Raw genomic sequence first — 72,089 nt, 5'->3', positions numbered from 1 at the left:
AAATCTCAGTGGATCCTAACAACTTAGTAAAAAGTAAAATCCCATGCAAATACATCCAAACAAATAATTATGTTGAGGAAACTGCAAGTATTACCTACATGAGCGGAGCTACTCCATTTTACAAAATTGACATCGCCACCAAGGCTTTGTAATTGCTGAGCAAAGTTGGAGATGGTTTGGTAAGGAGCAATATCGTCGTTTTCTGAGCAAAGTATTAGATATGGTGCTCCAATTCCCTACAATTTATTTTGAAAATAAGAAATGGAAAAAGGGGTTGATTGGTAAGAAATAGGAACTTACTATAGTTGAATACAAAGTGTGCCAATATTCTGCACGTTGGGATTCCCATCTCTCAGGGCACAAAGCATCTAGGCCAGATAAGATACCATTTGCAATCCATGTTAATATTATAGGAGGATGTGAGACTTTAAGAACGCTTGGGTGAAGAACAAATCGGGTGGCCAAATCTTTTACGAAATCGATAGGACATGAATCATACATATGTCCGGAAATACAATTTCTAATGACTTGATAATCCTCCTTCACCATAAAAAATCAAACATTTTTTCAGATGACAAATTAAAAAAACACTTATACTATCATCATTTTATCATATTTTATTAGTTAGCTCATTATACTTTTTTATAAGTTAAAAAAAAACACATTTTCCCCGATTTACCGCGACAAGGGCATTGTGTATATATATATATATATATATATATATATATATATATATATATATATATATATATAAAAGTAGGATCAAATGAGAACACCAAAAAGGTTGAGAACGCGAGAACAAAGTATATTCATTTGCGATTCCATGTATTCATTTGTGGAGAAATGATAAATTTGTACGCCTTTAATTTCAATTGAAGAGAAAAAGCATATTCATATTGATTGTGCGTAAAAATTATAATTTCTCCACAAATGAATACATAGAATTACGAATGAACTATTATTAAAGTAATGGTAAAAGAATAACACTTTGGTGACTAAATCAAGAAATAATAAAAGTACATTGTGTTTTTCTATCTTTTGGTCTTTTTCAAAACTATGTAACTTAGGAAGATGGTGAAAATAAAAAATTGTGTTTGTTGTATGTTGCCTTTCAAAAACTCGTGGCTTGATGATAGGAATCTAGAAGGCCCAATACTATTAAAGCAAGAGTTATATCTAGAAGGCCCAATAAGGGGTAAAACAGTAAATTCATTTAGGTTGGTTAGGATTATAATAAATAGGGAGAAATGGGGGATGTCTGATGTCGAGAAATTTGATAGTGTTTGTATTGGCTCTTAAGCTTTCGGCTGAGAGAGAGGGAGATTCCCTGGGCAATCTTTTAGATTGTGTTCATCGTGTAATCAATTAGTTAATTTCATCTTCTTCTTCTTTTCGATTTTCTCTGTTTGATCCTATTTCATCAAACCCTAATTTATGTTCTTCATCATTGGTCCGACCTGCCCTTGACCTGCTACATTCTACCATATGAGGATGGTTCAGCCAACAATTGAGACTCGATCTAAGGATTTACGTTTAGATGATCATGCGGAACAGATTTTGAAGATTAAAGCTACTATGAATGAGATTCGCACAATTCGGGATCGTGAACGAGAAGAAGAACGTGAATTCCAAAAAGCAATGCTGACTTGGATGAAGCAACAGGATCCTGAGTTTTTCTCTGATGTTAGCAATTTTCCAGATTCGATTGTGAAGTTACTAGAACCGGTGGTTGATGATGCTTCTAGGATAAGTTGTCGGCAGCTCCAATGGTTTTGGATGAGGTCGATCATGAATGTAGCGACACATCGCCAGAAGATGAAATATTATCGGTGGTTTATGCGTCGGAATTGGAATCCAAAACACCACCGCCGTTTCTACAACCACCTCTATCATTAACAACGGTTGAAGAGACGTCTGACATGGCTAGCGATTTTCAATCTTATCTTCCTTCCGATGCAATTCCAGTTGAGTTGATGGGTTTGCCCTGTGTGGATAAGAACATCAAGCTACTCGAGTTCTATGGATTCAACCCTCAGCAGAAGGCAAAATTGTATTTCAACATTCACGGTAATCCTTTTCTTCATCGTATTACCCAAATGTCTGAATCAATCACAAGGGATGGATTTCAATTTGACGTGTTACAACGTTGTAACGGTTTTGAAATCCAACATTTCGTTTCAAGGAAATCCCATTAAAGTGTCTCTTACATCACGACCATCTGGAAGTGATTTCCTAGTAGAGGTTCAGTTCCTTAAGTGTAACGATCTAGGTGTTCGACCTCTTCCACATACAGAATGGGGAGAACGAAGGAAAAAAAGGTACAATCTAGTCAATGGGGTCATATTGGATAAGAAATGGAAACAAGTTAAACACTATATGGAAGAAATACAATGCAACATGGTAGTAATGAAAGGGTCAGAACCAAAAGGTCGTAGACTCAATCTGGGACAATCTGATGACCCTCAAATACCCTTCTTTTCCAAAGTTTCCTCACCAGGGTTAATCAAATCACAAAACAAGATACCCAACAAACTAAATAATCCTCATACCCCAATGCATTCATGTGGTGATGGAATTATACCCCTTTCGCTAGTACTAGACTCGTATTCCAAACATTGTGATCAAGGTACTTATAATTTTGGTATAAGAGTAGTTTCTTTAGATTCAAGCTTTGTGGCAGAAGGTGAATTATGGGTTGTTTATACAAGGATGTTAAAAGATGGGTTAAATTCTACAGATAAATTCTATAAAGAAACTCAGGAGATTCAACTTTCAAAATTCAATGAAACTTGTAATTGGTCTCTAATGGCAAAAATGATGAGGAAGAAAACATCTGAGGCTGCTCGACTGTTGTTCCAGAAGCCCAGAATTCTTGATCGTCTTATCACTGAAGGCTTATTGGTTATACTACTACAAAGCATATTTCGTACAAGTCGCACTCTGCCAAGTTGTGTTGGAATTAACATCAAGCCAGGAGACGACCATAAGGTCTTTATTGATCAGCAATGGATGTACCTGAAAGCCTGGGTAATTAACTATGAATATATTTTGGATGCATGGATATGTGATGAGGGACGTTTAGACATGGTCTTAGGAAGGGTTTGGCTCAAAACCCCGTGTGAGGTTGATCAAATCAAGGACAAGTTAGCGATAAGCTTGAGGTGTCAAAGAGTGTTGGCTCATCCTCAAGGGCAAGTTTGGATAGTAGTGGGATCAGTAAGTCATCATCTTAGGGATCAGCTCCGTTGGTGGCCAAATGGAATTGTTTGGGCTAAGTTTTGGTATGCTTCCAACTTCAGGGGGTCTGGGAAGCTTACATCTGAGACTATGTATGGTTGAAAACCACCAATGGAGAATCATTGTGTACTGAAAGCAATGAGTTCTCTCGTTGAACAAGTTTTGCTATTAGAACAGGAATTGAGTGCTTCGGATTGGAGGATCCCCATTGCTATACTTGTTATATGTTCAATCATTACTTACTGGAAAAAGATTGAATGGTGGTTAATCCTGTGGATAGGGTACACAGCTGAGAAGGCCACAGTGGAGGAAGCATGGGCAATTGAGAGCCAATTTCTTAACACAAGTCTTGAGGACAAGACTTTTTTGATGGCGGGAGTAATGATAGGAATCTAGAAGGCCCAATACTATTAAAGCAAGAGTTATATCTAAAAGGCCCAATAAGGGGTAAAACAGTAAATTCATCTAGGTTGGTTAGGATTATAATAAATAGGGAGAAATGTCACAGTATGGGGATGTCAAGATATTTGATAGTGTTTGTATTGGCTCTTAAGCTTTCGGCTGAGAGAGAGGGAGATTCCCTGGGCAATCTTTTAGATTGTGTTAATCGTGTAATCAATTAGTTAATTTCATCTTCTTCTTCTTTTTGATCTTTCTCTGTTTGATCCTATTTCATCAAACCCTAATTTCTGTTCTTCATCACTTGATCAATCATATTAAAAACATGATACAAAGGAAATAATAAGAATAAAGACCATACCAGATTTCCATGAGTATCACACTTTGAGTCGATTATCTGTACCAAGAAGATGTCAAGTAAATCATCACCAAGAAGCCTTCCTTTCGGTTAAATACCATAAAGACAAATGTTATACAATTCACTCTCGATTAAATGTTGTATAATAACTTTAATGAACGTATCCCAAATATATCGACCTCTATTCCGGAATCACTGACTAGTAAAAACTTTGGCTAGAAATTAATATTGTGCATCGATCATGGAAGGGATACTGACACATTAACCTCACAAACTATTTCGAATTTGCTCATTCAGTCCCAAAACTTTTTTTGGTGTTTTCAGGGGCATAAAGTAGATGTTCATCTGCTTTTTGGTCTCTGCTGCTACCTGATATAGCAGGTTTTATAAGCCACATCAGTTTTGTCTTATGTTTTTTATTCGAAACAATTACTTAAAAGTCAACATGTGTCACTAGACTACACCGCACTATGCGTTTCCTCATTTTTCAAATGATCCGAGATCGAGATCAGAGATGCTTGTCATTGCTCAAAGACTAATGCAAATCACAATGAAATGTCTCGAGAAACAGTTTCATCTAATCTTATTAGATAATCGTGAGTACTTGGAGCCTAGATTTGTTTCTAGTCTCACATCCAACCTTACTGTTCTTCTCACATCAACAAGTCGGACACAATTTTCGTGATGATGGAGTTGTAAAATTCGATTCAATTCTCCGGCTAGAACTCGTTTCAATTATCTGGCCAGAAATCACCGTTAGGGTTGGTGAAGGAGGTGAACTAGAAGAAGTTGAAATGGGTAAATCTTAATTTTGACTTTTAAGTTTGACTATTTGGTTGAAATCTATTATATTAGGTAGGTTGCTATGCTATGCATAGCAGGTACCGAATAAAGAGGTATACTTTATTTCCCCATAAACCACCAAAAAAAATTGAGACTCAGTGAACAAATTTGAAATAGTTTGTGGGGCTAATGTGTAATTTCCCCGTCATGGAATACACAAAAAGATTTTGCCCGGACAATTTTGAATAAAATATTCCCAAGTTCGTTAACCATGCATCCAATGGCAGATCAATAATGAAATCTAATCGGAGTCCATTACTCATAAAAAATATATAACAGTATAAAATTATAAAAATTTATAAGTATTTTTGGATATATTAGTAAAAAGATGTCTGCAATAGCTATTTAATGTAAAAGTGGATGTTAAAGAGGAGATTTTTGAAGTAAAAATATAAATATTTTTAAGGGATTTTTAGTAATAAATATGATGGGACCCACTTTCAAGTACCCCACTAAAAAGGGCACCATCGTTCCTCATACACTTGGTAAAATGGAAGAAAAAAAAACAAAAACCATTAGGACTTAACGGAAAACCACATTTATTCAACGACATTTTCTATAAAATAAAAACCTGATTAAGTCATTTCCCTATTAAATCCATTAAATAAAAAAATGCACCTTATCATCGTAACTAATTCTTTGTAAAAAAAATGATATACACAAATACACGGAATATTTACCTGCAAAACTTTGTACATACAAGTTAGGGGGCCACCAGAGAAAGACGCAAAGACAACCGGGCATGGCCTTTCTTTTAGCTCCTTCATATACAAAACAACAAAATTTTGTATAAAGCCTATAAATATATTTTATCATACAAAAAGAAATCATAACTAATCAAGAAAAGGACATACAAGCAGTGAATATTTCCAAATATTGTGATATTGTCTACAAACTCAAGGAGGATATAATTGGCCATAGAACATAGGCACAACAAGTGGTCAGAAGTTATGAAACTTACCTTAATAAGCTCATTTAGAAGGTCCAATGCCAAAGGAATAGCCTTATCAGGGAAGAACCTGTGATCCAATCAATTGCAACATCTTTTACAATCACTCAAAAACCAAAAGTCAAACCTTTAGATGAAAGCAATTCCTTTTAGTAAAAAATAGCTCCATGACTTAATATAAGAAATTTGCCACTTGTAAGATTTGTATAGATTTCAATTTTTAATCATATTTTCTCCAGAAAAGTCTTCCAATTCACGTCAACAAATGGAAATCAAATCGGTTGATGTCAAAAGTCAAAGTGTAAATTGTGTAACAATTGGAGTAGTTATTAAGAGCATCTCTTTTGGTAAAATTATGATACGACTGAAGATTATTCTTTCCACAAAACTAAAACTCGAAATCGGGAATAACACCAGATGAAATGATATGAAGAATAGAGTTTATAAAAGAAACTAGTGAATGAGGGTTGGAGAATGGATAACACGTACATATTAAGAAATTGGGAATGGCATACAAGGGAATCCCAACCAAGAGAGGAGTAAAGATGAACATGTTTCTTCAAATTCTTCTCTTCACTTGACATCCATGCGAATACAACCACTATTCCTCTTCTTCTTTCTTCCTCTCCTCCTCTTCGCTTCCCCCAGTAGAATCTTCCCCCAAATCCCCGCATTCTCTCTCGCTGTTTTAACTCAGAAAATAAGTTTACAGATAAAATTGCACAATCATACTAACAAGCAACAATTGCAGCACATTCCTCCAACAGAGAGAGAGAGAGAGAGAGAGAGAGAGAGAGAGAGAGATGATTGTTAATATTTAGGTTACTCCTCCTGTATATCTCCACCCCGGAGATAGTGTAGGTTTCTATTCGATGATGATGAGTTGCATATATAAAGAAGGAAAATGTTGAGGTTGATGCGACGATTTCTATAGGATGACGATGTTTCATGACGATGAGTTCTAGATATAAGATATATAAATAACGTCACGAGTTCTAGATATAGAAAAAGGGTAATTTCTTTGGCACTTCATCACAAGTTCACAACATCTTTTGACTCTTTGTACATCATAATCAACGCTCCACTAAGTTATTATTGACTCTTTGTACATCATAATCAATGCTCCATTTAGTTATTATTAGATATAAATATACATTTAAATTATTTTTATTTTACACCTATATACATTTACTTTTTGTTTTAACAACTATGTAAACAATAATTTTTCTCAATATACAACAATTCATGTTTTATAAAGTTGTACAATACAACATTTAAAAACACAAATTATCATGTATGGATAAAAATTGTTATGTACAAATTAACTCCATTGTCAAAACAACGTGACAATGCTAATTCTCAACAATTTGAATTATTTTTATTGTTGTGTTTAATGTATTTGACAGTAAATAACAAAATTATCAAATAATATGAAATTAGGGTTTTCCCGCCGCGCATTGCGGCGTCAGCTATGAATTTAAAAAGTAGTAGAAAGCAAGTAGTTATATGTTGAAAATAAATGAAAATATAGTTTATGTTTCTATGAAAATATGTAATCTCGAATTTATACTGACAGATAAGTTTTTTTTTTAATTAATGAACGAAAACTTTAAATTTACACAAAATATTTAATACCTCGAATTTATACCAATACATACATAAAAATAAGCATTTAAAATTATTATTTTTTAAGTTAACAAACGAAAGTTATTAAAAAAAATCATATTATATATACTATGGAAGATAAACATGAAAGTTTAAAAAATAAAAGGGAACAACATTATATTTTACAAGTTCAAAGTCAAAATGGTTAAAATGACATTTTAAAAAGTAGAATATTTAAAATATCATTTTAAAAATAGATGAGTGCAAATTATCGAAACATTAAGTACTTTTTTAATAAGAAAAAATATATAATAAAATTGAATTTTATATAAAAGAAAATATAATTGAGTTAAAAGTTTAGAGTTACTTTGTTCTTTCTTTTTATCGTTTTTCTTTTTCGTAGTTGATATTAATGTAGAATTTTTATTTGATTTTGATTGAATTTGAATTTGTTGTTTACTTATCTTTATATGTTTTTATAATTTATTATTATCTCTAATATTTAATATTTTATACAAATTTTGATATATAATTAACATTGATATATTTTTATTTATAACTCAGTATAATTTCTAAATTTTAATGTAAAATGATTGATATTTATTGATTAAATATCCGGCCTCAGAACCTAGATTTATTTATACAATTAGAAATTTGATATTCCTAGACGTCGCTTCCAACGTATTAATTTTTTTGATCTCATAAACTGTATTTATTTTTATCTTAATAAATTAGATTTTTTATAAGTCATTTCTATAAAATATGTAAATTAATTTTTTAGAACAAGGATAAAGTAACCTTGATGTGTTCGTGAATGCTAATTTGAAAACAAACGGTTATGTGATTGTTAATACATATAATTAGCCAAGTCTAGTATTATCCGGTTTTGTTCATGTACCAAGCGTTATCTAAAGGTTTTACGTCTACTAACTTGGATGAAAATGTATACAAATGGTTACGTGTGTGCTAATATAGATACAGAATGTCCCGTATATACTAACTTGGCTGAAATTGTATCAGATGCAAAACTTTTAGCTATTCTTGGATTGGACGAATTATCCGAAGAGGATCGTTTAACCGTAGCAAGAGCGCGAAAAATTGAGCGTTTCTTATCACAACCTTTTTTTGTAGCAGAAGTATTTACGGGTTCTCCGGGAAAATATGTTGGTTTAGCAGAAACAATTAGAGACTTTCAATTAATCCTTTCCGGAGAATTAGATGGTCTTCCTGAACAGGCTTTTTATTTGGTAGGTAACATCGATGAAGCTACAGCGAAGGCTATGAACTTAGAAATGGAGAGCAATTTGAAGAAATGACCTTAAATCTTTGTGTACCGACCCCTAATCGAATAGTTTGGGATTCAGAAGTGAAAAAATCATTTTATCTACTAATAGTGGACAAATTTGCGTATTACCAAATCACGCTCTTATTGCCACATCAGTAGATATAGGTATTTTAAATTAACAAACATAAAACAATTTGTGATACGAATTTAATAGATGCGGAACATTCGGTATCTAAAATAACATTAACAGAAAAATATGAGAATATTTTTTCTATGAGATTAACCCTTATCAACAACATCTATTTAACAAATTTACTTTTTTTTGAAATGGAAATATTTGTTTGTCCTATTGTGATACTTTTTAAAGTAAGATAACCATTTTACTTTTTTTTATAAACCTAAAAAACAAAGTAAAAACTAAATTTATTATTGAAAATTTTCATTGTGTTCACAACTTTTTTTGCAATCTAAAATTTGTTTAGTTAAGATAAAATTTATATGTATGTGGAATAAAAGTAAAATGTAGTAGTTATATAATAATAATAATAATAATAATAATAATAATAATAATAATAATAATAGTAAATTGATAAATAGTTAAATCTTATCTAATAAATGAATGTTTTTTTGCCACTTGTTACATTTTATGGTTATTTAAATTCATTTTTTTTTCTAATTGTCATTTTATTTTAATTTAATAATTGCAATAAATATAGTAATAAATAAATACTCCCTCCGTCACAATATTATTGTCCACAGACAAAAAACACACAGATTAAGAAAAAAAACATTAATTACCATTAACTTTATTTAATAAAATAACAGTTTTGTCTTTGCTTTGCATTTAATGTTCCATTAAATGCTTAATTGGTTAAGTTAAAATGAGGGGGTATTTTGGTAAAAATACTATTTATTTTTAGAAGTTGATTATTATTTTGGAACAAATCAAAAAGGAAAGATGGACTATAATTTTGGGACGGAGGGAGTATTAATTTCACTAATAAACTTATCTTTTAATTTCCAAATTTCCAAAATTAAAGCTCATTAGTTTCTTTTTTTATTTAAATTATTTGTTTAAATTTAAAAGATTAAAAACATTTTCATTATAATAAATCATTATTTTTTTTTATTTTCTTATAAATTCAAAATTCTCAAATATTTTGACATTTATATATATATATATATATATATATATATATATATATATATATATATATATATATATATATATATATTTAAATTAACTCATCTAATACATGAGTTTCACAACAACTAGTAAGAAATATAAATTAGATTAAAAAGTTAAGTACTCTTTTATTTTGTTAATTTTTTTATAACAAAACAAATTATATTAAAAAAATATCAACGGAAAAATGGACCAAAACAAAGTATATAAAACAGAATAATGCAAGAAATAGAGATTGAGAATGAAACTATGAAACTAATTCAAAGCATCCACTAAGGGCAAATTGGTCAACACATGGACCAAAGACCAGCAACAAAGACTCCACCGATGAATATTGCGGACGGAAAAAGAAAAAAAAAAGTCTTCATGCTTTACAAAGACCAAGTCAATCACACGAATTTGCAGTGTCAATAGGAGTACGCAACTATTATTCTACACTCCTTGGACTTATATAGAACTTTCGGTTATTACTTTCATTCATCAAAAGTTTAATTTAAACCTTTGTTATATTAATATAGGGAAAATGACTTAAAAAGGTAATGAAGTTTAAAAAATGTAAAAAAAAACTATTAATACACAAAATATCATTAAAGTATATTTTGTATACACAAAATATCAACGAAGTACATATGTGTTCAAATAAAACCTTGTGAGTAATCGGTTACTGCAGGTAACGGAAAAATGTCTTAAAAAGGTAATAAAGTTTCAAAAATGTTCAAAAAATATCATTATATTTTAGTATAAAAAATACCATTGAAATTTCCAAAACATTAAAAAAAAACATTGTTGTTTTTTCAGAGTACCTTTTGTTAACTTCGTTGTTTCCGAATTATATAGAACACAATCATCGGAGATTAGTCACCATCGCATCAGTTCAACACCAGCTGTATACTCTCTTTCATTCCATCACTCGATCAGTTTGTATCTAAATCCATATTTAGGAATTCTCATGACATAACGTCACACTCGTTTCTCTTTTGTGTCTCTCTTGTGCCGCAACACGAATGAACGGCTAACCTTGATGTATAATATGTGCATCTATATAACGTATATATGTTTTAGGTTTGAGGCATATAATGTGATCGGGAAACAAGAATGTTTAACTAATGTTATTACTCACTTACTTCTCTTGTTATCACAAGAACGATCGAGCGAAGGAATGAAAGAGATTTGCACAATTGTTGTGAACTGATATGACGGTTCATGATTTCCGGTGATTGTGTTCTACATAATCTGACAACAACACAGTTAACAAAAAGTGTGATGTTTTTAAACATTTTGGAAACTTCGTTATACTTTTAAGTGATTTTTTCGTTTACCTAAAATATCTGGTTACCACAATGTTTTAGTTGAACACATGTGTATTTCGTTGGTATTCTGTGTACAAATTACATTAATGGTATTTTTTGTACTAAAAAAACATCAATGGTATTTTTTGAACATTTGGAAACCGGGTAACCTACAATAGCCGGTAAAATGGTATTTTATATACTAAAAAAACATTGGTTTTTTTTTATTGTATATTTTTGAAACTTCGTTACATTTTTAAGTCATTTTCCTATTAATATACTCATTTGAATTCTCTTTTAGCTTTTGATATATAATGCTTCATATTTATATGCATGTGTCGTTGTCATTATTTTATCTCTCCCAACGTTTTAATGTAAATTGTGTTATTATATTGTTGATATCCATCACAATACATTTTTTTGAATTCTATACTTATATTTGTTTATATTAGTCAATAAGTATACAAAATTACCTTAAATGGGGCTATAAACGGGCAGAGCTATCAATTCTCGATACAACCCACGACACGACCCCCGACATGACACAAAATAAATGGGTTTGAGTTGAATTTTTCAACCTGCCACCCGCCAACCCGTTTATTAAACGGGTCATATATGGGTTTCTCAAAAAATAAACGGGTTGACCCGTCAATCCGTTTATAATTTTAATAAAAAAAATTATTTTATTTTTAAATATATTTATGTATCAAATATTAATATTGAATAAGTATTATTTAATATATACTATTGATTCATAGACCATTTGACTGTTTTGACATTTTGACTCGTGGTATATGGCCTAAGGTCGTAAGTCGTAACCGGCTAAATTTGTAACCATTTTGCCCATTTGCCCTAAATAATAATTCAAAATCAACTCGCGTATGAGCGTATCTCCCTCTTCCAGACTTCCAGTCTCCCAGTCTCCCACAATTTCACTCTCCCCTGTGTTACTCTATTTTCGAAATCAGGTATCGAAATCGTCTTGGAGAATTGACTTTGTTTTTTGGGAGAAAAAAATGGGAATTATGGCTATTATTTTAGCACTTGAATTATCTATGTTAGTATTAATGTTTAGTTTGAACATGTTTCTATGAATGTTTTTAATTTTCATTTGGATGTTTAAGACTTAAGTGTCTAAAATTCGGATATATTTGCATCAACCATCAAGAATTTATTATGTTTAATTGTCAATTTTATTTATGGAATCTAACCTACGAACCCGCCAACCTGTGACCCCGTATAAATAAATGGGTTGACGGGTCGTATATGAGTTTATGTTCCGAACCTGCCAACCCGTGACTTGTATATTTAAATGGGTCGTGTTTGGGTTGACATATTTTGACCCGCCAACCCGAACACGACACGATTGTCAAACCTATAAACAGGTTTATATAACGAATTCTTTCATGATGAAACCGAAAAATACATCATTCAAAACTAGTTTCATAGCACATGGGTCCGTAAACAAAATATAAATCTAGTATTTTTTTTCTATTTAAAATTGTAAGGGCAAAACGCAGAATAAAAAAAATTATCTATCAGCATTCAGAAAAAACTCTTATATTTTGTTTATATCTAGAAAAACTCTTATATTTTCAGTTACCTTTCACATTAACCCAAACTATCTAGGTTTTTTTTTTTAAAATCTATCGAATAGTCTTTATGTTTAAAGCTCATAAACGATTTATTTCTTATCTTTTTTACTTAATTAAGTCTCAAAAACATCAATTATATTCATTTTGACATTTTTTACTGGTAAACAATTGGTCACCAACATAATATAATGACTTTTTTCATAAATATATCCAAAATATAAGGATTTTTTTTAAAATATATTATTTTAGTTTTTTTAATATTAGTTTATTATCTTAACATTTTTTTGTCTAACTGATTGTATCCATACATGAATCTTATGATTTTTTTTCTTTAATAGATATTATATGTTATGAAAATATATTTTTTTTCTTCTAAAAATAATCGTTTTATATTGTTTCTGTTTAACGGATTGTATTATTTTACATGAATCTTATAACGTTTTCTTTGTCTGATTGATAATATCTATTATGAATTTTTTTTTTCTTCTAAAAATAATTGTGTTTTATAATATTTGTGTCTAACATATTGATATGTAACATTAGTCTTGTGGTATTTTCTTTATCTAATAGAAAATATCTATTATGAAAATATTTTTTGGTATTTTTTTTTATCTAATAGAAAATATCTATTATAAAAATATTTTTTTGCTTCTAAAAATAGTTGTTTTATAATATTTATGTCTAACTAATCTTATGATGTTTTTTTTTCTCTGATAGATAATGTCTATTATGAAATATTTAGTTTTCTTCTAAAAATTAATAATTTTTATAATAAAAGTCTATCAAATTGCTATCTAACCTTAATTTTATGGTACGCTTTTTGTCTGACATTAAATACCTATTAAGAAAAGAGTTTTTTTTTTTCTAAAAAAACTGTTTTTTTTAGATTAATGTAAGATAACAATCTGTTATATAGAAATATTATAAAAACGATTATATTTTGAAGCAAAAAAATTATTTCATAATATAAATTATCAACAAAGAATATATATATATATAGTTAGTTTGGTTCAAATGTTTCTAGCAACTATTGTGTGCATGAATGCACCAATAGGAATTTAGGAATAATTTAATCATTAAATAAATTAATAAGACCTTTATCTTCTGCTCCGCTTCTTCACAACCTGTGACATCCCCAATTTCACGGCCAGAAAAGACCGATTTGTTTATACTTTGTTTCTAAAATCAGAGTAATCGTTTAAAGAAAACTGTTGCGGAATTTGTTCCCAAAAACAAAAATATGATAACCATTTATCAAAAAATTTCTCAAAGAGAAATGTATTTTCATTAAATAACAAAATCTCAGGATGTCATGTTCCGATACAGACCAAAAGCTTAAACAGTATAAAACAGAACTTACAACAGTCATTTATAACTACTGATCTATAATCCAAAATCACTCGTCAAGTCCACCAACTTATACTCTTGTGTCATTACCTGTAATGCAAAGAAAACTGAGTGGGTCAGGCTTGGGAGCTTGGTGAGCATATAGGGTTTTCAACCCACAATAATACATTTATTATTCAATCATCAAACAATCAACCCAAATACCCATCCCCATATCTCCTTTATTTCTTAAGGGTTTACCCTAAGAACCAATTATCCTTCATTCATTCATTCCTAAGGATTTACCTAAGGAATTGGCACGAAGTCCATTGCTGCCAAAGTTTATCTATCATGTACTAAATCCATAGCTATCAGGTGCTAACTCCATAGTCACCAAGGTTTACTCAACATGCACGAAGTCACATCGTCACCAAGGTTTATCAAATAGGCACGAAGTCGCATCGTCACCAAGGCTTACTCAAATAGGCATGAAGTCGCATCGTCACCAAGGTTTATCAAATAAGCACGAATTCGCATCATCATCAAGGCTTACTCAATAGGCACTACGTCTTATAGTCGCCATTATTTCATATACCCAACATATTTGTAGATATAAAATACATATACAGTTTAAATCATTTAACACCCGTGTAAAAACATCAATTCCAAGCCCATCTCAAATAGACAAATAATATATAACACATAGCACGTATTTCATAGCTAATACTTTATATTTATGTGTTAGAAGAAAGTGACTACACACTCACTTGATCAGAAGATGATCGGACAACACTACGGCTTGTAGAAGTAGTATTCTTCGGTAGATCTCGAAGATCTTCACAAAAATTGGCTTCTCGCAGGCAGAGCTTCGGCTCGGGAATTGCACTTCTCGGGATCTTCGGGGCTTCGGGACTCGGGATTACTACCGGGGCTTCGGGATATTTCTTGCACGAAAAACAAGGTAAAATGGGAGAGAGAGAGAGAGAGAGAGAAGAGAAAATGAGCAAAGGAATCGGCTGCCATCGCATGCCTTTTATAGGGTTGGAACCCTCACATTACGTTGGGCGTAATGCTCATGGGGCGTAGCGACCAAAAACGGCATCGCTTACGTATGCGAGGCACTCGAGTCCGAGGGGTTCATGCACCGGGGTACGCTGGGCATACGCCAGTACGCTGGGCGTACTTCGGATAAGATCAATGACTCCTTCGGATATACATCCGAATTAAAGATTAAAAATATATTTGAATTATTTAATAAACTTCAAAATTTCATATCTTCCTCATAAGAACTCCGTCTTCGACGTTCTTTATATCCACGCGTAGGTGAGACTACGTTCTACAACTTTTGTTTAGACTCCGTCGGCTAATTTTGAATTTATTTTTATTATTTATTTTTAGTAGGCCGGGACAGGAAAACTCTGTTATAAATTCATAACTTCTTCATTTGACGTCCGTTTTCGTCTGTCTTTTTATCGTTGCAATACTATTAGCGAGATCTTCGATTCTCGTTTAGATTGTTTCGACCAACAATCACTCGATCTCGAATTCGAGTTTCGGGTTGCATACTGTTAAGCTGAAACATAGAAAAATCATAACTTCCTCATACGAAGTCAGATTTGGACGTTCTTTTTATGCATGCTCTCGGTTTAACGTATTCTACGACTTTCATTTAGATCGCTAAGGCTAAATCTTGCTCTATCTTAAATTCACTATTTACGTCGCGTTGTGTCGTGTCGGTTCTGTCGCGAAACTTCGACAGGTCATAACTTCTTCGTTATAACTCGGATTTTGGCGTTCTTTATATGTATGGAATCCTTGTAACATACACTACAACTTAGTTAAGATTATTCATTCTAAGTAATATTCTATCAAAAAGTTATTTTTGACAGTTATCGTCTCTAAATTGACTAGCCCTAATCTACGGGTGTTACACTTATCTCCCCCTTAGGATGATTACGTCCCGGAATCATCAACGAAAATAGGGCTTGTAAAATGATTCCAATCTTCTGACTTAAGTCAGATGTTACATCGAACTTGGTCCTCTGGACCATGTAACAAACTCATCATAGTTGGACTCAATTTGACATGACCACTAGGGTCGGAATAACAAATAATCTCTTTAGTCATTACCGAAACAATGGTAATGACATACTAGAATAAAAACGACTCCAATCACTAGCTTCTTGGTAACCTTGTGACTTTCCATGATCCAAGCGTGAGTCATGTGCTTCCAGTAGTATAGTTCTCGACTACTATTCACACCTACTCATACTCGTCCCAAGTATTGTCTCGCAGTCAACCAAGTCACCATACATAAAGCATATAATCATTCAACACATCAGATAACAAAACCAGGGTTTATATTATTTCTTGAAACTATTACACAAAAGTTCAAGTTCACCCTATACTATGCCTCTAACAGGCTATGCTTCCTGATACAGACTTTATATATTGATATGAAGTGTTCATCTTTTAATCCTCCCATCATTTTCTGCTTCGTCGAGGAGCATGTGGAATGCCATTGGCTGTGGCGGTGCATTTTTCTTTGGGCAGTCTCTAGAAATATGCCCTTATTCGTTACATCCGTAGCACACCTTCTTGTTAGTTGCACATTTGTTGGCGAAATGCCCTGTCTTCCCACATTTGTAGCATGTCGTCTCCTCACTACACTTCTCGATGTGTTTCTTTTTACACTTCTCACACCACTTAGCTTCATCTCTTCCTCTAGATTTCGAGAATTTGGTTTCTTTGTTGATCATTGAAGATCCTTCATGTTTCCTTTTCTCTCCAACTTCAGCTCTCTCCATACCCTTTTCTTTTATTTGGGTCTCAACATTTTTGGCTGCCTAAATGGCGGCTTTCAGAGTAGTTGCTTGCTTGACTATCAGACCAAAGTCCGCTGGTAATCCATTGGCAAACTTATTGACCTTGGAAATTTCATTTGGAATTAGGTATGGAACAAGCTTCGTCTTCTCCGTAAAGCTTGTAGCGTGTTCAGTGACGCTCAATTTTCCCTTCTTCATATTCTAGAACTCACTGTTGATTTCCATAAGATCCTGCTTAGAGCAGTATTGCATTTTCAGTTGCACCACGAACTCTTCCCAAGACATCTTGCTAGCTTCCCACTTGGGCATCGAACCGGCCAGTAACTTCCACCAGCTTAGTACTCCTTATCGAACCTGGTGGTTGATTCCTGTTCTCATTTGCGTTTCCAACTCCGCTTCTAGTTCTTGCCATTCTTGATCTATACACCAAATAAGGTGAATTTATATCCTCATTCACGATAGATACATATATCATCCTTATCACTCTGAAACGTTTACATTCTAGTTCTAATATCGTAGTCGTACGCATAGAATTCTAAACACATAAGGTTCCAGATCCGGTTGGCAACAGACCATAGATCCGAATAAACAATATCATATATGGCAAACATATAGCGTTTAGCACATAAAAGCATTTTAGGCATCTTTCCTAAAACATACTAGTGCTCGTGTCAATTTAGGTGTACTACCTAAAATATAAAAGACACACTCAACTCACAATCATCGCTTAGCATCCTAAGTTTAAGTCTAGAAATTTCCTACCATTTCCTAGTTCGCTTGAACTAATGCTCTGATACCAATTGTGACATCCCCAATTACACGGCCAGAAAAGACCGATTTGTTTATACTTTGTTTCTAAAATCAGAGTAATCGTTTAAAGAAAACTGTTACGGAATTTGTTCCCAAAAACAAAAATATGATAACCATTTATTAAAACATTTCTCAAAGAGAAATGTATTTTCATTAAATAACAAAATCTCGGGATGTCATGTTCCGATACAGACCAAAAGCATAAACATTATAAAATAGACCTTACAACAGTCATTTATAACTACTGATCAATAATCCAAAATCTCTCGTCAAGTCCATCAAGTTATACTCTTGTGTCATTACCTGTAATGCAAAGAAAACTGAGTGGGTCAGGCTTGGTAGCCTGGTGAGCATATAGGGTTTTCAACCCACAATAATACATTTATTATTCAATCATCAAACAATCAACCCAAATACCCATCCCCATATCTCCTTTATTTCTTAAGGGTTTACTCCTTCGGATATACATCCGAATTAAAGATTAAATATATATTTTAATTATTTAATAATTTTCAAAAATTCATATCTTCCTCATACGAACTCCGTTTTCGACGTTCTTCATATCCACGCGTAGGTGAGACTACGCTCTACAACTTTCGTTTAGACTCCGTCGGCTAATTTTGACTTTATTTTTATTATTTATTTTTAGTAGGCCGGGACAGGAAAACTTTGTTATAAATTCATAACTTCTTCATCTGACGCCCGTTTTCGTCTGTCTTTTTATCGTTGCAATACTATCAACGAGATCTTCGATTCTTGTTTAGATTGTTTCAACCAACAATCACCCGATCTCGAATTCGAGTTTCGGGCTGTATACTGTTAAGCTGAAACTTAGAAAAATCATAACTTCCTCATACGAAGTCAGATTTGGACGTTCTTTTTATGCACGATCTCGGTTTAACGTATTCTACGACTTTCACTTAGATCGCTAAGGCCAAATCTCGCTCTATCATAAATTCACTATTTACGTTGCGTTGTGTCGTGCCGGTTCTGTCGCGAAACTTTGACAGGTCATAACTTCTTCGTTATAACTCGGATTTCGGCGTTCTTTATATGTACGGAGTCCTTGTAACATATATACTACAACTCAGTTAAGATTATTCATTCTAAATAATCTTCCATCAAAAAGTCGTTTTTGACGTTTATCGTCTCTAAATTGACTAGCCCTAATCTACGGGCGTTACACAACCCAACCCTAAATCACAAAATTCATCGGACACCACGACCACCACAGCTGCAATAAACCATAAAATCATCATCTGATTATGAAGATTCTAAGTTCAAACGATTCTGAAGATTGGTTGCTAATCAGAATGAAGGAGATGATGAAGCAGACGATGATGAATAGGTTTCACAAGCGCAATTCCTCTTCAGCATCATATGTTGATTTTAAATCAGGCGAAAAACTCGATTTCAAGTTCTCTACCCTTCAATCTCTTCAGGTCTATCTCTTTCGTTTCTCCTACACACAACTGTTATCTGTTACTCGTTGTCACTTTAGATGGATTGTCAAACAATTCTTCAATTGGTGTGTTGTTTAATTTAGATTTTGTTTTTTTCCTTATTTGTGATTGAAAGCCAAGCCACACTCATAGTACATAGAAATCTTCACTTGCTGGATGTTTGTTTTTTATACTTTGAGCTTTCGTTCTCTATTATCTATATATGTTGCACGAAAGGTATTTGTTGAAATGCCTAAAAGAGAATGTATTCTGTCAAAACTCTAAGAATGTCTATTATTCTGACAGAATTCGATTTCAATCTCTCCTTATTTGTCAAGATAGGAAAGGTAAAAAACATTGCAAGATAGGAAAAATGAAATACATTCTGTTAGGATCTGGTCATGTGGTATGTATTCTGTCAAAACTCTTAGAATGTCTATTATTCTGACAAAATTCGATTGCAATCTCCTTATTTGTCAAGATAGGAAAAGTAAAAAATATTGCAAGATAGGAAAAATGAAATACATTCTATTAGAATACGCTATCATTCTCTATTATATAGTTTCTATTAAATAAGTAATGCTTGTATTTTGTCAGAATTTATTTGAGAATGTTTGTTAACAATAAGTACATTAGCTTCACTGGTAATACTAACGAATAATGTATCTTATTCTTTCAGAATGGCTTGAAGAAGAAATTCAATATTGATCATACAAGAGAAAGATTTGGAATCAAGTTCAACAAGTATATTTTGCGAAGAATTACATTTTTACGATAATATATCACATTTTCATCATAGTTTGAATCAAGTGCACTATTTTGACCATTGATGAAGATCATGTGTATTTGCTTAATAATTGTATATTTAAGAATGTTATTTCTTAATATTTTTATTCAATTTTGATGATATTCTGTTAAAATATGTATAACTATATTAAATTGTATAAGACTATTAGTTTGTAAGAATATGTATGATTTTGTATTCACGTTCTAATGTATATGAAGAATATTTGTTGAATTATTAAATCAGGTTAATTATCAAAAATATATGCATTGGAAATATATTCCGCAAAAATAAAATCGAAAATATTTTTACTAATTAATGTTTGACATTCTGACAGAATAAAATCGGATTTTTAAGTTTGAATTAATTTAAAATATTCAGATTTTAAAAAATAAAGGAATTAATTATCCCTAAAAATCCGAAAATTTCCTTTTTTAATAGGTTAATTGACTAAAATGTCCTTATGTTGGAATTTGTGTGATTATATGGTACATGTTGTCACAACCAGGAAATTCTAATGTTTTTGTAAACATTAACAAGGATAACATTTGTAACTAAAACTTGAAAGCATGCATGATGTTTATTCAATGACAACAAAATTCCATCAAACACTCTATACAAACATTTCAAATAGTCAACAAAGGATTGGAAACCCTAAACATCTTGGTTTAAGTCCATTATGGACTAGGATTTTTTATTGGGCCTAATGGACCAATAAGCCTCCAATTTGACTAATTTGGGCTTAGAACCCTTAATTGGGCTCTAATTCAACCCACCTTCATAAGATTTGACATTTTGGGCCATGTTGGGCCTAAAATGGATTAAACTAACCTAATTAGCTTTAATGGGCCATAACACCCATTCTCTTATGCTAGTTGGGTCGTGAACCATCTAAAGGAGCACAATGGGCCAAAAACCTTCTCCATGAACCTCATAGTTTCGAACAAAGGCTAGAAGTGGGCCAAAATTCATCCATACCTTCTTCCACTATGCCCATTTCGGCCCATGTAAAAAAAATGGGAAGAATAGAAGAATTAAAGGGAAATTAGGAGAATTAAGGAGGGTTAGTGTAACACCCCAAAATTTAGGTAAAGCTATTATACCCTTCCATTTAGTCAAGTTGTCAAAAGTGGTCCCTTGAATGAGTTCTTGTAGCAAATGAGTACGTTGGGCGTACTGGGGAGTACGATGCGTGTACTCATGCGCTTAATTTGGACGCGGACTTGCCTGGGTACGCTGGGCATAATGGGTCCGGATGCAAACCCTAATATTTGACTTGTGCACTATATAATGGATGCTAAGGCTCATTTCTCAGCCTCCATATCAGTGAGTAAAACCCTAAGAGAGCCTCCCATCGTCCTTAGCTTGAGAGTGAGCGTTTTGGAGCTAAAAGTGCCTTGGTGTGTTAGTGAAGGAGAAGGAGAGGAGCTTGTGGAGGCTAGAGCTTGAAGTGCAAGTTTGGATCTGAGATCTACAGAGGAAGGAGCTGCATTTGGAGGTATAAAGTTCAAAAGTTTCCTCTTCATTTTGGTTTGTTGTTTCATGGACCATTTTAGGGTTAAAAGTCCCAAAGGTGGAGACTTTATGAGTGTAATGTGCTCCATGGACCTAGATTTGTCCCATTTCAATGGTATTTGTGTTATAGATCCATAAAGTTCCTATCTTGGTCGTGGATATGAGGTCATGCTTGAGTATTAAGCCTTTTAGTGTTAGGAAATGGAGTATTATGGGTGTTAGTGACTTGTCCAGCCATGCAAAGGCTTAAAGTCACCGACTTTATGGATTAAGAGGGTTATAAATGGTCAGATCTAGAAGTTGGACGTGGGTCTTAACTGATTAAGACCCCAAAAGGCTTAGAGTCTGAAACTGGGATTTACGTTGGGCGTAATACCAGTACGCGCGTTGTAAGGGGTCGTACACCCCGTTTCTGTGAAGGCACCGGGTACGCCCAGCGTACATGTGTGGTACGCGCAGCGTAACCCGGGGAGTTGACTTTTAGGGTTTGGTCAACTTTAGGGTCTTTGAGCCATGAGAGGGGTAAAATGGTCTTTTACCCTTCTGAGAGTACTAATAGGAGGAATAGTCTAGCCTTGAGAGATGTATTAATTTAGAGTGTTTATTTCATATGATTAGGCGGAGGCTAGACCCGATTTTACAGAGTTCGAGCTTTACCGAGTTGCCCGAGGTGAGTCTTCTCACTATACTTTACCTAGAGTGGTAATTAGAGTTATGTGACAGAGTATTTGTATGTTTTTGCATGATGTGATTTCTATGTGCTTTATGCTATGTATGTTACAGAGTTATAGAGTTAGGACCGGAAGGTCCACAGAGTTAGGGCCAGAGGGCCCACAGAGTTAGGGCCAGAGGGCTCACAGAGTTATAGGACTGGAGGGTCCCACTGAGACACATTGACCAGAGGGTCAAACAGAGTTATAGCCTCGAGTGGCTAATATGTGTTGTGTATGGTATTTTTGGGAGCTCACTAAGCATTTATGCTTATAGTGTTGTGTTATGTGTTTTAGGTACCAATGAGGATCGCGGGAAGGCGCCGGCTTGATCAGTACACACACGAGGAGTTTTTATATTATGATCTTGGGATGTGATGTTGTGATTTTACTATGTGATACAATGGTGTTTTTATAACATGGTGGTTTTCCATGCATGTAATTTCACTCCTTCTCTCCTCTCTTCTTCCTCTTCTTCGTCTCGGCCAAGAATCACACACACACACACACCTCACTTGAATTTTCTCTCAAACACTCACCACAACAACCCCTCATTTCCACTCAAAAATTTCGAGATCTAGGGCATTTCAAGAAGGTTTTTCCATAAAAATCATCATCCTTGGTAAGTTTTTACTTAGATCCATGCTTAGTTTCTTTATTGCATCAAAATCTCCTCCTAACTCATGTAATATTTGTGAGCTACTCCTTAGAATTCATCTAAACCAAAGTCCTCTCAAGAAGCTTACTAGGGCCGAAATCACATCAACCTCTTCCATTTCATCTTCAAAAACCATGAGTAACTAAGCAATGTGAGTTCATACCCCTTGTTTTCAGTTTTTGCTTACTTTTGGAGGAGAATACAAGTACTATGTGTTGATCAATGTGTGTATGCTTGTTATATGTGATTTTCTTTGGTTTATGTTGTGAAAACATGATATTATTTGCTAAATCTTGAAATCTATGGCTAAAGTGTGAATGATACACGAACAAATAACTTAATAAACAACTTACTTCAAAGATCTAAGGGTCTTTTGGCTCAAGAAGTGAAAACAAAGTCAAAATCCTTATAAGTGTCATTTTTGCAAAAATAACAAAGATTTGGGTAAAACATGACATTTTCGGTTCTATAAGGATAAAATGGTATTATTCACATAAAAATCTGACTTTTATGAAAAGAACACTTTTCTAGGGGTCAAAAACATAAATTTTAGCTTATTGGGCTTTAAATTGGGCCTCACGAGTTTTTGGGCCCAAAGTTGTGAAAAAATGAAGTTTTGAGGGACTGAAATGGAAAACTTAACAAACTTTGAGTCTAAAACGTGAATAAATTATTTTTATGGGCTGAAAATGACTTTGATGCAAAAATTGGACTAGAAATGCAAAGTTTTTGAATTTGGGATCAAAATTGTAAAATTTACGGAATTTGAGCCAAAAGTGTCAACTTTTTACAACCAAGGGCTGGAAATGATAAATACAATAGTTTTGGGCTGAAATTATTATTTAAATAAAGTTTGGGTCGAAAATGTCAAGAAAAATGGTTTAAGGACCAAAAATGTCAATTTTCATAAAAAGGGACTAAAAGTATCATTTTTATAGATAAAGTGGCTGAAATGGTCAAACTAAATGTTTTTGGGCCGAATAGACAAATATAAGTTTTTGGGTCAAAAATATCAAGTTATAACGTATGTTTTTTTTTAATATATATATATATATATATATATATATATATATATATATATATATATATATATATATATATATATATATAAACCAAAGTTTCGTTCTAAATCAAACGACAAAGCATTTTAACACTTCGAATAAACATATAGCTGACAACAAGTATCTACATTACGAACTTAAGATCAATAATTTATAATTGATTCAATGGTTGGGCTCAAATATCTTCTATTCGTGCTATTGGGCCCAATAAGTTCACACATGTTTATTGGGCTTTCGGTGACCCAATTACATAACCAATGGGCCTTTATCAGTTTTAACATGCTATTGGGCCTTAATGGTCTATTCGCATTGCTAATAAGACCCTAAACATCCATAATATGCTTAATGGGCTATAACGTGCCTGTAGCATACTCGACAGCCTGTAATAACATACAAAGTTAGTGCGCCTTCGTTGCCCTCTTCTCTTCATCTGTTAGGCTTACCTTTTATTCAGGTAAACAAAAATCAGGTTGTTAAACAAGGTTATTCAATTTCAGTGGGATTTAGTGAGAAATAACGGGTGACACCAATAAGTGTCGGTCGTAGTCTGTAGTTATAACCAGAGTCTCCTGGAGGGAGAGCGAGAGTTTGTGTATAGATCTATACGAGGGTGACTCCCCCCACACCTGAGCTGTTCACTACAGTTAGACTCGGCCAGTCTAGGGTGACAAAATCTTGATCAAAACCGGCATCCGATAAAATGCCAAGACAGGCGAATTAGTCATTATTATGCATGGTTATAATGACTCACATAGAGATCCATTACTAGCTAAGTAATCATGGGAAATCTTATTCATTTGTTGAGATGATACAATAATACAAAACTATCATATTATTTATATCGGAAAACATCGGGTTTTCCAAGGGAACAACATTATTCACTCCTACAAACAATAACAATAATACAAGAATAAATTTTCAACAACAATCACTTTTACATGTCACGAAATCACATACATATGCACTTATGAGATCATCACATCTTTTTCACAAAGAGTTTTTGTACAGAAAATATCGGATTTTCTAGGTTTTACAAACAATACAAACTAGTTTTATATCAAACATGCTTATGAACTCACCAACATTATATATGTTGACGTTTTCAAAATAACTTGTATTCTCAGGAAATCATTAGACTGAAGAACCTCCAAGTGCGTTTCAAGAAATTTCTTTTGTGTAATGTTAAACATTAGACAATTTATGTTTTGAAATATATCATGTACCAATGTACTTGATGTGAACAAGGTCAATTGTAATGTATTAATGCATAGTGATGTTTATGTTATGTTTCATGTATATTCATTGTGATGATATTTCAATTTAAGTCACACAAACCCTCGGACGTTTCCGCCGTCTGGTTCGGGGTGTGACAAATGTAACCATATTATAATATCATAGACCCTTAGATCATGATCTTTGATTCTATTACATCCGGTGGTCCAAATTTGTGCATTCTGGCACACAATAGTTAATAAAAACAAAATAACCTAAGCCTATATATATATATATATATATATATATATATATATATATATATATATATATATATATATATATAATAAGATTAATGTATGATAAATCAATTCGTTATACATATATGTAATAAAAACGATTATTTTTAGAATAAATTTTTTCATAATAGTTATTATTTCCCATACAAAGAAAATATTATAATATTAATATAAGATATACAAGAAAATATCAAAAGATTAACATAAAATAAAAAAATCTGTTTGACAAAATTATTAGAAAACGGTTATTTTTAGAGGAAAAAAATATATTTTCATAATATATATCTTCTATCAGATAAAGAAAATATTATAAGATTAATATAAGATAATACAATCCGTTAGACAAAAAAATATACTAAGATAATAATAAAAATAATTAAAAATAATATATTTTTAAAAATAAATCCTTATATTTTGAATTTATAAGCAAAATTACTTATATTTTGAATTTAAAAGCAAAATTACTTATATTCTTTTGTGTAATGTTAAACATTAGACAATTTATGTTTTGAAATATATCATGTAAACAATGTACTTGATGTGAACAAGGTCAGTTGTAATGTATTAATGCATTGTGATGTTTATGTTATGTTTCATGTATATTCATTGTGATGATATTTCAATTTAAGTCACACAAACCCTCGGACGTTTCAGCCATCTGGTTCGGGGGTGTAACAAATGTAACCCTATTGTAATATCATAGACCTTCAGATCATGATCTTTGATTCTATTACATCCGGTGGTCCAGATTTGTGTATTCTGGCACACAATAGTTAGTAAAAACAAAATAACCTAAGCATATATATATATATATATATATATATATATATATATAGAGAGAGAGAGAGAGAGAGAGAGAAAGAGACGGAGAGAGAGAGAGAGAGAGGAAGGTAGGATCAAATGTTTTTCATACCTATTGTATGCTAGAATACACCAATATCTATATATATATATATATATATATATATATATATATATATATATATATATATATATATAGAGAGAGAGAGAGAGAGAGAGAGTGGGAGGCAGGTTCAAATGTTTTTCATATCTATTGTGTGCTAGAATGCACCGATAGGAATTCAGTATTAATTATATGTATATTAAATGTTATCCAAACTTATAACTCATTTTTATGGAAACGAATTAAATTCGTCATTAATGTCAACAATAATATTCTTTCAGAATAAATTCATATCTAAAAGAATAAGAGTGTATTCCAGCAGAATGAGAGTGTATTTTAGTAGAATACACTCTCGTTCTTCATATTTTATGAAACTTTATTGTATTTTAAGTGAGTAAACCCTGAAACACAATATGAACTCATATATAAAACCTGTGAATTCTTTTTGAAAGAATGTTAGTATTAATGACATTAATGACGGATTTAATTAGTTTCTATAAAAAGAGAATCATAGTTATAGATATAATTTAATATACATATAATTATGGAAATCATTTAATATCTATATTTATTTAATTAAATAACTATTTAAATGACTAAATTCATATTGGTGCATTCTAGCACACAATAAATGTAACAAACAAAATAACCTAGCCTTATATATATATATATATATATATATATATATATATATATATATATATAATAAGATTAATGTATGATAATTCAATTCGTTAGACATATATGTAATAAAAACGATTATTTTTAGAAGAATTTTTTTCATAATAGATATTATTTCCCATACGAAGAAAATATTATAATATTAATGTAAGATAATACAAGAAAATATCAAAAGATTAACGTAAAATAAAAAATCTGTTTGACAAAATTATTATAAAACAGTTATTTTTAGAGGAAAAAAAAATAATTTCATAATATATATATCTTCTATCAGACAAAGAAAATATTATAATATTAATATAAGATAATACAATCCATTAGACAAAAAATATACTAAGATAATATTAAAAAAATTAAAAATATAATATTTTTAAAAATAAATCCTTATATTTTGAATTTATAAGCAATATTACTTATATTCTGTCGGTGACCAGTTTACCGACATTTTACCGGTAAAATGATCAAAATGAATATAATTGATGTTTTTGGGACTTAATGGACTAAAAGAAAAAGATAAGTATTAAATTGATTTTGAGGTCTAAACATAAGGATTTTTGGTAGATTTTCGTTAAAGAAATTACCGATTGCTTTGTGACATAACATTTATCTTTTTCGTTTTTTTATTAACATCGAAACAAAAATAAATGTTGTTGAATAAAAACGAACAAAATAAATGTCATGCTACAAAACAACCGGTAAATAAATTAACGAATATTTGTGTAAATCTGAAAGATAACTGAAAATGTAATGATTTTTCCTATATATAAACAAAATATAAATGTTTTTCTTAACGCTAATAGATAAATTTTTATGTTTTTACATTTTGTCTAAATTATAATCATTTAATATTGTAAGATAATAGATTGTTTTTTATTGATAAATAGTGAGGTTAAATCTAATATAAATAGGGATAAATAAGAGACCTAATCTAAATCTTAAAGGGCTTAATCATAAACCCTAATCACTAACATCCCCCCCATAGTTTGATCAAGAGAGAGGCATCAGTGGTGACAAAACTCTAACGATGATAACTGACAACAACTACTCATCAGAGCAGGAGAGAGAAAAAGTGACGACTAGCAGTGGTTCCTTTATATAAAAAGAGAGGAGCGACGGCAATGATGACAATCATACGATCGACAAAAGAGGAGATCGGAGAAAGGCAATGAGAAAGAAAGAGGGGTTGAGCTATGGAGGACGGAGCCAATTCCAGCGAGATTGGCGACTGCAATGTTCATAGAGAAATAGACGACTGTAGATCAAATACTACTCGGTGGAGAAGGTCTCATCGGAGAGAGGCAGCCATAAAGATATCTAAATAAGTAGCCAACCAAGGAGAAGGCAGAAGTAGATGAGGCGGTAGAAAAGTCGATGATAGGGCTCAACCACGTTCAAGGCTTGCTCACTAACTTCTTGATCCTTTTGGAAGCTTTTGGAGGTAAAAAGCTCATAAATTGTTGATCCTTTGATTATTAGAGTTAGGGTTTTCTATAAGCGAATTTTTGGTCCATGGAATCTCCTTTGTGAGTTTGGGCAACTTCAGAGGTTGGAAATGCTAGATCTTAGTCCATTTGGCATTTTAGAAGCATAAAAATATAATCTTTTTGATGGATATGAAGCCATGCATGAGTCTAGGACCTTTAAGTAAGCTTTGATGGACTAAAATGGATGTTGGACTCCCATAAGTCATGCCAAGGCGTAAAGTTGCCAACTTTATGCCCAAAGACCCTTTTTCTATACAATATCTGGTATTGGGATTATAATGTCTACATGAGTTAAGTGCCAAACGGTTGTATGGGTTGAGTTTGGCAGTACGTTGAGCGTACCAAGGAGTACGCAGCACGTACTGCATGGTGGGCTAGTACGTTGCGCGTACAAGGATTACTCCCCGCGTACGCTCCCAGTGAGCTTTTGGGTTTGTGTTGGGTTTTTGAGTCATTTGGGCCCTTATTGGTTTTGGGCCTTGATCTGTTTAGAGTGTGTAGTTTTTTGAGCTTGTTGATGGGTCTTTAGTGGCGTTGTTGGGCATGTTGGGCCTTGATGCCCATTATTGATTTTGGGACCAAGAATAGTTAGGCCCATTAAAAGAAAAAGGCTTTTGGTCCCTTATGTTAGGAGTTTGGACCTAGGGGTTTGGTCCATGATTAGGATTTATGCTCTAATTTTGATTAGGGTAATTTGTGTATATTCAGTGTCAAATTGTCGGAGCAGTAGTCGAGTAGTTAGTATTTATCAGCAGACTGAGGTGAGTTTTCTTACTATATCAATAGGTTAAAGGCACTAATGTTGGCCTATTACTTGACATGTGGAATAATAGTTGTCTATGTGTTTGTTAGTCTGAAAGACCTTAGTGGTAACCCATGGCACTTGTATGGAAGACCATGGGGGTAGCCCATGGTACTTGGATATTAGATCATGGGGGTAGCCCATTACATTCCAAGGTAAAGACCATATGGGTAGCTCGTGACAATCATATGTATGTCGTGTGGTATCTTGCGATTATATGTTATGTGATATTTGGGGAACTCACTAAGTTTTGGCTTACAGTTTGTATTGTGGTTTCCATTACTTATGGTACTAAAGGGAAGAGCTCGGTTTGATGACGCAACATTCATTCTCCATTATTTTTTGCACTTACTGATGTTGTTACTCTGATAATTTGACATGTTTACTATGTAATGGATGTTGGAAACAAATTATAACTGTAATTTCCTAAAATGAAAATTTTTAATTGGTTTTTAGGTTGTTACAGAGGCTAAATCTAATATAAATAGAGATACATAAAAAACTTAATCTAAACCTTTAAGAACTTGAACTTAAACCCTAATAACTAACAAATGATTGAGTTTTAAATTTTAAAGTAAAATACTTCAAATAAAATTCATCCACAAAAACACTATCTTAACCGTTTGATAAAAAAATGAATTAATAAGATCAAAAACCGGTTAATAAACTAGTTATAGATGGTTATAAAAGTAATAATCTTCTACAAATCACCTTCGTTGATAAATTTTATTCCTAATCGAGATCAAAAAAAATCCTCAACAAAAAAAAAGATTTAAATTTTAAATAAGGTATAACCAAAAGGACTATAAATGTAATATTGGTAGTGTTTGACTAAGACTACCTCCAACCCATTTCCCCCCGAAAAATAAAGTAAAAAATGGAGTAAAGAGTGTTTCATCTTCAACCCTTATCATTTTTTATCTTATTTTTATCCCCAAAAAGTATATTCCATTCTTTTAACTTATAAAAATTCTCAAATACACCCCTACTATTAATTTGATTTTACAAATATATAATGTATATTTTTTTTCATTACAATAATATTAATTAAATAATATTATATTTATAATACTTAATTATAAGCTTTTGTAAAATACATTATTGTGTTTTAAAATTTCAATATGTATTTAAATTTTAATATGAATTTGATAAACAAAAAAAATTATATTTATAATTAATTAACATAATTTAACATATAACACAATATTATAAGTATTAAATATTACATTTAAATAATAATTAGTAGGTAAAAAAACCAGAAATGTATAAATATATAAAACGAAAGATTAAAACCGAGAACTCAAAGTTCATCCCCATTTTGAGAGAAATGAATAGTATAACACCAAATATGGTGTTATACTATTCATTTCCCCCCATGGGAAGAAATTGGGTAGGGTTGGACTGAAATGTGGGAAGAAATTGAGAAAATAATGAAGAATAAGAGTGTATTAGAGATGCTTTAATTGGATCACATACATTTATAAGTACTAAGGGTTATCCATAATAAATAAATAAATAAATAAACACTTTTAAATCTTAAATAAATCTTTATCCATTCACGTTTATCCCATCAAACATCTATTTATGAATATTTTTCTTTATTTTAATGAATTTAATTTTAATTTTTTTAATTATTTATCTAAATCATTTAAAATTATGTTATTATTTACTATTATTTTTTATTTTTTTTTTATATTTACTTATTTTTTATGTTATGATCGGTTATTATTTTATCTTTTTTACGTTTTGTTTGATTATATTATTTATATAGTTTTATTACTGTTAGACTAATCAGTGTGTGAGGGCTTTACCGATGGCAAAACTAATGTGGCACTTTTGTGTGCAAAGAAACACCCCTGCTAACACTTTTTTTGTTGGTGGCAAATCTTAATGGTAAACTTTCACCGATGACAAATGGTGAATGTTTGGAGATTTTGTTTCCATTCTAACTATTTGATTGATCATTGCAAATTTAAGTTTTTTTTATTTCAAATGTAAAAATATAACCATACCCTACTCAAAGGCAAATTGCGGCAAAAATGATAAAATCCTACGTGGCATATGTGCAATGTTTTAAAACCCGGGTTTTTAGTTGACCCGGTGTGATGACCGATTCACGTGTCAACCGGTTCAACCGGGTCAACCCGGTTTATGATCTTTTTCTAATTTTATATATTTTTACTTTCCTGCATAATGCATAAACATATAAAACCAATAATTTGATATCTAAAAAGTTTAAATATTGAAAAACATTGAAGAAAACGCAAAGGACTCGTTGTTTTGGTGTTCGCTACTTGTATCCAACTATCCAAACTCTGTTAAAATGGGTCAACCCGGTTTTAACCTGTTCAACATAAGCAGTTGAACCGCGGTTCAGGGAAACCCGACCGGTTCGATCCGGTCCATAATTTTACAAAAAATCGTTCTCAATTGACCCGCCTTCTACCCCGGGTCACGGTCCAACCGGTTGAACCGGCCGGGTCAACCGGGGTTTTAAAACATTGCATATGTGTCACACTTTTACTATTGACAAAACAACCACCACACCCTTTAGGCTATAAGGAATGATAGCACTCATAGCATCTTGTCACATCATTTTTTTATTGTACGTGAAGACTTTCTCGTGTGGTACGTGAAGACATCCTAAAACTCTCGTCTAGTGCATCAGGGGGGAGGGGTCATATGTTAACATACAAAATACAATAATATATTTTTGAATTTGATCAAAGCCTAACATACATTGTGTGTCCGAGCGTTGCCGCATATACTCATACACTAAACTCATACATTCAACAATACGCATAAACAAATGTTCATGCATCGAGAATCGTTGGCGGAAATAATATTTTTGAAAGAGAGCATGCTCGTCAAAATAATCATGCATGAGACATTAGTGAGTTGTTGCACACTCTCTGTGGATATATCTTTTTTCGTTTACGTTGTGCATTCATCGATTTAAGTTTGTTAACATTTTGTTCTACGCTATTACATATGGAGATGACCAATTGTATTACACTATCAAGAGCATCGTCCGATGAAGATGACGATGATGATGAATACAATATATTTTTTTATAAACTGTTGGAGTGGTTGAGAGATTTGTTGTGATGTATCTTTGTTGAAATATGAAAGGTGAATGGTTATTTATATTTGTTGAAATAGATGTTTAAAATTTCAATTTTAAAAGCAAAAAACGGGTATATATTTTTTTAAGTAAAGCATTTTTATTCCATTTGATGTAAATAAATTTAATTAACACCTTATTGCATCATTTTTTTGTTTGCCACATCATTTTCCTCTCTTAACATTTAATTTTTAGCATATATGAGAGAGTGGTAACACTTCTAGCATTTCATTTTTTAATTTTCTTTTTCAATTTTAAATATAGTATATTTTTTTAATACACAAACAATTAATATTAAATAAAATTTATTTTTTATAAATACAAACACCTTAAATATTTGATAAAAAGCTTTATGATTTTGGACAAAAAATGCAAAGTTGTTGAAACTTTGGGGATCAAATGTGTAAATTCGTTCTCTTCTTCCCCAATTTGTTGGTTAAAACAAACGCACAAAAATGGAAGCTGATATTCAGAAGCTTACTTTCTCACCATCGAAGTCTAAACATTGTGTTATTTTCATTAAAAAAAGAAGGGGAAAGTGAAGCCATCCAATCACTGCCATTTCTTTCCTCTTTCTCATTCTCTTTCTTCTCGCTGCCCAACTAGCGAGCCTTCCTTAGCGAGGCTCCTAGCGAATCCAATGGAAATGGTGGAAGCGAGCTTGACGAGCTGGAGGCGAGATTGGCTAGCGACAGTGGATCATTTAATTTAGGTGCCTAGCAGCAATATTTTGTTATCCTTGAGGAACAAGTGTAAATTAATTTAGTAGAATAGTCGATATCATTTATTTTTATTAAACTAAATCAAAGACTAAATCAATTCTCAAATATAATAACTAACCATTTTTTATTTTTTTAGCGACGAAGTGGGATCCAAATCCCCCGAATTAGGCCTAAAGTAATGGTCTCCTATACTTGAACCATTTTTTTTCTCATTTAATGTTTCAATTGTGCAACTGAGAAATATGGCTAAAAAATACAATAAAATGAGTTTTGAACATTTGTTATTATTGTGATCACGTTGACCTTCTATCATTGTAGATACAACCTTGAGATAAAAACCTGATAGACTTGATTTTTTTAATTGATGTCATTATAAAAAAGCTATAATATTTTGTTTTTTTAATAAGTATAAATCAAATTATTTTATTAAACGTCTCTTTAAACACAAATTAACAAAATACACAATTTATATAAGTATTTAACTAAAAAGTAGGTCATAAATCAAAAACAGATAATCTGTATACAACTATTTCAAACATAATGAATCGTTACAATTCGTGTGCCTCCTTTTCAGGAAGTGCACATGACACCTAAATTAATTGTGTCCTTCCGGATACATTCAACCGACAAGAAATCTTGTCAGTTGTTTTTGGGCAGGACAGTATGGGTCAGCTCAGGGGTTGCAGAAAGCTCTTATTGATTGATCTCAAGCACGAGTTTTTCAAGTGCGTCTTTGGAGAGAGGAATGTAGAGGCAATCCTGACCATCAGAGTGTCTTCTGATTTTGACCAATTCGTGATCTTTGAATTCGGTCAAATGGGAATTCAATGTCACCTGACTGCTCACCAGAAACCGCTCTCTACAGCTTGTGAACAATGTATCAATCGGCATTCCTGAATTGTAATGAAAAATAAGAAGAAGAAATAAACCATTTTGTTGCATGAATTTGGTAAAGAGAAAGTTAAGGAAGCAAGTACCTTCTTGATCAGGATGGGCTAATTGATGTTGTGCAAGAACTTTGAAGACAGATTGTGCGTTTGGTGTCAAACTGTGTAAGACAATTGAAGCTGTTTTTACAGTTTGAGAGGTGCCACCATGAGCAAGAATAAGAGGATGAAAGACTCCTTCAACTTTGTATGCTGCAAAAGTAGGCACATGATGCCAACACCAATTGAACTCCACATGAACCATTTTCTTGTCCCACACTGTCATCAAAAGTCAATGCAGATTAAAACGACATGACACGATAGAATTGAACAAGTTGGCCATGGGACAAAATATTGCAATTTGTAAAAGGTGGAATGTGTAAAAAGACATGAATGCCCTTCTCATTTACAAGCAACTTACATAGAGGTGCATTCACGTGGTCTATGGAAGCAACAATACGAACATGGGAACAAGAAGCAATTCTTGCTAAAAGACGTTGAGAGTCGGAATCACGCAATCCAGGCCCATCAATATTGTGAATCACAAGACACACTAAACATTCTTGTTCTGATATGTGGGGCTCATCAAGAAAACCAATAACATCATCCATTGACCTCAAATCAAATGGCTGTTCATCTTTATGATGCAACCCTTTTGGTTGCATTTTCAACTGATCCCATAGGACTTCGGCCATTGCAATGGCAACCTGCAGTTTTCATTATAAAAAAAAAAAAAAAACGTTTCAATTATAAGACTTCATCTGGAAAATGACAACTTAACAACATACCTGTTTAAGATTGATTGACTGAAGGTATCCATTAACAACAATCACACTATAATCAGTCAAAGCTGTTGAAGCAAAATCTTCAATCAAACTCTTCTTAGATCCAAAACCATACATTAGAAGACCAAAACCATACCTACAACAGTTGAAAAAGGAAAACATTTATCAAGCCTTCATAAACACACACACACACATATACTCTAATACTAGAATAAGGATTGACATGGAAATGTGTACCTCAACTCAAAAACCCAGTCATTGTACTGACTTTTGTAACTATTTATCAGTGAAGCAATTTCTTTCTCATGCTTTGGCTCAATGTTAGACACCTCAGCTCGAAGTTCCTGCATTCACAGTTTGATTTCTTTCTCATGCTTACCCTAAAAAGAGTCATTCTTTGATTTTTGGATGTAAAAATACTATTTTATCCCTAACTCTCTATGGATTATAAAAACACCTAATCTTTCATAGCAAGTGGTAATAACACAATAACGCATATCAGATTCGCAAATTGAGAAACATTCCCAGCTGCATTAGCTCTCGACTTCGTTAAATTTGCTACAAAATTTCCGTTCACTCCAAAAATGAAAAGGCGGGTTTTTATATACAGGAATAAGTACATTATCACCCATTAGATGAAGCAAGTTAAGGAGATTAGAGAACCTGTTCATCAACAAGATCAATTTCAGAAAGCTTTCTGGCTGATTTCTTCCCCGACTTTCCAGACTCTTTTGCTAAGAAATAATTTCTTGAAAATCCAAACTCCTCTTCATCGATATCAATTTCCTCCATTTTGTTGAGAACCCCAGGATCTGCTATGAGGGGAGCGGATCAATCGCCAGAGAAGCTGTGCCCTAGTTATCCTTTGTTTCCCGCCATTTTATCTATATGACTAGATAAAATTAGATTATCATAATTTTTATAATCATTCACATAAATTGTATTTTTGTTTTTCTATTTTAATATCAATGAAAATCCATTAGCAAAAAAATAGCTATCTTTTCATTTTCTTTCTTCAAATAAATGGAGTTACTTTTTAATATATATATATATATATATATATATATATATATATATATATATATATATATATATATATATATTCAAATAAGGATATAATGGTAATCTTAGTATATTTAATTATGGTAAATGAATAATTCAATTAATATATCCTAAAATGTCACTATTCTAATAAAAGAATAGTTTAAATCTCCTTTTGACATGTGTCATCCTATTAGGTCTCTTAATTAATGTATATTAATGAGAAGTTCTAATATTATGACACTTGTAATAGAAGAATAAACATATTTATTTATTAGAATTTATTATAATAGGAAGATTTTTTTTTTGCCATGTATCACACTATTAGGTCTCCTAATTAATTCATGACACTTGTCAATCTATTAATTCTCAATTTCAAATTTTAAATTTAAATTACTCACTCTAATTACATTAAATTAATAACATTAGAATAAAAATTAAAATAAAATTAATAGAAATTATAAAGTGATATAATTTCACATATTTATTTAAGTTAACGATTATAATTTATATAACTAAAAAAATATCTCTTAATTAATAATTTATTTAAAATAATTGATTATTAGTTTTGAGTTCTCATTATTAAAGTTTATTTAATTTTATAATCGTGGTTTCCACGGTTTATAAACTAGTAAGGGAATAAACACTACAAAATCTGCAATCACGTATCCCTTCTCAAAACCATATTCCTCTTTATTTGGAGACGGTGGAAGCTTTGGCTGGATTAGGTCATTTTCCTGCTACAATTTCTGAATCTCGCGGTAGTGAATCGATTGTTGAACGAGTCAAGGACGAGTCTAACTCCTCGTTTCACACGTTTCCGAGTCATTCCTATGAGGTTTGTCACTAATCTAGTAATCTCCTAATTATTTGATTGTTAGGGTTTTTTTACTCCATGGAGAACGTCAAAACATTTGTTTCTTCCTTCACAAATTACAACTTGAATCTCATAATAAATTTGATTGTTATGAATAAATGATGAACATGAGAAATAACAATTTAAGTAGATAGTTTTCGTTACCTTTGATTTGTGTCCATGGTCGTGACAATGACATGACAAAAACATGAAACTGTTATCATGATTTTCATTGGATTATATACATAATCTTGTACGATTTGAAATTCTTTTTGTCTCCTTTTTTTTCTGTTACAGAGCAGTGGTCTTGATTATATATTCCATCTCCAGTACCTGTCTGATTTGCCTAATATGATTCTGTCATGGCCTCCATGTGTTCGATAAAATGTCTCAATGAAAAAATAGTTAATAATCTTTAATTTTTTTACTTCGTTTATTCCTTACTCTTTTCAGAAATATATAACTTAATTTAGATTTGGTTGGATGCCCTTTTCATAACATTAGGTTGATGCTAGTTGATTTGGATTAAGTTTGGAATTACATTCGATTTCTTTAATCCCGTTTCACTGCTCTTTTATTTATGGTATTAAATTAGATTAGATAGATTTTACATTTTTTGTTCCTACGCGATTCAATATTGTTTGATTAAGTTTTGGCAAAGTGGATTTTGCTTTCAAATTTCAGCGGATTTTGAATATGTGTGTTGCTTAGTATGTTACTGGAATAAAAAAATAGTTGTATGTACTCTATGTATTCTGTCAGAATTTATTCTATGTATTCTGCCAGAATATATTATATGTATTTTATCATATTTTTATGTATTCTTCCAGAATATATTAAGTGATAGGGATTGCAAGTAACATGTTTTTAACCATTCTTAGTTTTTTGATTTATTTGTTATAGAAATGGTTGGAAGAATGGGTTGAAGAATTACATTATTACGATAATACATCACATTTTCGTAATAATAGTTTGAATCAAGTCGATTCTTTGGAGAACTGAAGAAGATTGAATGCATTTTTTCAATAACTGTTTGACAAGATGAATGAGGCTGCATTAGTTGCTATCATTGCGTTGAAGACCTAATAGGAATAACTTGAAGAATGAATAAAGTTTGATCATATTCACAATTTTAGAATGTTGATAATTTTTAAGAATTTTATTCATTTTTGTTGATACTTTTTTAGAATATGTATAATTATATTAAATGTATACGACTTTTAGTCTGTAAAAATATGTATGAATTTGTATTTAAGTTCGGATGTATAAGAATATATTATAATGTTGTTATTTTTCAACCTCGGATTCAAGAATGTTGTTATTCTTCAATAATATTTTAATAGAATAAAATTCTGAAAGAACATCATTCTAACAAAAAAATATTCTGACAAAATAAAATCGGTTATGTATATAAATTACATTAGAATTAAAATTGAATTGATTAAAAAAATTCAAATTTTTAAAATTATGAGAATTAATCATCCCTAAAAATCCAAAAATTTCCTTTTATAAATATAGTTAATTGTCCAAAATACCATTTTGCTAAAATTTGTGTGATTATATGGTACATGTTATTCCATTGTAATATCATACACCCTCAAATTATGTTAATTGATTAATTCCATCCATTTGTCCAGATTTGTGCATTCTGGCACACAATAATTAGTAACATAAGCCTAGCATATATATATATATATATATATATATATATATATATATATATATATATATATATATATATGTTATCATTGATAAAATAACTTGTCAACATCAACTATATTTAATCTTACACTCCATCAAAAATAAAAGAAAGAGGTAGAGAGAATAAAGAAAGAGAAACATAGTAAAGAGAGAGAAACGAAACAAGAAAAAAAATCAGATTATTTTTAACTTTTTGTGGAGATCGGAGAGTGAAGAGGATATCAGATTATTGGAAAGGGTTGGCGAACACGAAGAAAGGAGAGTGAGACGGAAAAGCCATGGTCCGACAACGGAGTGGTCCGACGATTGGCGACAGTGACCGGTGGGGAAGACGCAGTTGGGCAACAGACGGCAGCGTTACTCCAGTGAGATTTGGACGTTTTCCGCCGACAAAATTTCTGGTTCTTTATTGTTTTCTTAAACCCAAATCTTTGGGGTAAGAATTTTGTATCTCTAACTAGATTTTTGGTTTTACTTTTTAGAATTTAAGAGATAGTTTCTTAACTTAATTTCTTAACTTAATTAGTTTCCTAATGGCATGCGGTTTTGATTTTGTCAATGATTCTTTTGATTTTATCAATGATTTTCGGATGATTTTATCACTTAATATGTAAAAGCGAATTTTCCAAAAAAAAAATTACACTGCTAGAAAAAAAATTGAGGGGTATCCCGGGCTACCCCGGATCTTCATTAGATCCGCCCATGGAAGTAATCTACCTTCTTATGGCCCCATCTAATTATGTGTAACGCCCGTGTTTCTAGGCTAGGCATTAATATTCACATAATGGTCTAGGTTAACCTTTGTAACTCATTTAGAAGAAATGAAAAGGAATTATGTGAATTTTATGTGAATTATGTGTTTTATGCTTAATTATTAGGGTTTAATTAATTAAAAATAAAAATAAGCGTCAAAATTAAAGTGTGAGATAAGCCCGATATCTTTACATAAAGTTGTAGTGGTCGAAACAAGGATTTCAGGGATATAAAGAATGCCGAAATCCGAGTTATAACGAAGAAGTTATGACTTGTCGAAGTTTCACGGCAAAACCGGCACAATGCTGAGTGTCGTAAAAAGTGAGTTTTTGATAAGCTACTTTTTAGCCTTAGTAATCTAAACGAAAGGCGTAGTATTCGTTAAACAGAGAAGTTCGATAAAAAGAACGCCCAAATCTGACTTCGTATGAGGAAGTTATGATTTTTCGAAGTTTCAGCTTAGCAGAAGACAACTAAAAACTCGAATTTTAGATCGAGCGATTTTTAGACGACACAACCTAAATGAGAATTGAAGGTCTCGTCATTAGGAGCACAACGGTAAAAAGTCTGACGAAAACGGACGTCGGATGAAGAAGTTATGAATTTTTAATGGATTTCCTGTCCCGGTCTGTTAAAAATAATAATATAAAATTTAAATTAAAAATTAGCCGACGAATTCTAAACGGAAGTTGTAGAGCGTAATTTTTGCTACCCGTGCATATAAAGAACGTCAAAAACGGAGCTCGTATGCGAAAGTTATGGATTTTAGAAGTTTTGGCGCGAAAATCGAGAAAATTCGCATAGTCACGAGTTGCCACGTCACCCTCACTGAAAAAGTGCCACGTGTCCCGCTGATTCACCGAAGTCTGCTGAGTCACCCTCGCATGAACAGTAGCCACATGATCCTCGCATGCAACCCACGTGATCCGACCCGCGTGTAGGCTTCTGATTCGACCAAGAAGGAGACCCAATCCGAATCGAGCATCTGTCCAAACCGAGGCTGCTGACCAATCCGAAGCTCGCACCTAGCTCCGAGCCTCGCACGTGTAAGACGACTCCGCAGTCCAATCAGCGAGTGCCACCGACACCCTCGCACCTGCTGACCACCTGCGCATCGGACACACGCCTCGGACCAATCACAGACTGCCAGCGAGCCTTCGCACGCGCAACCCATGTGCGAGCCTTCGCCTGCGAGCCCTCGGATCTGCGACGTGTAGTTCCTTCTCAGCCGTCCGATCAGAAGCTCCACCCTATAAATAGAAGGGTGCGAGACCTCCCAGGGGTATTTTGAAAACTTGTCATTTTTAGCCCCTTTCTCCATATTTCTTTCATATTATCACCCCCCGAAGCCCCGATATCGATTATAAGCCCCGGAATACGCCACGAAGTGTCCGTGAAGCCCAAAAAATTTATCTTTTCGGTTTCGAAGCCCGACATTTCGCAGAGCCCGGTTTCTCAATAAAACTCCCGGTTTTATTAGAAACGATTGTTTTAGGAAACAAATTGCTGCCCGGTTTTCATTAAATCATGTGAGTGTGTAGTTACTTTCAATTTACACATAGATATGAAGTATTTACCTTGAAATACATGTTATGTGTAAATATATAATTGTTTAATTGAGGTGACTGTTGAATTGATGTTTTATACAAGTTTTAAACTGTATATGCTTTTTATCTACAAAATATGTTTGGTAGAACATGGGTAGATGAAATAGTGGGTATGATGAAAGGTGAGTTGGATAAAGGAGATGATCAATAATATTGATCATGAGTTGAGGGTGAGTGGTGAAAATTTGAAAGAATCACTTACCCAAATTGTTGGCCCCCATCATCCAGCAGAGTATGGATGACAACCATGGACTATTCTAGACAGTCTATGGAACACTAACAGGCCCGTAACCTGTAGGTGTAATGAACTATATGTTCATTTGTTGTACTCTAAAACCCATTGACATGTATTGCAGGAGAGAACACCTGTAAATAATACTGTCGATAAATGAGAGCTATGGACTTAGCACATTTTGAATAAACTTTGGCAGCTATGGAATTAGTGCCCGTTGTATAAACCCCGGTCACGAGGTGACTTTGTGTCTATTCCTTAGGATGAATCCTTAGGAAGGAGTGATAGTTGATTCTTAGGGTAAACCCTTAAGAAATAAATAAAATAATGGGGTTTGGGGTAATTTGGTTGATTGATTGATGTTTAAACATAATAAATTTATGTATTGTGGGTTGAAAACCCTATATGCTCACCAGGCTTCCACGCCTGACCCACTCAGCTGTTTATATTACAGGTAGAGGATCCCAAGCATAGTCGGATGATGATGATGAGTGAATTTTGGATTATAGGCCAGTAGTTACAAATAACTGTCGTAAGGCTTATAATGTCTTGTTTATGCTTTTGATCTGTATCGGAACATGACATCCAAAGGTTTTAATATAAAAAGGAAATGATATATTTCTTAAATAAAGGTTTTGACAAACTTTTATCATATTTTGTTTTGGGGACCAATTCCACAACATCTTTTATAAAGATTTCTCTTATTTGATTTTAAAAAGCATAAATTAAATCGGTCTTTTCTGGCCGAGAAATTAGGGGATGTCACAGTTGGTATCAGAGCATTAGTTTAAGCGAACTAAGAAATTGTAGAATTTCTAGACTTGAACTTAGAATGATAAGTGATGATTAGATGAAATTGGGCCTTGTTTATGGTCCAAATCAGAGCAGGGGTAAAATGGTCATTTTACCCTTAGAAGGAATCTCAGTTTGTCTGACTAAGTATTGTTGTATAGAGTTAGCTGGGGAGTCGTGGGAGCAGTTAGCAGAGATTCCTCATGCACGAGTTCAGCATTCGGTTTGAGAGGTGAGTCTTCTCCTATAGGAGCGGGTCTAAGGCACGAAGGCCAGCCCGATTATGTGTGATTGTATGTTTCGGGGTTAGCCCAATGTAGGTTTTATGTTCCGAACTTCGGTCTGATCTCGGGCAAGGTCCGATGCAATTAGTATGTTTGATGTCTTCGTGATTCTTGCATGTGTATGATTATGTGTTCCGGACTTTGGTCCGATGTTGGGGCAAGCCCGAGGAATGCTAGCTTTCTTGTTATGCTTATGTTTATGTTTATATTATGTTATACCCATGATATGTATATCGGACTTCGTTATGATGTCGGGCGGGGCCCGATGCAGGGGCTAGGCCCAAGTTATGTTGGACCTTGGTCTGATGTCGAGCAGGGCCCGATGCCAGACTTGTCCGATGTCGAGCGGGGCCTAATGCAGTGGGCTAGGCCCAATATATGATTATGTGCATAGTATGTGGTAGCTTGAAGAGACTCACTAAGCTTTATGCTTACAGTTTTCAGTTTTGGTTTCAGGTACTTCCACTAGCAAAGGGAAGGGCTCGGGATGATCACATGGCACACACCACAGCTTCAGCCTGGGATTGTTTTATACTCTGATATTTACTCATATGATTTTGATACAGTGTTGACATGATGTTTCGAGATTCATGATTTATGGTTTTATGCTATCACTACAAATAAAATTACATTTAGTGGCACAATCTTTTAGTGGCATATTTGTTTTTATGTCACTATACTAGGTTTTTAGTGGCACATATATTTTTATATGTCGCTATATAATATTAAAAATTCTAATTTAGACAGCACGCTACTTATTTCCTTCTAATTTTTTGCCCGCTTCTTATTCCCTCCAACAATTAAAACTAAAAGTTTTGCTTCGACCCTTTTGTGCTCCTACGTCAAAGTTCAAACCACATTTGAAAATTATAGATTCCCTGAAAAAAAACCTTTCTTGTTTCTAAAACCCTCATCTCTCATACGTCTCATCTCGTCGTTGATTGCAAGTTAAATCTCGACATTTCACCGGTTGAAGCTCACTACAGATTAAATCCATCTCGATATCTCGTCGCCGATTGAAGCTCTGCATAGCTTATCATCGATTTCATCTTGTTCTCTATCCCACAACGAATTGGAATGTTACCCGACTCTAATTGACTACTTGGTTTCTTCGTTTTCTGTTTTTCTTTTTGTGATTCCCAACTGTATTGTATTCCTACAACAACGTATTTTTATTCTTCATTTTTTTGTTTGTAGTGTCTTCTCATTTTCTTCCCTAGATTCAACTAATTCTCAACTTTTGATTTCGATATAATTTCATCAATTCATTCTTAAAATGATTCTAACATGTTTAATGTTTCCCGTTTGAGTATTTATCATGGTTTTGTGGAAGCTTTTCGCTTGTACAAGCCTTCACCAAATGGATTTGTCACTTTTTTGTTTCATTACAGCACTTGGAAGAACGTAATTTAATGCAAATTCTCTTGGTACCTTTTAGTTGCTATTGGTTTTTGTACTCAATGGATTCATTGTTGCAAAGGGTATGTTTCCTAGGTATTGACTTTTTTACTTGACTTCCATACTTTAGAGGTGAAATATGTTAATTTCTTGATAGATTGTCTGATGAATTGAAAATATATATCATTCAAAAGGTTAATAACTATTTATGTAGCAGACTTAAAAGTTATATATGTGAATATATTGTCTGTCTAGAGATGCACATCAAGTGCTCGACGAAATGCCCGAAACAAACACCACTTTTTTTTCTAGAAAGTTAGCCTTTTTGAGTATATATGTAGCTTTTTTTTCATTAACAGGAAGATTACTCATAATTCTAGCAATTGTTGCCTTTAGGAGATGGTGTTTAACAATGAGACTTGAAAGATTCAAAAGTGACAACTTAAATCTCTAAGAAAAAATATGTCAACTGTGACAACTTAAATCTCTAAGAAAAAATATGTCAACTTGACTGTACAACAGAAAATAAATATGTCCTATTGATGGGAAATTTGTCTAATTTTATTTGTTGTAATGATAACCACAATAAGTTACTATAATTAACTTTTTTTATCTTATTTTTAATGACCAATACATTTTAGTTTCCATTATGTGATACTGAAGATAAGCTAAAAGAGTTGAAGTTATTTCAAAATTCTAAATCTTAAATATATGTTGTTAAAATCATATGTAACATTGATGTGTATTTGGTTTAATTTCTAACCTCTGTGCATTTTTTTTATGTGAACTGGTACTTCCATTTTGATGTCCATGTGATTCGTTGGTGTTTTTATGTTGAAGGTCCTGATTTCTATCTTTTGTATATCCATTACTTCCGATAAATGTTTTTTTTGCTTGTTACTACTTCCGTCCCAAATTGATAGTCCATTTTTGACTTTTGAAGTATTTTTTCTTCAACTTTGACCTTAAATATTTTTGTTTTTGATAGATAACACTTGGTGCAAAATATATGAATGTATCGTATTTTAAATGTTTTTTCATTTTTATAAGTTTTGTCAAGTAATATATAACATAAATAAAAATATTTAAGGTCAAAGTTGAAAAAAAAAACTTCAAAAGTCAAAAGTGGACTATCAATTTGGGACGGAGAGAGTATTTGTTATATGTATTTATAGAATACATATTACATTAGTTGTGACATTGGTTTAACTTAAGTTTTTTTATGTGTTTTGACAATTAAATAGTTTTTTTTTTCCGGAATAGCCGGATAAATGCAAAGCAATGTTTAGAAATTTTGTACAACCGGTTATTATACACCTTAACTATTATTCACCAATTTTTATATGCTTTGACTATATTCTTGATTCATCATTTTGGTTGCTGGAACTGTCATTTTTTTTTTCAAAGCATGCTAAGGAAGGGAAGGTAGGCATTTTAGTAATTTTGCAAGTGTTGTTTTTTGATATCATGTAAAGGAGTCACTCTTCTTTTTATGTCATGTTTATTGGTTATAATTCTATATGTTTTTATGATATATTATGGTTACATGATAGGCTATTGCTTGGAAGTTGGATAAACAAGACGATAAATTATACAAAGTTCGAGGTCAATCAAGTTTTGTGTTTTTCCCCAATAAGTATTAGTTCGATAATATTATGTTTTAAGTATTTGCAAAATATTTAGAGTTATTAGATTTCTTTAAAGACGTTTGTATTTTAAATACATTGGGAATATTGTTGTTAGATAATGTTCACTTGACATAATGATATTGTGTTTCCATTTAGTATCTTAATTTTTTTTATTATTATTTTATATTCCTTTTAGAATTAAAGAAAAATTGAACTTAATTTATTAATACAACTTTTTTTTAATGTGTCACTAAAAGTACGAAGAAAACATTTATTTTAGCATGTAAATAGTGGCATAAAAATAGTTCCATTAGTGGCATAAAAAAAGTGTCATTAAAACTCAATAAGGCTGCAGCGACACAACCAGGAAGTGCCACTAAAGGTCTTTAGTGGGAGCTCTTTTAGTGACACTTTTGCTTTGTGCCGCTGATTGTCCAGGGGGCTTTTAGTGGTACTTTTTCGATTTTTAGTGGCACTTTTTCTATGCCACTAAATGTCATGTTGATATTTATGATTTTAATAACGATTTAAAAACGAAATTTTTGGACCATATTTTTGGGATGTTTCACCCAAACTCTAGATCTAACCTCCCAATGCTGAAATACCACATAAAGTAGCAAGCTTTACGTCCATGCATGACATCTAGGGCTCAAAATGCCAAAACAAGCTCCATATAGGGTTTAATGCATAAAAACTTGGCACCAGCTTGATAAAGTTGGGATATTTGGGCTAAAGGGGCTACATATGGTCCAGATCTGAAGTCTAGTCTCCATGGCAAGCTCAAAACACTCTAGAACTCAAAGAATGATGGAAAAAAAGGCCCTAAACTCCCTAGAAACAAGATCTAATCAAACAATGAGCAAGGTGGTGACTTTTACCTTCAAACAGAAGCTTGGAATGAATGAACACCGGATCCAAAAGCTCCCTCTCGTCTCAAGCCTTTTGCTCCTCAACTTTTCTCCAAAAAAGCATTAAAACACACAATATTAACCTCTCTTACTCTCACACAAGGTTATAGCTCGATTAGGGTTTCTCACAGAGTGTTAGGGTGATAAGGGAGGCGGAAATGAAGGCTTTCAGGTCCTTTAAATAGGACATAAACCCTGAAAATTAGGGTTTTCTCACTCAGCACCTACTAGCCGAGTTGGGATCCTCCAACTCGTCGAGTAGATTCTAAAAATCACGTGGCCATTAACTCCTCTACTCGGCGAATTGGGGCATCCAACTCGTTGAGTTGCTCTGACATTATCAATGTAAATTAATTTAAAATTATACTTGGGAGTTGGGATGTTACACAATAATTTAGGGTTTTGTCCAGCATACCCTTCAATTATATACTAGGGGACCACTGAGCCCTTAGGGCCCAAGCAAGCCAACTCGTTCGTGAGTTGCTGACGTGTAATCCGAGTCGAGTGAGTAGACTCGCTAACTGAGTTGGATGATGACTACGCAAGTAAACCGGTTGAAGTGGGTCAAAATCCCTAATCAGCCGATTAAATGTGAAGTCGTGCCCTTATAAAACCAAAAAATAACATAAGGGACCTTTGAAACCAAAATGTGTAAGTTCATGGGGCTACAATGCCATTTTCCTTACTTTCATTTATCAAAAGTTTAATTTAGACCTTTATTCATAATATACTCATTTGAATTCTCTTTTAGCTTTTGATATATAATGCTTCATATTTATATGCATGTGTCGTTGTCATCATTTTATTTTTCCCAGCGTTTTAATGTAAAATTTGTTATTATATTACTAATTATTAGTGTATTTGTATATTTCGTGTATACATTTGTTATTTTAGCCCATTATAGTCCCATGTATTATGTGTGATATATATATATATATATATATATATATATATATATATATATATATATATATATATATATATATATATATATATATATTCCATATCAATGCAAATATCAATTATGGGAAATATCATTTGCAATATGGTAACATATTCAATCCCTCTTTTACCCCAATTCTCGATCTCATCCTCTGCTGGCAACCCTAATCTGTAGGACCTCTATCATCTCTTTCACTCTTCTCCTGCTTTCTCTTCACTTTCACAATGTCTGAATCTGGAAGTTCTACACCCGCCAAAAATCAAAAACCATTCGGAGTCACAAACATTAAAACCCTCGTGCCTCTCATCCTGGACCTTAATCAGCTTAACTATGATGCGTGGAGAGAATTATTTGTCACACATTGTCTTGCCTTTGGTGTTCTTGATCATCTTACAGGAAAATCCAAACCCACGTCTAATAAAGATGAAGACTGGTTTGCACTTGATTATGTGGTAAAAGCATGGATTTACACAACCCTCACTCAATATCTTCTCAATACCATCGTGAAGACCGGAGCTATTGCACACATGGTTTGGATTGCTCTTGACAGCATGTTTCATGACAATAATGATACCCATGTTGTAACGTCCCAAAAATACGGATAAAATTTTGTTTTTAAATTCATTCAAATCATACAATACCAATATCAAAATAGTCAAAAGTGTATTATAGCAAGATGTTATCAAAGTATAAATTCTCAAAATCTAGAAAACCATAGGGTGATACGGTGCGATTAGGCTGGGCCTTTCCGCTTCGAAGTGGAAGTACCTGAAACATAAACTGAAAACTGTAAGCACAAAGCTTAGTGAGTTCCCCCCAAAATACTACATACCATACAAACTTACAACCAAGCATATTTGGGTGCTTGCAATCCCCTTTGATCTATTTCAATCGGATATTGTCAAGCATATATGGATAGTTGCAATCTCTTCAGTCTATTTCAACTGGATGTCGGGTCTATTTCACTCCTACCACTACCATATATAACAGAGAATCACAAAGTCAATAAGTAAACATAGGCATAACTGGCAATTGTCACGAAGACAATCATCATACTACATCATAAACTAGTGGGCCAGCATTGGTGCCTTCGACCCACAAATACAGTAAAGGAAAATCACCTCAGACTGAAGCTATCAAATCGCACTCAGCGGATGAGTCACGAAATCCTCTCCCTAAGGCACAAGTATAAAGCCCTAATTAGAAATTAGGCCAATATTCTAACCTGAAAGTCCAAACCCCCATTCTTGACTTAAGGCAAAAAGGGATTCTTCACCCCTACCTAATTGGCGACAGTGATCGGTGGGGAAGACGCAGTTGGGCAACAGACGACAACGTTACTCCAGTGAGATTTGGATGTTTTCCGCCGTCAAAATTTCTGGTTCTTTATTGTTTTCTTAAACCCAAATCTTTGGGGTAAGAATTTTGTATCTCTAACTAGATTTTTGGTTTTACTTTTTAGAATTTAAGAGATAGTTTCTTAACTTAATTTCTTAACTTAATTAGTTTCCTAATGGCATGCGGTTTTGATTTTGTCAATGATTCTTTTGATTTTATCAATGATTTTCGGATGATTTTATCACTTAATATGTAAAAGCGAAATTTTGCAAAAAAAAAAATTACACTGCTAGAAAAAAAATTGAGGGGTATCCCGGGCTACCCCGGGATCTTCATTAGATCCGCCCATGGAAGTAAGCTACCTTCTTGTGGCCCCATCTCACTATGTAAGTCTCCAAGATCCAACATTTAAGACTTTTTTCATGCTAGATCTAGGTTTTTGGTTGTGTAGATAGCATTTTGGTCCCAAAGTCTTGATGATCTTGAAGTTTTAGGAACTCCATAACTTGGTGTTGATGTTTTTATGCTTCCAAACCCTTCATGATAGATAAAAGGCCATGCATGTGCTCTCCTTGAGTCATGCAGTTGGATTTGGCATTTCAAGTAGGTTATTGGGCTTAAGGTTTAGTTTTATAGGTGATTGAGCCATGGTTATGGATAAAGTTGGAAATTTTATTCATTAATACCATCATCATCAGATTCATATTTGGAAAATTAGACCTATGCACTTAAAAGATTAAGTCTTTAAGGAGAAGATTGTTAAGCCCGTTTGCACGGTGTGACAATCCTGGGATCATGACGCAATCTTTGGGATGATTCACGATTATTTTATCGCGTAGTGTTTCACGGTGCGTCTGGTTAGTGGTCATTGCATGACTGTTAACTTTGATAGTTTGATTTTTGACTTTTGGTCAAACTTTAAGGAATTAGTTGGTAACTAGTGATGACCTCCGATTTTACCTTAGATGGTCATGTTGCTAATTCTTCGTGTAGCGAGTGCGTGACTGTTCAACTTATTGATTTAAGTGAGTTATATCACTATATTATGTGTTAGATTAGACGCGCACTAGATTCGTTAACTGTTGGGATGACTAGACATGCAGTCATGCACTAGAGTTGTTAGTCATCATGACTTGATGTGCACCAGAGCCATTAGTCACTATTTGTTCAAGTAGATCGGTACTAGAGTCAAAAGTCTTTGTTTGTATGCATTGTATGTATATTGTGGTATGTTGTATTTCAGGGGAACTCACTAAGGTTTATGCTTATTGTTGTTGTTTAATGTTTTTCAGGTAGTTCCTATGATGCAGGATAGGCTTTCAGTTTGATTATACGATGCTCACTTCATTATTTTTTTCTATAGATTTCCGTTGTTATGATATTCAATATATTTTTACACTATAGCTCGATGGTGTTTTGGAATGATTTACAACCTTGGTCCTTTTATGAAGATGTTTTGAACGATTTACTTATTAATTTAAAAGAAAATTTGTGTTAAAATTTGGAACGTCACACAAACCATCATCGATGTAGTAACTTGATGCCACCTTTAGTTCATTTACACTCTCACTCACTTTTCATTCTCCTAATGTCGGCGATGCTCCAACCACCAAACCCAACCAATGATGGCGAAAATGAATAAATAATGTTACATTAAAAGAAAACACAATGCAAATTGAATCATTATACATGTGAGAGTGCAAATCAATGTTAGATTTGTGGATATGGTTCGTGATTCCACAACCACCATCAATAATTTATTTTCCGTTATGACCATTGTAGGGAAGGTAGAGATACAGGGGTAGGAAGAGATAAGGGATAGGATTCAATTATTGGGTAGAGAGGTATTGATTTAACTCTAACGATGGGGAGAGTGGTGGTGTTGGAGACCGATGATGACTTTTAGGAAGGAGAGGCAATCATAGATACGAAAAAGGTAAAGGAAGGTATGGGGTTGGGGTTTGGTTAGGGTAATGTGAGTTTATTTAATGATTTAATTTATATAATAATTCAAATTAAATTATAAAAGAAATAAAAAAAATATCATTCAGGGCAAAATAGTCATTTTAAGTCATACAAGGACCAAATACGAAACAAAAATAAAATATAGGGATGATCCGAGTAAAAAAAGAAGTTAGAAATAAATATGCAGATTACACCAAACTACAGGGACCGTTCATGTAATTTACTCTATTTTTTGCGAAAAAGAAGGAGAGCACTTTCTAATTTTTGTTGTTTGTTTCTATTTCCTGAAGAAATCGTTTTATCTGCTTTTAGAATCAAATAGATCCCCATAAAAGTAATTCGGCAGTCCCTAATTTAGAAATCGATTTGATTTTGATTTGTATTCGTATTTGTTGATTGATCCGCCACACACACAGTCTGTGCATACACATACAAGAAAGGAATTAAATCTAGAGAAACTGGTTTGAATATACAAAACAAGTAGGGAAGGAGAGAGATAGATAGATTTGTGTGTGATGATGGAATGAAGACGAAGTTGAAGAAGAAGAGGAAGAGATTGGAAGATGGGAAGGGCGGAGTTAGATTATAATTATTCGAATAATGGCAGAGGCGGAAGAGGAGTATCCAAATGTTGTTCGTATAAGAGGACCACTGTTATCATCTGTTCCATCAACATTGTTGTTGCTCTTTACGTTTTTCAGAATCTTTATACTTCTCTTTACTCCTACTCATATCGAGATTCACACAGCGGTAATTGCTTCAATTTGTTCTCCCTAAAATCTCGATTTAGCGTTAATGTATTTAACCCCAGTTCTGAAATTTATTGCTTATGATTGCCTTTAATTTTTGTATCAAAACCGATCATACTCTTCTTTGGTTTAATTCGTGCCTGTGTTATGGAACCTAGTTGTAGAGTTTGTTTTTGTGCATTTTGTTGATCATTGCACAACTTTAAGTGTAGATGAAACCTAGCTGTGAAGTTTTCATTTGTGCAATTAAGTGATCAGTCTCCAATGTTTAGATGAAGATAAAATCTAGTTGTGGAGATTGTTTTTTGATTATCTCGCAATCTTCAAAAAGTATAGATAAAACCTAGTCGTGGACTTTATTCTTTATGCACTTGATTGAGCCTTCACAATTTGGGGGTTTATTAATCCCTAGAAGATCCAAGATCTCCAAACTGATTAGTAATAAGTTTGGTATGTATTCTGGTGTACAGCAGTTACCTACACTCCAGATCAAATTAGAAATATGGAAGAATCAATGCGGATACAAAAGCAATCTGAACCTAGAAAGCTCATTGAAACGGTAAAATTCTTTCTATTTTTTCAATTGTTGAACTTAATTACCCATCTTTTTCTTTTGTTGTGAATTGAATGAAAATTTGCGAAATTTCGTGTGTTTTGTTGGTTAAAGGTTAAACTAATCAAACAAAAAGTTGATAGAAGAGAGGACATGGTTGAATTACCACAGCCATTGAAACAGAAATTAACTAATGAGATCATAGAACTACTGAGTGGATTGAATCAGAATGGTGGTGCTAACTCAACTTTACAGCATGGTAAGTTTATATTCAGTAAACTTTAACTATATGAATTTCATCCCTTTCACCCTATATAATGTAAGCTGACATTTTCCATGAGGAACTACACTACACTACACTACTTGTTTTGAACAAATGCTGAAATGAAAAAGAAAAATGTTTTCCCTTACAGAAGCAGTTGAAGACTGGAGGCTGCAAAAACTAGAGGAAGTCAAAACAATTACTAGTGGTCAAAGGAAAACCTCAAAGTCAAATTCAACAATCCTACCAGATGAAGCAGGTCTTACAAAATCTATTAAGTCATTCTTTTCAGCATTTAGTCAAAAAGAAACATAACAAGAATAAGATCACATGTAACATGTTTATAGGTATTCTAGCAAGAATGTTGGAGTTCAATTGGGCTGAGTTATCACATGAAATTGGGCTTTGGATACCGGTTAATGTCATCAACAATGAACATAATGACAAGCCCGAGGGTGAAGATGATTTTGGTAATCATTATTATTTATGACATTTTATTTTTGTGATTTGGGAATTTAAATTTAGGTAAAATAATTGAGTTAAAAAATTGTCAGATGATAGCATCTTAGCTGGGAGGAGGTTGCCTCCTGAGTGTAACACAGAGCTTCATACAGACTATGGTGGTCAAGCAGTCAAATGGGGGTTGACTCATCAGAAAGAAAGTGCATATGAATGTTGTCAGGCTTGTTTAAATCAGGCTAAAAATGCAAGACCTGGTGAAATGAAATGTAATATTTGGGTTTATTGTCCTGCTGAACAAGGATGCCATTCACCAGATATATACCAACATAAACTTGAAGAATGCTGGCTTAAATATGTAAGTTCTTCATTATCTCTTAAATCAATCTTTCTGTTTTTATATTATTTTCATGATATGATTATGCAGGCTGAAACGCCCAAAGTCAGCTTTAAGGATAAATATTCAGAAAGTTACAGAAGAAATCATCCGAATGCACCTTTGGTTGTTCCTTGGGTTTCGGGTGTTATAAGTTCTTGAAGGCTTGCATCTGTATCTGTATCTGTATCTGTATGAATGCAGTTTTGGTGACTTGTGCTCTTTTACCTGAAAGTTTTGAACTAATTTGTATTTGTGAAAAAGACTAGAGCTGAAAAGAGAAGGTTACGATAGTTGGGGCAATGCGAAAAGGCTTTGCTCATTTTGAGTGTAATTTGAAACATTTTACAAATTGAGAATGGGGATTCAAGGTGTTTGGGATTGTTTTCTCAAAGTCCTCTGTATAATGATTTTATGTTTTATAACTTCCTTACCATTAAGGAATTTGCTGAAATATGAAGTGAAAATCATGTTTTGGAATTTGCATTGACGTTTGAGTTGAACGTGCTAATGATAAAAAAGTGTAGTCAAATGATTATGTAGTTATCTCAATTTGATTGTTGAAATCGAAATAACCACATTGAAATGTCGCATTCAAGTAACTTGTGTGTGATGTTGCAATAAGCAAAATGAAATTACTAAATTTATAGTGTTGAGAAATTTGTTTAGTCATTCTTTAATGTGTTTATTTGTAATTTTGATGTTTTAGGGATGCCTATGATTCGGCTGAAATCAATCGGATTGGTTCATAAGTATTTTTGATCAAGCACAATCTTGTTTATGATATTATAATTTTTAATATTATAAATTAGTACAAGGTTAATGTTGTAAATATTATAAATTAATACAAGGTTAATATTGTAAAAGAGTAACAAACTTTTTTTTTTATAAGACAAATAACTGTTTTAAATTGGTTAGAAGAATGATAAGTAACTTTAATCGATTGTTCATAAAAAAATCTTTATCATAATGATATTTTATGAATAAAATGTTTTAAGAGGCATTTAGTTTCGTTGTTTTATATGAGAACTAGGTAAAAACCCATGGAACCCGGGTGTTAATGTAAAATAAAATTTTAAATTTAATTATGTAATAAATAATATATCATTAAATTAGAAGACTAATATTGTATTTTTTATAAGGATTTTATTTGTAGGTATGTAGTTACATAATAATTGTTAAGTATTTAACTATAAATGAAGATTTTTAAAACCTTTATTTTTTACTTTTTTTCCTTATCTTTCATGTCGATTGTACGTTAGGTTAATAGAATTTTTGCTGTTTTCGTCTGTTTTTTCTTAGGATATGTTTTTCTATTTAGAATAAATTTGTAAACTTTAAGTATTTAATTACAAATGTAAATCCACATATTTTATAAAAGTAAATACTTTATATAATGCAACATACGTTTAAGTAATGACAAAAAAAACATCACAATTGATTTCATTCAAAACAAAAAAAAAAACGATGTCTGTCATGAAATTAACATAAAAAAAACAATACGTAATTATAAAGTATTTACTTATTATGATGGATGAAATGTGCTATGCTAAAAATAACTAAAAGATGCTACAAAAAAATTGGTTATAGATTGCGAAAAACTTCCTTATAAAACAACATTGGAAGTTTTGTTTGTTAGTCTACCATTTTTATCTAAAATTAATAATTTCAATCCCTTTCTAATTTGAACTCTAGATAACCCAACATACAATTGTCCATGTGAAAAAACCGGATCTTTGAGAAACAAACAAACATTCGATAATGATTGTCCTTGACTCTTATTAATAGTCATTGCAAAACATAACGCCAAAGGAAACTGTCTTCTTGTGAATTTGAATGAATTTTTTTTTTCTGATGGAGTTAAAGACATTCGTGGAATAAAAGTTCGGTTTCCAATATTAGTTCCAGTTATTATACGCGCCTCGATAACACGTTTGCCCAATGATATCACTTGTAGTCTTGTGCTATTACATAAGCCGTTTTTCTGATCAATATTTCTCAGTAACATTACTGGAACACCAATTTTTAAAACTAACTTATGATTTGGTAGACCGGATACTTTGAGACCATTTAATACATCATGAGAGTATAAATTTGCATCAAACTGATCATGGACAAATTCGGACTCACATATGTTATCTGAACTTAAATATTCAACCTCATCTCTTGGAAACTTCTTAAGCAAACGGTCGTTTTATTTCTTGAACAACTTCATTCTTTGGAGCAAGTATTGCTCTTTCTTGGAAATAATTTGTACTGCTATACTTCTCCAAAATTGAAGGATATACAAACTCAATTAATGAACCTATAGGATCATTTGGATCATTAATGAGAATATCATCTGGAATATCGATAATCGTTTCGCCGTCGTTCGGACCACCGAGTTTGCCTTCTCCTATATCCAATAACCAACTTGCAAAATCTTTTATTTTTTCTGTATTAGCTTGATCCTTTCCAACACTGAGTCTCATATTTTTTTGTTAATCTATACACTTTGCAATGTTGCCATAAATATGAGGAACTCAAAGAAGCGTTAACAATGTTTTGTCTGCTGCCACCCGGAACTACAGGTAGAATATGTCTGAAATCTCCTCAAAAGACAATAACTTTCCTTCCAAAAGGAATATTTGAGATGCTAGAATTTCCACACCTTAACACATCTTTCAATGTTCGATCTAAAGCTTCAAATGCATGCTTATGGATCATAGGTGCTTCATCCCAAATTATCAAAGAGGTTTTTTTTATTAAGTTAGCTAACTCACCATCTGGATTTATTTTACAAAAAGAATCTTCTGTAAGTTCAAATGGAAGTATAAATCGAGAGTGTCTTGTTCTACCACCAGGCAATAATAATGAAGCAATACCGCTTGAAGCAACATTTAAAACAATGTTACCGTCAGATCTAATTGCTGCAGATATTGTCTTCCACATAAAAGTTTTATCCATTCCACCATAACCATAAACGAAGAAAACACCTCCTTTATTTTCTTTAACAACACTCATGATGTTAACGAAAATGTTACGTTGCTCATTTGTTAATGCAAGAAACATACGATCAAAGTCATTCTTTATAACGGGAATGTCGTAATCTAGCTCCTCAATGATAAGTCGATTGTTCAAAGAAGAAACTAATTCAACATTTGGGTAAGGCATGTTTGTGAATTTTTTGAGAGTTGAGTTATTTCGAAGTAAGATTTGTTCTATTTCGAACAAAGTTAAGTTCTTAACTTCATCTTCACTGAGTGATAAGTCTGCACCATAAATTTTAAATTAATTTCAAAAAATAAAATACAATATTTAATAATATTTATAATAATTATTTAATTGGTGTTGATATTTAAAATAAATTATTTTAAATAGAAATGAAGAAAATAATTGAAATACATGGAGACTTTAACCTTTGTCGTTGGTTATATAGAATTCCATCTGCCAAATATTCCCATGTATTTTCCCAAACGACCTCTGGTTTAGACATACTATTACACATCAACAATGTGGCAAATAAGAAGCGTAGATAAAAACCAGATCCAGAATGACTTGCTTCTTTAATTGCATCGATGTATTCCTTGTCATCATCTAATAGACCGAGTGTAAAACAAGCATCTCTAAAAGAAGCATATGTTTGACCGTTTATTGTGCGAATATTATCAAATGGCATCGGTCCTTTAACTTTATTTAAAAGAATCCTTAAAAAATAAGCTTCACCAAGATTAGGTGAAACCGAATGAATTCTACCAATGGCTTTTCCTACTTTCCTTCACTTCCAAAATCTATCATTTAACACCCAAACAAACTTTGTAGGAAATTCAACATATGTAAGATCTCGTGCTTCACTATTAATTGCATTACACTCCATCCATGATGTGAACTTTGAAGCAGCAACAGAAGGTTTGTCCAGAACATCGTCGATATCATCGTCTTCGCCATATACAATCTATTGTTGATTAGGAAGATGAAAAGGTAGTCTAACCACAGAAGGATACCTGCAGTGAACATCATATTTACATAAGGAAGATGAAAAGGTAGTCTAAACACAAAAGGATACCTGCAATGAACATCATATTTAAATATTCTCCATGATGCTTCACATGCAGATAAATATCTACAATCGTAATATTCAGTTATTTCATCGACCGCATCATTATTTTCACATTCATTGCTTGTTGGTAGAACAGCAACTGTAGCTCTATCAGGACCCTTGTTTATGTATTTTAACAGATACTTTATAGAAGATCCCTGATTGCACCATTCAACATTAATATGTGCCTGATATCTTTTTAATAGATATTTGTTGTATGGAACAACATTTCTATTATCCAACTTGACGCCCGACTTTTCTACAAAATGACCATCGTCTCTTCTCCTATATAACGGAAAACCATTCTGATCAACAGACGAATGATTACAAAATTGTTTTGGAAAGTTTTTAGAGCACTTCTTATCCAACATGCATGGACAATTCATATTTTGAGCTCCACATGGACCATGAATCATGAACTCATTGACAAGTGAATATAATTCTGGCTCTTCAACTTTGTCTGGTATCTCGGCGGAAATTATTGGATCGATAAATTCAACAGTGGATAACTTGTTGTCAGAATGCATAAACAAACAGATATGACTATGTGGCAAACCTCTCTTTTGAAATTCAATGGTATAAACATCTGCAAAATATTTGGCAAAAAAACAAAATATGATTAGACAGTAAAAACATATAAGAAATATACTATAATAAGAGTAATGTTTTATCAATAATGAAAAAATATAATCTTAATTACATGCTTGAACTGTGCCGAAAATTTTATTCTCCCTTAAGTCTTTAATAAATGCATCGAGCTTGATCTTGAACAACCTACATAATATATCAGGCCTGTCTTCTGGTTGAAGTGAAGTATCCTTAAGAAACCTTTTAATCTCTGGCCATTTGGGATTAAACGTAAAGGTTATGAAAAAATCTGGATATCCAAACCATTTACAAAGTGACATGACATCCAAATAGTTTTGCAACATATATCGTGCACCACCAGTAAATGACGAAGGTAATATCACACGCTGACCGATATTGGAGATATTAGTGGTTCCTTGAGCTTTTCTGGTTACGTAAATTCTCATAAGACTCACATTTAAGAACATGTTGTTGCCTACGTATGTAATGCAATCTCTCTGTTTCCTGTTGGATTAGTGTCTAAGTCCATAACTATTTTGGTATGTACTTGACCCGATGGTGCATGGTCCTTTTGGGTTGCCTTCACCAAAGCAACTTGATTGGAGAAATAAATAAAGAGAGAGGTTATTATGATTTATTAATATGAAATCATATTTTTTTAATTAATATTGGTCAATAATTAATTAAGAATTAATTTTGTGATCAAGTGTAATTAATTAAACTAGAGGGGCTGAATTGTAATTATGTGATAGTTACAAAATAAGGTAAGGATTATCTTAAATATAGGGTGAACGAATTTAAGGAGATAATGCCTTAGAATTCGACTAGGATAAGGGTTTCTAAGACTTATCTTATGGTTGCTTGGTGGGCAAGCAACTAGATAAGGATAAGGACTAAAACCCTAATCTTTACACCTATATAAACCCCCTAAGGCTCATGAATTCGTCTAACCCTTCCCAAGAGGTCCTAAGGACGAATTCCTACCTCTCTCCTCTCTCTTTATACCTTCTCCACTTGCTTATGGTGTTTGTAAGCCATTAGAGGAGTGACACTTGTGACTCTAAGCCTTCCAAAGTCAATTCAAGGAGATTTGGGATTGTTATTGCTACATAACAATCAAGGTAATATCTTAAACCTAATTATATGTTAATATTGATTCCCATATGCTAGAATTAGGGTTTATAGCCTTGGATAAATTGCATGTATAATAGAGAAACCTAGATCCAAGCATTAGGGTTTGTATGAGCACATAGGATGTCTTATGACCAAAACCCATCAGTGGTATCAGAGCCTAGACTGGTTTCTATTGTATTGATGCTTGATATGTATGAAAAATTCAATTGTATGAACTTGACATATTAGGGTTTATTGCCAATAAACCCTAGGAGGCTAGTTTTTTTTTCGAGATTAGGGTTTGCAAACCCTAATTTGCAAGAGTTTGAATAAGATCTTCAAATCCTTTCCTTAAACCCTTAAATTTCGAAATCTAGGGTTTGTTTTAATCCCTTGATTTTCGAAATTAGCCTCCTCCCCAAGATAAGATCCTAAATTTTAGGTATTTGGATTATCCTATATCTTGTAATTATCCTCTAATTGTTAAATATGGTAATTATAGATTTTGCATTATCCTATCCTTATTTTCGAAATCTATAGAGATAATTAAGGGATTAGGATATCTTAAATGTATAAATGGTAATTATCCTCATGATTTAGATAATCCCTTATGATTTAATAATTAAATTAATAGTCTAATTCAAGATAATTATTAAATCAAGAGTTTTAATATTTAATTTTTTTAATTTAAATGTCATAAATTCGAAATTTTTAAGAAAGATTAAAACTAAATTGTTTTGAAAAGTTTCAAAACTTGCCCTCAAGTTTTGGAATTTAAATTTTGATTAAATGGTTAATTTTGATGTATATTTAAATTCTAAACCCTAATGTGTTGAAATGTTTCAAAACTTGCCCTCAAGTTTTGGAATTTAAAAGTTGATTAAAAGTTTAATTAGGAATGTTAAATTCTAAAACCTTATTATAGTTTTGAAAAAGTTCAAATCACACCCTTATGGTTTTATTAGTTAATTAAGGTGTATAATTAAAAGAGGTTTAATAAATCCATAAAGTTTTTGGTTTAAAATTTAATTGAATTAAAAGTATGATTGTTAAACTTGACCACCAAATATTTTAAAAGTGTAAAATACACCCTATACTATATATAACATTAAAAGTCTAACACTATATATATGTATGAGTAAAAGTCAGTCATACCGTTAGTAGGCCTCATTCACGAAGCTAGTCTATAAGGGGTGTTTAAGGAAATTGCCTATAAAATGGCGATTGAATGGGTATCCACTCTTACCCACCGCACTCTTGACTAGTGGATGGTCGTTAGACGAACGGGTAGGATGGGACAAAACCTTCCATTATAAGTATAATGAATTACTAAAGTAACTAAATGTTTTCATAAAATTCCCAATCTTAGTTACTTAGGCAAAAGTGAATTGATGCAATTCCATGAAATTACACTTTGTGCCCTTGCGAAGACGTTAGTGGAGCGTGTGTGGTTTACCGGCACACTAAATGGTTCTAAGCAAAGGTAGCAAAGGGTGAATCAATGTTTGTCATAGTTCGGTGGAGCGTGTGTGGTTTACCGGCACATCGAATAGGTGACTGTAACATGTGAGGGCACCATGTAAGTTTGCATGGTTATTCACGCCCGCTTTGTGATCCTCGACATCCCAGTCACAAACAAGAGGGGCATATCGAGATTTAAACATGCCATTGAAATGTTCAATGAATCTCAAAGGATATAGGAGTTTTCATAGATTTAAAACTTAAATTTCATTTTTCGTTTTTCATGGTGGAAATTAGTGAATCGTCATTCACTTACCTTCAAATGTTTTGCAATTAGGGTTACGACATCCCTCTCCCGCGTTGTAGAATATTGTGTTGGGTCCTAGCCTTAGTATTTCATTTGGGTGATTTACTAAGGACTCATTCAATCAACTAACTTGAAGTCGTTTTCTCCCGTTTTGTAGATGTCAAAGTTTGACAAATATGGTCTTCTCAAATCCCGTGGAACAAGCATTCCACATGAAGATGATATTCCACGATTCGATCGAGGAACAAGAGATCATACTTCACTTCCTCCTCCTCCTCCAATTATTCTCCCTAACCCACAAGTTCAAAGACTTGAAAAGTTCAAGATCACTCAAGCCCTTCTGGCAAGTAAACATAAAGAAGGAAAGTCGGTGTGTGCACACGTCCTAGGGATGAAGTCACACATTGATAGGTTAAGAAGTTGAGATCCGTTGTCTGTAAGGAAATGGCTGTTGATTGGGTTCTTCAGTCACTTCCTAACTCATATAGTGAGTTCGTAAGAGAGTACTATATGATGAACCGCGACGTGACCCTTATAGATCTCACCTATATGATTATTGCTGCTGAATCAACAATGGTTTGGCGTAATAGAAAAGCAAAATTGATTGGTGAATCTGCCTTCAAGACCTTTATGGATATAGGCAATGGCAACGAAAGACATGCAATGATCGAAAAGTTTGATCATAAGAGAAAGGCGATGTCTGAAGTAGTTCCATGTGCTGTTCCAAAAGAGTCAATTTGCTTTTATTGCCAAGAGAAAGGGCATTGGAGACGAAGCTGCCCCATTTACCTAAGAGATCTAAGAGATGGGAGAGTCGAAACGTATGGCTCTAATATAGGTAAAATCCATTGACTAACTCTTTTAAGCTTCATTCTAGATTCTTAATACATAATGTGATAAGATTACAATTGATGTTTTGTAAGATCGAAGAAAAGAAAGGAAGCTTAAAGGAAGAAGTGGGCAGAATCTAACCATGAAGGAATGGATTTCGATCGCATTTCTCGAAGATTAGATTATTAAGCTACTACTTGGAGTTAGAATAAGATTGCTAAGAAAGATGTATTAGCATAATTTTTCAATGAATTGCATTATAAGGACAAATTTTTCCGCAATAAAATAATTTTTGATTTTAAATTTTATTTATTTATCCTTGCAATGGCGTGTATGAAAAATTGATGTTAAAATGTTTCTATTATTAACAATAATGGATTTGGTTCTTATTATGTTATTTATGGAAAGTCGAGAATTTACCAAATAGGGAGAGTTTCTCATCGCCCAAAGTTTCAATTGGACAGAAATTTGGAATCACGCAACTTGGTTGCACGATGAATGAGAAATTTCATATTTGGAAATTAGACTAATTCATTGACAAAGTGTCAAGTGAAGGACTAGGAGATCGAGTACACAAAGTCGTGTGTGGGTCAAAGTCCACCATAAGAGTAACAAGATATTCGTCATGGTTCAGTAAATATGATAAGATTAAGTATAATTCAGAATTGATTAAAAAGGTTTAAATCAATAGCAAAACGAATAAGAAGAATCATGTAGGCAGAAAGATAAAAGTTTCTCCATTCTAAGAAGAAGGGAGAGTAGCTTTTATGCTTTATGATAGGTCTTAATGATTAAGAACCATATCTCAATTGATCCTCTAAGTGAGCCTTAGTGCAATTGTATGTTTGAGAAGAGGAATCAAGGATTGAAGAAATGGTTAAATCAAAAAGCCAATCATACTTTGTTCCAAAACAAGTCTTAGAGTTAAGATTGTGACAATGAGTGACAAATATTAAGAAGGTTTATAACATTCATCAATTGTGGAAAGTTGTGATTTCTTGGATAAGACAAAGACCAACTAGGACCAAAGTTATGAAGTGTTTTGTCTTGATAAAAGCTACACTAACTCTTGAATATTTATTTGTCAAGAAATGTTTTGACAAGAGAATCTTATATTTCAAGGAGTCAGTGGGAGTCTTAATGGTCTTGAAAGGTTTCAAGAACAAATCAAATAAACCTTATCAATCATCACTAGCACATGAGTTGAGGTTTACAACCTATCGTGTTGACATCATTTTGTTTCTGTGCCAATCCAATCGAGCTAATTATGCATGTGAGTTCTATGAGTTCTCATTTTGAATGCATAAAAGACAAAGCACCTTAATCAATGAAAGGTACATTGATAGGAAAGGGTGAGTTGCTTAACTACTTGGAAGACATGGTGGGCAGCTGTGCTACCATAAGGCAAGAAATCAAGATTAAGAAAGTTCGATCCATATGAGTATGAATTTGTCGTAAACTTTAGTTTTAACAAATTCACATGGATAGGAACACATACACCATTTAAATCTAAGTGTCATAAGATTTCCTCCTTCGTGAAAATGATTGTGAGGAAATGCTTTCACTAAGTAAGATTTTAAGAAGATAGTGATTGTAAAATTGCATTCTCGAATTCGATTATGGTTACGGTATCCCTTTCCATAATTTGAATTGTGAGGATTGACAATTGTTTACACACACATATGAACTATCTAAGGCAAAGGTGTATAAGTTCAAGAAGCCTTGATAAAAGATTATCAAAGCACTAAGTATTAGAAACATGAACTTAAGAAATTCAATAAGCATTGTTTTTCTGAAAGTTAAGATGTTTATGAATACATGTCGAAGCTAGTGGGAGCATAAGTGTTATGTTTTATAATAATCATCGTGATAGTGGGAGCATAAATGTTATGATTGTATGATTATTAAGGCATGTATTGCAAGTTGGCAATATTAATTATAGAAAACAAGAGATATACCTTGCAAAGTCGTAAGGGTTGTAAAGTTGTTTTTATATAATTAAGGGAGAGAATATTATGCTTCATTTCAAATCTAAAGGTTTAGGTTGAGAAATGTTAATAAATTTAGTCAAGGGTACATAGTGTGTTCTTAAAATTTCGATTATGATTACGGCATTCCTCTTCACAATTCGAATTTTGAGAACATAGCAAATAAAACATTATGCGTCGTGTCCCATACGCTTCGGGTATAGGATCGATTGCAAATGCTTTGATATTTGACCATTCTAAAATTTTCCAAATGTCGAGCGCATTTAGAGGGAAAAGGGACTAGAATTGGTTTTGACTAAAATAATTAAACAACTATCAAAGGACAATCCAAAGTTCGACGAGGATTGGTCGCTTGTGAGTAGTTGGAAGTAAAGTATTGGAAAATATGGAAATGTTTCCATATTGGATGGACAATATCGACATTATCATGAATAGAAAAGATTCTATTAAGAATGAGTTGTCATGTGGAAAATATGGAAGCGTTTCCATGTTGGGAATTGAATATTGAAAATCTATGTCTAGATTAGAAACCTTTATGCAAAAGGATGTTCAAAGGAATGTACTTTGAGTGAGAGACATCATATCTAAGGAATTGTCTTGTAACAATCTCCGATAGAGGACTTTGTAATATCATTGGCAATAGTCTTTGTGACTTTGGTGCAGTGACATTACGAAAGGAGAGTTGCATAGAATGTTAGAATCTAGCATATTCTATAAGTAGCAAGAATTTGATATTCTTTAACTTATGGAAAAAGGATGATTGGAAATGTGTTCAATGTGATCTATTTCACAAAGTAAGAACCATAGGTAAACATTGTGTGCATGCTAGGAGCATGGGACAAGTGTTGTGATTCAAGTAAGGAATTGATTACCCGAAACGACAAATAATGAGTAATTAATATGGTGATAAATAAAATGTGTTTTATTTATACTCAAAGGTTTCAGGCCATATGGGATTAGTATTATTCTTGTGTTTCACTTTGCATGTTTTGACTTCCAGAATAATTGAATTTATTAAGAATAATCGAATTATCCGAACGGGCCACGGTCGTTCATATGTTGGAAGTAGATATGAATGAAGACTGTCATGAATTGGTGTGTGGATTGTCTAAAAGAGTATTAGACATAAGCAAATGTTTGCTGCAACGTTCGTGAGTGCTTATGAATATGAATTTGAGCATTGGATTAAACCCACGCTCACTTGGATCACTCCATGAATTGTATCACGAGTGATTGGTGAGACGATAACATCTTATATTCTTGAAACCGAGATGTGTGAGTTGTATCTTGCGAATCGGTTGCACATTGATAATATGTAAACGCACTAGTAACTTGGTGTTATAAAACATATTGTTGTGTGTGATTCGGTGAGTGAGTGCAAGCAAGCATTGTATCAAGGTTTATCCATTCCTTTTATCCAAAGTAGGATAAAAGCGATATCTTTGGGCCCCTCGATGATTTTGTGATGACAAACGTAAATGCTCGGCCGGGCTAGGGCTAATTTGATTTGTTCAATTAGTCAGTCGTCATAAATCGGGAATCGAGATATAGTACAAAGAGAATGATTTGAAATCATATCTCATATGATATCTAGAATGGAGGAATATATGATCCCTTATCTAAGGACACGCGTATCTGATATGATTAGAGTTGACAGCGGCTTTGGAAAGCTACGATTGCAGATCAGGATCTGAAGTCATACGCAGAATAGTTATTAGACTTATCCAAGTGGGAGACTGTTGGATTAGTGTCTAAGTCCATAACTATTTTGGTATGTACTTGACCCGATGGTGCATGGTCCTTTTGGGTTGCCTTCACCAAAACAACTTGATTGGAGAAATAAATAAAGAGAGAGGTTATTATGATTTATTAATATGAAATCATATTTGTTTAATTAATATTGGTCAATAATTAATTAAGAATTAATTTTGTGATCAAGTGTAATTAATTAAACTAGAGGGGCTGAATTGTAATTATGTGATAGTTACAAAATAAGGTAAGGATTATCTTAAATATAAGGTGAACGAATTTAAGGAGATAATGCCTTAGAATTCGACTAGGATAAGGGTTTCTAAGACTTATCTTATGGTTGCTTGGTGGGCAAGCAACTAGATAAGGATAAGGACTAAAACCCTAATCTTTACACCTATATAAACCCCCTAAGGCTCATGAATTCGTCTAACCCTTCCCAAGAGGTCCTAAGGACGAATTCCTACCTCTCTCCTCTCTCTTTATACCTTCTCCACTTGCTTATGGTGTTTGTAAGCCATTAGAGGAGTGACACTTGTGACTCTAAGCCTTCCAAAGTCAATTCAAGGAGATTTGGGATTGTTATTGCTACATAACAATCAAGGTAATATCTTAAACCTAATTATATGTTAATATTGATTCCCATATGCTAGAATTAGGGTTTATAGCCTTGGATAACTTGCATGTACAATAGAGAAACCTAGATCCAAGCATTAGGGTTTGTATGAGCACATAGGATGTCTTATGACCAAAACCCATCATTTCCATCATAGTATAGGCATCTACCAGAAACTGTTGAAACAACCTTTTTGAATTATGAATGAGCGAGAACGAATGATCTCTATCTTGAATTCTAAAAGCGAAATATTCTCTCATTGTACATTTCGCCCGCTTGCTGGTGGTTGTAAATGTCACACCTCTATAAAGAATGTCAACACTGTAACAATCATCCCCATATGGAAATAGCAATGGATATTGAAGAGGAAGCTATGAATGATGCAATTCACTGATACGCTGTAAAAATCCAGATTTTGTTTGAACAACAATATCCCTATTTTCAATTGATACACATCTTTACAATTATGTTGTTTATCAATATCGTTTTTTTTATCTACATACACTAACATTTTGATATCCATATTATAACTGCATTTGAAACTTTATTGATATATGATTTTATATACATACGGTAACAGATACATACACAAAGAAATCAATAAAAAGAGCAGTGAAGATGAATGAAACAGATACATTAAAAAAATGAGACAACTTAGTGAACTGAATAGGTAGATACACTAACAGTTACATACAAAGCTTGATATTACGATTATGAAGCCTTCAAATTGACAAAAAAAAAAAAACAGATACTTAATTATAATATCAAAGAAGAAACTGATTAAACTGTTTTAACCATATTATAATTACACATCTTTACAATTAGGTTGTTTATCAATAGTGTTTTTTTATCTACATACACTAACATTTTGATATCCATATTATAACTGCATTTGAAACTTTATTGATATATGATTTTATCATGTTAAATCATGTTTATCATTTGTTTATCCTGTTTAATTTAAAAACACTAACCTGATATGTGAATTCTGAAATCTTGCAGGAAGAGTTATATGTGGAATATTCACAGATGCAATTGAAAATCACAAAACATGATTAAGGGATTTTAAAAACATGGAGTACACGTTTTGAGGTAACATTTATATACACAGATACCTTTTGGTTAGTTTTGTCTTTTAATGTTTTCATAATCCTTTCAAAACGAATGCATCTTTCTTTGAACTCAGAAACATGCGAACAAATAACAGTAGAGTGTATTGATTAAAAAAAATAAAAAAGTTTCAGACACAAACATGTACATATATACATACGGTAACAGATACATACACAAAGAAATCAATAAAAAGAGCAGTGAAAATGAATGAAACAGATACATTTAAAAAAAATGAGACAACTTTGTGAACTGAATAGGTAGATACAATAACAGTTACATACAAAGCTTGATATTACGATTATGAAGCCTTCAAATTGATAAAAAAAAAAAAAAAAAAAAAACAGATACATACACAAAGAAATTGATAAAAACAATAGTAGCAGGAATCATCAGATGAATGAAATAGTTACCTTAAAGAAAAACAGAAGGCAAATCGAGATAGTTTCCTGCAATTAATATCTCTTTTGCCCTGGAAATTGTAATCGCTGTGAATGAAGAAACTGTGATATTGTATTTAAAAAACAAAGATTAGGTAAGTTATGATATTTAAGGAATTGATAAGCATTTACCTTTTGACATATTCAATTATCGTATTTAATCAAATTATTAATATTACCTTCCTTTTTTTTTATTTCAAATGCAGGAAACGGACGTCCTTAATGAAGGGCAGAACCAGAACTTCACTTTGTGTAAAAGGGAAAATTCGATGAGGGGAAGGCTCTATGGCTGCCACGTGTACAAAATCTACCTATTTATTAGAACAGGGGATTAGCCGGAAGTGGAATAGTGGAATTCAATTCACCTTGTTGCGCTTCCTTTTATTTTTTAAAATTTTTTTTTTACCTAAACCCTGTAAAATACCTAATCGTTTTTAAGATTCTTTACGCCTTGTTCCCGAGTTCTACTTAAGGAGAGAAATGGGAGGAAACGGAGGGAAAGTGAGGGGTGTGGAAGGAAAATCGTGTTCCCGAGTTTCATTAATGAAAGGAAAGTGAGGGGAGGGGAAGGATTTTGGAGTCATATTTTCCTTCCAAATTTTCCTCCCAAATTGGGCGGATTTGGGAAGAAAGTGAGGGAAAGGAAATTTTTAAGTTTTATTTTTCTTTCCTTCTAACTCGGGAACACAAAAACTTAAAATTTTCCTTTCATTTCCTTCGAACTCGGGAACACGGAATAATGAATATTTTCCTTCACCTCCCTTTCTTTCCGTCAAAATTTTCCATCCCTTTCCTTTAATGAATTTATAAAAAACACGAAATAATGAATATTTTACTTTCACCCCTTTCTTTCCGTCAAAATTTTCCATCCCTTTCTTTAATGAATTTACAAAAAACTGGGAACAAGCGTTAAGCAAAGCAATTTAATTCCCAAACAAAATTAAGCAGATACCCTCAAAACCCTATATCAGTCGATTGTTCTCACAGATTCGTTTTAACCCTCCTCAGTCCTCACATATACGATCTTCTTAACATCAATCTATTATAACATCTTGAAGGAACTGCTCCTCCCCTGTTCGAAGTTCTGCTGTGTTTCTTGATCGATCAAACAGGTAAACATTATTCTCTCTTGTTGATTTTTGCTCAATAATACGTATCTGTTTCCTCAATTGCACGAATTGTTGCTGTTAATAAGTGGAATGAGTGATACATAGTTGGTTTCTTAAATCGCACAAATTGCGTATTTGGAAATTGAAAAACCCAATGTTGCTGTTAACGACATAAGAGAAATTGATAATAGGGAAACGGATGCTCGTTTTGTTGAAAACACGGATTGACAGTAATGAAAGCGATATGAGTGGTTTGTTAACTGCATCCCTGTTGGATAATCAGAACCGAGTTGAATTTCAAGATAACAACATATTGATTTGAAACCGAGTGATGCTGGTGAGGGCCAAGAGGGAACGAAGGAGGTAGTGAATAGTGAAATTGATGATTTCAAATTACAACAACAAGGTTCAAGTAAGAGACAATTTGCATCCAAGTGTTGTAAATTTTGAGGTTAATTTCATGGCCGAATATCTGCAAATATCAAAGAAAACATGAGATTCGATAACATGTATATGATATGATGTGGTATACTAATACTTGTTTGTTATCTTGCAGGAAAAAGCTTTTGCATTATCCAACCATGCAATTAGCTAACAATCCAATCCGTCAAACTCACTACAACATTCTGAATGTGAAAGAAGATGCAACCCATGAAGAAATCCGTTCAAGCTATCGATCTGCTCTTCTCACTTCCCATCCAGATAAGTTACAAAACACTTCCATTTCCAACCACCGAGATCTGGGATCTCAATTTCTCCATATCCAAACAGCTTGGGAAATCCTAGGAGATGTGAAATCACGGGCATTATATGACCAGGAGCTTCGGGTTTCAAGACATGATGAGTTAACTGCAGATGAAGTTGAGTTGGAGGATTTGGCGGTGGAAACTAGCGGTGATGGTGATGGTGATGGTGATGTGGTGGAGCTTTTTTATCAGTGTAGGTGTGGTGATTACTTCTCACTTGATTCTTTGGAGTTGAGAGAGATGGGATTTGAAATATTGATAAAAGAAGGTGAGAAGATATTGTTACAAGCATATGATGGTGCTTCTGTGACATCAATCTTGCTACCTTGCACTTCTTGCTCTTTGAAAATCCGTTTAGTGATCAATAAAGATACACGGCCTTAAATTTGTGGTAATGGATTCATGATCTGATTCAAATTTTGGCATGATAGGAGTCGATTGTAAGCAACCATTTTTTAAATCAAGAAGGAGATTATCGTTGTTATAACTTGTGTTGAAGTGAATATAGAATGTATCAATGTAATGTATGTATACATTGTGGGGTGATGAAATGAGTTCTAGTTCATAATATGCTACTAGGTTACAACCTGTGGTTTCCATGGTAAAAAAAATACTGATAGTTAAAAATGGTAATGAAAAATCAATGATTTTTAAAACTTTATCCTTATTTTTACATAAATATACTTATGTAAATTGAATAAAATTTTTAAATTGAAGATGACACCCACAATTAAAGACGTAGCAAAACAAAAAAAAAATCAAAATAGACCGAAACCATGAAGCAATTAACACTTGAATTAGAAAATATAATATGAATGGGGCATTATAAAACAACTTGTTGCGTCTTATAATTTGTTAAACATAAAATATACATTACAATTATAAATATATTCAACAAACATTATTTATTATAGATATATTTTGATATTCAACATACACGGTTGAAGGGCACTTTCATTTTTTTCAAAGTGCCCTTTATGAAGGACTACAAATTAATGAAATACTGGTTTTAGGAAAGTTTTAGCAAGTGTCCAAAGTGCATGCTCTTAAGTGAAACATTGATAGCTTCTTAAAAATATTTTCATTTTAGTCCCTGTTATATGTTCCAACACATTAGCTTGTTTAACATAAGATACATAAGAAAAATAAGGGAATTTACAAAATGAAACAAATGCAAAACACCACTAAACCCAAATCATTAAAATATACCAACGCCTAAGAAGAAAAATCAAGTTTGTTGTCCAATCAACTTTAAACAAGTTTATAAAAACATTAATCAGCAAAGAAACCACATCCATTGACTGCTCTAGATGCATCTTATAAATCCATTTATCTTGCAGTCAAAACGAATAAAAAATAACATTTTTTTAACTAACAATTGGTACAAAAAATCAAGAATAGGTACATAGGGCCATAGTTTAGCCAACAATTATTAACCGGTCTACAAGACTTATAGTAAAGTACATGATGCCCAAAACATATTACAAATGACATAAATGATTTTTACATCGAAATAGACCATACTTCTAAATTCCTATCCTTTTAGAAAAGACAAAAAACCTCATCCACATCAAGGAATGTGAGCATGAGCATTAGTTTGGATCAATTTCTTTATACAAAACATTAGGTTATAACCTGTGAAATCCACGTTTGATGAATTATAATAGCATAAGTATAAAAATAAAAATAATTAATATTAGATCTACATACATTAACTTTTATAAAAAAAATTTGATGTGTTAACCGTAAATGTATAATGGTTATTTCAATGAAAGTAAATTGCTATTACTTGCATTAAACTGAGGTAATAAGAGTTTTTTGAATTTATAGTTCAAAAGAAATTTTTTAAAAGTGATGCTATAATAAAATAGAAACAAAAATCATATATAAATGCATACTTACGGTACACATACTACACATACACAATAAAATAAAATTGGAATATTACATTTAAAAAAAAAAAAAATAACAGATCCTAATATAATAAATTACATAGGTGGTTAGTGTAAAAAAAAGCTTACACAAACACACACAGGTACATTAACACACCCACATACACAATAATAACAACACATGCACAATTAATGACAATATAATATTGTAAAGCAATAGAAAGAGTAAGAATAAATAAAGAGAATTTAAAATGCAAATAACAATATGTGGCTACGTATTCGATAACAGTTTTCCAAAGTTTTAGTTTAAATGTTTTTATGAAGAAAATCAACATTCATTGACTAGAAATCTTGACATACGTATTTATGTAGGTATGTTTTCTTCTGTTTCTATGTTTGATTTTCCAAAGTCCATATGGTGTCAGAGTATCATATCAAAACACATGTCAATATATCAAAGTAAAACATCTCAGGTTAAACAAATGGTGTGTGCACTACAGTCATCCCAAGCTCTTCCCCTTGCTACCGGAAGTACCTGAAACTAAAACTGAAAACTGTAAGCACGAAGCTTAGTGAGTCTCCCCAACCTACCACATACCATACACATAATCACATAAAATGGCCCCCCGCCCTTCCTCAGGTCCCGCCCGGCATCAGACAAAGTCCGACATCAGGCCCTCCTGGCATCGAGTCCCGCTCGGTATACAGAGTTTCTTCCAGGCCCCGCCTATCTCTGGGTCCCGCCGCTATACACATACAGACAATAATATATAATCATGCTAGCACATAAGGAATCATACATAATACTATATATTCAAGTATTATGTATGCTAATGATGAGATATGGAACCCTGTCCACTCTCAGCTAGTGATTAGATATGGGACCCCGCCCACACTCACCTCCCTACCATACATATACAGGTATCACAAAGGCAACAAGTATAACTAAACATGCATTCCTTCCTCGGGTACCACTCGACATCGAACCGTAGTTTGGAAACATACATATAATCATTCCTCGGACCCCGCCCGACATTAGACCGTAATCCAGAAAGCATATAAACATTCCTCGGGCTTTTCCCGACATCGGACCAAAGTCTAGAAATATATAAAACAAGCACATGCAAGAATCACGAAGACATCAAGCATACAATCATTCCTCGAGCACAGCCCGACATCGGATTGGAATCCGGAAACATAATAACCTATATCGGGCATTGCCCAACATCGGACCTTAGTCCGAAACATACTAACATACATAAATGGGTCGAAATTGGTGCCTTCGACCCGTTCCTACAGGAGAAAACTCACCTCACAAATTTGACTGCAGAATCCCACGGATAAACCTCTGGCTGCTAGCTGACAGATCCCCGAACTGCTGATCTCTCGACTCCCCAAGC

At 32.8% G+C, this 72,089-nt stretch overlaps 5 protein-coding genes across 11 annotated transcripts in view; 2 read left to right on the top strand and 3 right to left on the bottom strand.

Annotated features, from left to right (window-relative positions):
• LOC145078634 (uncharacterized) overlaps window positions 1–6,703 on the bottom strand; it is a 7,157-nt gene extending 454 nt beyond the window's left edge. The window contains exons 1-6 of one of the 3 annotated variants that reach the window (XM_079023064.1): window positions 6,276–6,703; window positions 5,799–5,856; window positions 5,518–5,598; window positions 3,998–4,033; window positions 301–540; window positions 99–236 (exon numbers count right to left, since the gene is read on the bottom strand). In XM_079023064.1, the coding sequence (XP_078879190.1) occupies window positions 99–236; window positions 301–540; window positions 3,998–4,033; window positions 5,518–5,598; window positions 5,799–5,856; window positions 6,276–6,460 (738 nt within the window). In that variant the 5' untranslated portion in view covers window positions 6,461–6,703. Of the gene's footprint in view, window positions 1–94; window positions 237–300; window positions 541–3,997; window positions 4,034–5,517; window positions 5,599–5,798; window positions 5,857–6,275 lie in introns of all 3 variants that reach the window. The other 2 variants (XM_079023062.1, XM_079023063.1) reach the window with 2 other exon arrangements.
• A 26,851-nt stretch (window positions 6,704–33,554) lies between these two features.
• ORC2 (origin recognition complex second largest subunit 2) lies at window positions 33,555–35,697 on the bottom strand. The gene is made up of 6 exons (XM_079023061.1): window positions 35,480–35,697; window positions 35,054–35,160; window positions 34,820–34,952; window positions 34,453–34,738; window positions 34,083–34,310; window positions 33,555–33,998 (listed from the first exon to the last, which is right to left on the bottom strand). Exons 1-6 carry the CDS (start codon window positions 35,606–35,608, stop codon window positions 33,799–33,801), a joined length of 1,083 nt encoding a protein of 360 aa, XP_078879187.1. The 5' UTR covers window positions 35,609–35,697; the 3' UTR covers window positions 33,555–33,798.
• A 14,834-nt stretch (window positions 35,698–50,531) lies between these two features.
• LOC145078592 (uncharacterized) lies at window positions 50,532–53,055 on the top strand. Of its 2 annotated transcripts, none has more exons than XM_079023060.1 (7): window positions 50,532–51,012; window positions 51,485–51,570; window positions 51,679–51,823; window positions 51,978–52,085; window positions 52,174–52,296; window positions 52,381–52,643; window positions 52,713–53,055. In XM_079023060.1, exons 1-7 carry the CDS (start codon window positions 50,826–50,828, stop codon window positions 52,821–52,823), a joined length of 1,023 nt encoding a protein of 340 aa, XP_078879186.1. In that variant the 5' UTR covers window positions 50,532–50,825; the 3' UTR covers window positions 52,824–53,055. The 2 variants fall into 2 exon arrangements, with proteins under 2 accessions (XP_078879186.1, XP_078879185.1); XM_079023059.1 differs by having other exon boundaries at window positions 51,482–51,570.
• Window positions 53,056–54,838: 1,783 nt separating this feature from the next.
• LOC145052712 (uncharacterized) lies at window positions 54,839–57,794 on the bottom strand. The gene is made up of 5 exons (XM_079000576.1): window positions 57,440–57,794; window positions 56,707–57,325; window positions 56,046–56,416; window positions 55,424–55,912; window positions 54,839–55,056 (listed from the first exon to the last, which is right to left on the bottom strand). Exons 1-5 carry the CDS (start codon window positions 57,792–57,794, stop codon window positions 54,839–54,841), a joined length of 2,052 nt encoding a protein of 683 aa, XP_078856702.1.
• Window positions 57,795–67,853: 10,059 nt separating this feature from the next.
• On the top strand, window positions 67,854–69,284 carry LOC145078267 (uncharacterized). 4 transcript variants are annotated; one of them, XM_079023058.1, is made up of 3 exons: window positions 67,854–68,054; window positions 68,335–68,502; window positions 68,608–69,284. In XM_079023058.1, the coding sequence occupies exon 3, from the start codon at window positions 68,633–68,635 to the stop codon at window positions 69,179–69,181; it is 549 nt and encodes a 182-aa protein (XP_078879184.1). In that variant the 5' UTR covers window positions 67,854–68,054; window positions 68,335–68,502; window positions 68,608–68,632; the 3' UTR covers window positions 69,182–69,284. The 4 variants fall into 4 exon arrangements, with proteins under 4 accessions (XP_078879184.1, XP_078879179.1, XP_078879178.1 ...); XM_079023053.1 differs by having other exon boundaries at window positions 68,243–68,463; XM_079023052.1 differs by having other exon boundaries at window positions 68,243–68,502.
• The last annotated feature ends 2,805 nt before the right edge of the window (window positions 69,285–72,089 follow it).

The sequence above is a fragment of the Lactuca serriola genome, chromosome 1 (assembly GCF_051521515.1).
Source record: "Lactuca serriola cultivar US96UC23 chromosome 1, Lser_US96UC23_V15, whole genome shotgun sequence".
Lineage (NCBI taxonomy): Eukaryota > Viridiplantae > Streptophyta > Magnoliopsida > Asterales > Asteraceae > Lactuca > Lactuca serriola.
The sequence above is the reverse complement of the archived record's forward strand: the minus strand, read 5'-3'. Positions and strand labels throughout refer to the sequence as shown.

What these genes read in the sequence shown, in the direction of transcription:
- ORC2 (XM_079023061.1), bottom strand. Translation starts at nt 35,608, where the DNA reads ATGGAGGAAATTGATATCGATGAAGAGGAGTTTGGATTTTCAAGAAAT. An exon ending in CCACGTGAATGCACCTCTAT is followed by an intron (nt 34,311 to 34,452) that starts GTAAGTTGCTTG and finishes TTTTGATGACAG; the next exon opens with TGTGGGACAAGAAAATGGTT. An exon ending in AGCCCATCCTGATCAAGAAG is followed by an intron (nt 33,999 to 34,082) that starts GTACTTGCTTCC and finishes ATTACAATTCAG; the next exon opens with GAATGCCGATTGATACATTG.
- LOC145078592 (XM_079023059.1), top strand. Translation starts at nt 50,826, where the DNA reads ATGGGAAGGGCGGAGTTAGATTATAATTATTCGAATAATGGCAGAGGC. An exon ending in ATATCGAGATTCACACAGCG is followed by an intron (nt 51,013 to 51,481) that starts GTAATTGCTTCA and finishes TCTGGTGTACAG; the next exon opens with CAGTTACCTACACTCCAGAT. An exon ending in CGAGGGTGAAGATGATTTTG is followed by an intron (nt 52,297 to 52,380) that starts GTAATCATTATT and finishes AAAAATTGTCAG; the next exon opens with ATGATAGCATCTTAGCTGGG.
- LOC145052712 (XM_079000576.1), bottom strand. Translation starts at nt 57,794, where the DNA reads ATGTTCTTAAATGTGAGTCTTATGAGAATTTACGTAACCAGAAAAGCT. An exon ending in TTTCGGCACAGTTCAAGCAT is followed by an intron (nt 57,326 to 57,439) that starts GTAATTAAGATT and finishes AATATTTTGCAG; the next exon opens with ATGTTTATACCATTGAATTT. An exon ending in TTGTAAAATAAATCCAGATG is followed by an intron (nt 55,057 to 55,423) that starts GTGAGTTAGCTA and finishes TATTGGATATAG; the next exon opens with GAGAAGGCAAACTCGGTGGT.
- LOC145078267 (XM_079023058.1), top strand. Translation starts at nt 68,633, where the DNA reads ATGCAATTAGCTAACAATCCAATCCGTCAAACTCACTACAACATTCTG.